This window comes from Trachurus japonicus, chromosome 12 (genome assembly GCF_045865225.1).
Source record: "Trachurus japonicus isolate A0001 chromosome 12, Traja_1.0".
Taxonomy (NCBI): domain Eukaryota; kingdom Metazoa; phylum Chordata; class Actinopteri; order Carangiformes; family Carangidae; genus Trachurus; species Trachurus japonicus.
This window is the reverse complement of record NC_140918.1, coordinates 2,028,081-2,078,913: the sequence shown is the minus strand read 5'-3', so window position 1 is coordinate 2,078,913 and position 50,833 is coordinate 2,028,081. Positions and strand designations below refer to the sequence as shown.

Sequence of the window (50,833 nt, the reverse complement as noted above, 5' to 3'; positions counted from 1 at the left end):
CCTGGGTAAGCCTTGGGGTTCCCCCCGGAAGAGCTGGAGTAAGTGTCCGGGGAGAGGGAAGTCTGGGGATCCCTGCTCCGACTGCTGCCCCCCCGAACCCAGATCGGATGAAGCGGAAGAAAATGGATGGATGGATGGGTTTTTACAAATGTTTAACCTTTTTTCTAGAAATCTTACATATTTTCTCTAGGATTTTTCTTTTAACTTTTTTAGAAATTTGATCAGTTTCTTGTAGAATTTTTTAAAAGAAATTTGAGAAATTTTACCATTTGTTTCTAGAAAATTTGTACCTTTTTTTTTTCAGAAATCATATTTTCTCTAGAAATCTTTTAACTTTTTTTTTTTTTTTAGAAATTTAAGACATATTGCCACTTTCCTTAGGTTAGGGTTAGAAATTGTACTACCTATTCCGAGAATTAGAAATGTGTAAACATTTTTGGAGAAATTTAACCACTTTTTTCCTGAAATTTTTTCTACAATTCACCTGGACAGAGTTGTTCAACATTCAGTCATTTTTCAAAGTCCCGCCCCCTCACCTGGCTTCACCTGGGATAAACCAGGTTAGTTGTTAATGCTGAGGACAAAGTCCCAGGAACAACTTTATTGGACTTTGTCAGTCCCAGAGCTGCAGACTGAAGAAGAGACGATCAGGTTCAGCTTCAGACCAAACTAAAAACTTCAACCTGCTGACACTCCACACACTGAAGGTGAGTTTGACTAAAACCTAGACTTAGAGAGAATTATCTAAAATGTGTCAACGAGTTCATCACAACAGCTGAATGTTCACTTGTTCCTGTTTTTCATCAACATAATAAAATGTTGTCTTGACTTGGATTCATATTCAGCTCCATCTCCTGCATCTACACAACAATAAATGTTGTGGAGTAGTTTCAGTACAAGTTCCTCCAAACTGAGCTGGAATCAAAGTTCATATTTAGTATAAATTTAGTTCCTTTAAGTTGTAACTGAAGCTCATCCTGCAAAAGTTTGATCGTCATGGTGTCTTTAACTCATTTCTTCACTGCATGTCTGTGTTTGAAGTTCTCCACTAATGAATTAAGACTCTTTAGACGTTAAATGATCCACAAACAGAAACTAAACAGAGCTGTTGCATCATCCTGCTCAATTTTCAGTGTGACAAAGCTCCGCCCCCTCACATGGCTCATAAACCAGGAAACTGCTGCACTTCCTCTTCAGTCTCAGAGCGGCAGACTGAAGAAGAGACGATCAGATTCAGCTTCAGACCAAACCAACAACTTCCTGTGAGTGAGTCCAGCTACAACACTGCAGCTTCAACCTGCTGACACTCCACACACTGAAGGTGAGTTTGACTAAAACCTGGACTCAGAGTCACAGTAAACTTCAGTCAAGTCAGTAGAGGAGGGAGGGGAGCCATGACTGACTCTACTTCCTGTCTGCTGTGTTTTCAGCTTCACTCACAGACTAAATGGCTTCCAGACCAGAGGAGGATCTCTGCTGTCCGGTCTGTACCGAGGTCTTCAGAGATCCTGTTGTTCTGTCCTGCAGCCACAGCTTCTGTAAAGACTGTCTGAAGAGCTGGTGGAGAGAGAAACAAGATCGACTGTGTCCAGTTTGTAAGAGAAGATCTTCAAATGATCATCCACCTGTTAGTCTGGTGATAAAGAACCTGTGTGAGAGCTTCTTACAGCAGAGAGAGCAGAGATCTGCAGAGGCTCTCTGCAGTCTGCACTCTGAGAAACTCAGACTCTTCTGTCTGGACCATCAGCAGCCAGTGTGTCTCGTCTGCAGAGATTCAGAAAAACACACCAACCACAGATTCAGACCCATCGATGAAGCGGCTCCACAACTCAAGAAGGAACTTGAGGAAACTCTGAAGCCCTTAAAGAAGAAGTTAAAGGGTTTTGAAGAAGTTCAAGTGAAGTTTGGTCAAACAGCAGAACACATTAAGGTCCAGGCCCGACACACAGAGAGGCAGATTAAGGAGCAGTTTAAGAAGCTTCACCAGTTTCTAGAAGAGGAAGAGGAGGCCAGGATGGCTGCACTGAGGGAGGAAGAGGAGCAGAAGAGTCAGAGGATGAAGGAGAAGATGGAGGCTCTGAGCAGAGAGATAGCAGCTCTTTCACACACAGTCAGAGCCACAGAGGACGAGCTGAGAGCTGAAGACGTCTCATTCCTGCTCAACTACAAGGCTGCAGTGGAAAGAGTCCAGCAGCGCCCCCTGCTGGAGGATCCACAGCTGGACTCAGGAGCTCTGATAGACCAGGCCAAACACCTGGGCAACCTGACCTTCAACATCTGGAACAAGATGAAGGACATGGTCTCCTACAGTCCTGTGGTTCTGGACCCAAACACTGCTCATCCAGGACTCATCCTGTCTGAAGATCTGACCAGTGTGAGACCAGGAGAAGACAAACAGCAGCTTCCTGACAATCCAGAGAGGATTGATTATCTCTGCTCTGTCCTGGGCTCTGAGGGTTTTAACTCAGGGACTCACAGCTGGGATGTCCAGGTCGGAGACAGTACATACTGGGGACTGGGTGTGTTACCAGAGTCTGTGCAGAGGAAGGGAACCAACATGTGGTTTGGATCATGGAGGTTAGGGTTTGATAGAGATAAATACAAAGTAAAGTCACCATCAACTTCATTCACTGATCTCCCGGAGCAGAAGAAGTTCCAGAGGATCAGAGTGAATCTGGACTTGAACAGAGGAAAACTGTCGTTCTCTGATCCTGATACTAACACACACATACACACCTTCACACACACTTTCACTCAGAAGATGTTTCCATTCATTAACACTTTACATAACCTCCCAGTGAAGCTGTTACCAGTGAAGGTGTCAGTGACAGTGGAGCAGAGCAGTTAGAGATAAAGAGGATTTATCATGTTGTTTAATGTTTAATGGGAAAAGTCAGTTAATTTAACTAGAGCTGCAACAATTAATTAATTAATCGTTCAAATAATCAACAGAAGAATCGATAATGACAATAGTCGTTAGTTGCAGCCCTAAATTTAACCTGTTAAACTGCACCCGTCCTCCTGCTGTCTCAATATTACTTTTCATGTGTAAAATATATTAACTCTTTTATTTTTACGAGCCATTCAGTCAAAAATGATAAATTACTTCTACTTATTACTTATTACTTCTTCTCCAGATGAATTTATCTTCTGTATTTTGGGCATTTTCTGCCAATAAACAATACTTTTTTAAAGAATTGTTGTCAGTAGTTTATAGAATAAAACAAGTGGTCTCTTAATTTTTTCCAGAGCTGTATACTGCTTTTCTATTATTGTCCTTTTTTCTGTGAGGGGTTGGTGGGCCGGGTTGATTTGTTGTTTGTTGTTCTGTAACCTGAAAAAAGGCTCTAAATAAACTGCTTAAAAAATAAGAAGATGTAAATCTGGTCACACCTTATAATAATAACTACACACTATTAACCATTTATTAATTTATAACATCAATACTACCATGATTCACATTAATTAGATGGAAACCTTTAATTAGTTATTACATTTATTGTTACAGTTCTAGTTAATGTAAATTCATTAAACTTTCAATATCAGATATTTAAAATGAAAACTGATAGAAAAGTATCAGTGAAGAATAAACAGGTAAAAAGTTTTTACTCCTGACCTCAGTGTAGTTTAGTTTTTAACCAGTAGAGGTCACTACAGACCAGTTCAAACACACTGAGGGTTGTTTTTTATGGGATGTTTGGGCATACGGTGTACACATGACACAATAATAATAATTCATATATAAAATATGTATGTAACATGTCAATAAGAATGAGTTCATACTGTGAGCTCTGACTGATTGATCTGTATCAGGACTGAAAGATTATTTTAAAACCAGTCATAGTAGAAGATGTTATAATAAACAGTCACAATAATCAGTTTTGTGTCTTAAATGTAAACTAGAAACTGATTTCAGCATTCACACGCATTTCCAAGAACGGAAAAGCGTGTGAATGCTGAAATCAGCTGAACACCATTGCTGGAGAAATTGTTGAAACAATGTTGAATTAACTGAAGAAACTGCTGAGGTAATATTGAAAAAGGCTAATAAACAGTCACAATAATCAGTTTTCATGTCATAAATGTAAAATAAAGGGCGGCTCCAACAGTTTAAAATGTTTTATTACAGTTTCAGGGCTCAACAACAAAGCGTCGTGTCAATCACCCTCTTCTCTACCGTCCTTTAAATGCACAAGAGAAAAAAAACAATAAAACACAGATAGTGAATCACCGATCGATACTGATCAATACTGTCTAACACTGGTTCACAGAGGGTTCATGTCTTTTTTTTTTTATCATTAATATTATTATTATTATTATTATCAATAACACATTTTTGGTTGTTTCTTTCTACAGGGAGCAGGTGGAGGTTCAGGTGTGGAGGAAGGGGGGCGGGGCTTAGACAGAACCACTTCCTGTTTGTAGCTCAACCAAATCTGTGTGTGTGTGTTACAGCAGTGGTTCTCAACCTTTTTTACATCAAGGACCCCTAAATTGACACAAATTAGACCACGGACCCCAATTGGACAACATTTTCAAGCAAACACCAGAAATACACAAATATTTGTTCTGAGACTGAATAACTTTACTTTTTTTGTACATTCAAATTTGGGCCAATGGCGTGAATTTTTGGATATATTATAGAGACATTTCTGGAAAAAAGTGGTACAATTTCTCCAAAAATGTTGAAACATTTGTAGGAAGAAGTGGTTAGAAAATTCTCAAAAAAAAAAGTAAAAAAAAAAAAAAAAGTTAAAGGGACAACGAGGAGTTTTGGAAAAGCGAAGTGTTTCCACACTACATTTATGAGCCTCCGCGCACCGTGAAATTCTTTGACCGGCGCAAGACAGACTCATGTTTTCATTCATCAAGAATTAAAGTCAGAGGTTGGAAGACGATCACATACCGTCGTAGTTCCCACCATAAACGGAGATTCGGCGGCGTTATTCTCATGACTCGCCACGAAACCGAAAGTAAAGAAACGCTGGTCGGCTCGCCCAGCATTTCCACCACCACTAATAATAACAAAATAACCATAGAGACAAAACCATAGATTTATCTAAAATGGACCATTAACAAGTGGTAACGTAGATTCATCCACATTAATATGAGACTTTTTTATAACCAAATAGAAACTCCTCGTTGTCCCTTTAAAGATTTTCTACAAAAAAAGTGGTAAAATTCAAGAAAAAGTTGGGGACCCCCTTGAACCCTCTCAAGGACCCCTGGGGGTCCCCGGACCCCATGTTGAGAACCACTGTGTTACAGGACGGTCTCAGCACAGTGAGCCTGCAGATGTCTGTACAAGTCTCTGTGTGTGTCAGGTGTGAGGGGGCGGGGCCTGTGTTGCTGTTGTTGTTGTCGTTGTTGTGTTGCCGACGACGACTCCACCTGGATTCGGACCCGGGGCGGCGGCGGGCGCGGCGGCGGGCGGAGCGCTGTGGTGACGTCACCCGGGGGGAGGAGGAGGAGGCTCGTCTGGGAGGGGACGGGGGAGGGGGGGCAGGAGATCTTCAGGTGCAGAGTGATGCTGAGGAACAGTGGGGGAGGGGGGAGGGGAGGGTTACACTTTAAAGGGATAGTTCAACATTTCGGCAAATTATGCCCATTGCCCATAATCCCTATAGTCATAGCAGTAGGTTCGTTACCTTTAATTGTCGGTGCAAGCTATTTTTAGAACGGTGGAGCAGAGCCGTGAGCTGCTCAGAGCTACGCTACGGAGGCTCATTATGGGATTTCTTGGTTTCCCTCATCAAACTCATCAAATACACAATCCAACAACTCCACAACGCTCTGGTGGACAAGTTGTGACCAAGGGGGCAGTTGTGGGTCTGAGAAGTGAAGTCACTTCTGCGTTCAACAAACTGCAATCCCCTCTTCTTCCTCTGGGGGCTGGTGTCAGAAAGCAGCATTCTCTATAGACCCCCATGTTAAAATCGCCGACTTTACATCCTCAATGAACATGATCAAAGCCTGGTGTCAGAACGTTTTTTGGTCTCAATCGATAGTTTCTACCCCCGCACACACTCTGAGGGGGGTGAATTAAAAAAAAACTCTACTGTTTTACTATTATCAGGTTAAAATTTTCGCCAATAAGGGCGTGGAAACGTTGAGTGACCGTCCGGAGCGCTCTGTGGACAGCTGCTTCGAGGCCTTATTGTTTAATGTTGAATTGTATCAAATGCTTGTAAACACTGAACCACTTCCTGTTCCTCCGTCGCCAGGTAAGACCATCACCCTGGAGGTGGAGCCCAGCGACACCATCGAGAACGTCAAGGCCAAGATCCAGGACAAGGAGGGAATCCCCCCAGACCAGCAGCGTCTCATCTTCGCCGGGAAGCAGCTGGAGGACGGACGCACTCTGTCGGACTACAACATCCAGAAGGAGTCGACCCTCCACCTGGTTCTCCGCCTGAGGGGAGGAAACTGAGCCGCTCCTCCTCCTCCTCCTCCTCAAAGATCTGCATCGCCGCCTCCTCCTGACCAACACCACCATTCCCGTTCAATAAAGTTCAACATTCCTGAGGTTTTTTTTTTCTTCGCTCTCACTGGCTTTTAATGGTCTCATGTTACATTTTACTGCATCAGCTGATTTTTTTTTTTGTTTGTTTTTTATTGAGTTAAACACACAAACAGGATGTGATGATGATAAAATGAACGAGTGCATGTTTGTGATTTGAAGTGTTCAAACATTAACGAGAGTTCACTAAACAAGTTTCATAAGTTCATGTGTGAAGATCCGAGACTGAAACGCTTCTGTTTTTATTGGGACCTTGAACGCAGCATCAATGGAAATGTTGTTAAATGTTGATCGAAACTAATAAAACAGCTTCTCACTGTCACACGGTGCATTCATTATTATATAATGGGTTATTTTTAACTTCTACCTTTTGACATTTAATTACAGGGCTCTAGCTAATTTATCAGTTAAAGTTGAATTGTCAGCAATTCACATTAATTTAATGGAAACCATATAGTTATTACATTTTTTCTTAAAAGTTCTAGGTAATCTAAATTAAACTTTAAATATCAGATATTTAAAATCAACACCGATAGAAAAGTATCAGTGAAGAATAAACAGGTGAAAAGTTTTTACTCCTGACCTCAGTGTAGTTTAGTTTTTAACCAGTAGAGGTCACTACAGACCAGTTCAAACATGTTTTCACAGGCTAATATGGTGTTTATACCACAGGCTGTATAAAACTAGAAAATTTCCTCTGGGAAATTTTGAGAGGGCCACGGGAGCTACGGCCGGTTTTGCCATTTCTGTCAACATGGGAATCAAACCTACGATCTTAAGGTCAAGACAGAGCTGATCAGACACATGATCATCTTTCTATAAACACTGAAATGGATATGTGTGTGTGTATCTCTAACTTTTATCACATGAAGCTACCTGTGTGTGTTGGTGTGTGTGGTTGTGTTTGACAGTGACTTGAACTAAACCTGATGAAGGTGCCTGAAGCAATGGTATAAAAGTAAAAAAAAGGAAAAAAAAAAGCAGCCCATAATAAGCACAGAGCACACACAGTGTGTGTGTGACTGACTTGACACATGTTATGAGCTGCATCCTGTGTCAGTCTGATTTAGCTGTGTCTGTGTTTATAAACATTTAAACGAGCGCCAGGTTGATTGTTTATGAAGTTAACGAGCTCTGGCCTGAGAATCAGACATTACCATGGCAACTTGAGGTGGTTACCACGGCGATAGGGGCCCCCCCAGGCTGAGGCAGACAGAAACGTGGAGAAAAAGAGCGATTTTCTGCCTCTGCACCGGTCTCACATTTAGGCTTAGCGTGACAAAACGGTAACTCCTATCAGAACAAAACACAGATCAACGGTGCTCTAAGGACTTCCTGAGCGATTTGCTACGATTTGGTGTTTCTACAGTAAATATTTTGGAGACACTGGCAGTTTTAAAACATCAGGCCGTTCTGCTTCTCTCAGAAAATTTTGTATTGGACTCAATGAGGAGCAGAGACAGACGTGGCCGCACTTAGAGGCTGATAATTCAAGTTCTGTAAATCTCTCTGATATTTTGAGCACATGGTGAGACACAGAACAAGTTTGTCTACAAATTTGGAAAAAATCATGTGTGTAGAGTGTAAATTGTGGCCGGGCCGAGTGTGGAAAGAGAAAAAATCTGGAATTTTTCTGGCATCTCTCTCACTCTAACCGATGATGTCACCCACTCTGACAAGAACATTCCGTGCAATACACAACCATTATAATCTCATAATTTCTCCAAAAATGATCATGGTCATTGATCACGGATTGATCAAAAACTATATGACCTATCAATACATGGATTAATACACTAATACACAAGACTTGTGTCTACTGTTTAAAGTTCAAATGGAGTCTCTAGGTGAAAGTATGCCTGAGCAGTAGACGTTTGTAAAACTCCAATGACTGTTCTTTTTCACTCTTTTTTTTACGTCCCTAGGCTTTGGTCCAAAACTGCGCAAAATCAAAGTTCATATTTAGTATAAATTTAGTTCCTTTAAGTTGTAACTGAAGCACATCCTGCAAAAGTTTGATAAATGCTGTGTTTCTGTCGTCATGGTGTCTTGGACTCATTTCTTCACTGCAGGCCTGTGTTTGAAGTTCTCCACTAATAAATTTAAGACTCTTTAGACGCTAAATGATCCACAAACAGAAACTAAACAGAGCTGTTGCATCATCCTGCAGAATTTCAGTTTGACAAAGCTCCGCCCCCTCACATGGATCATAAACCAGGAAACTGCTGCACTTTCACTTCAGTCCCAGACTCGCAGACTGAAGAAGAGACGATCAGATTCAGCTTCAGACCAAACCAACAACTTCCTGTGAGTGAGTCCAGCTACAACACTGCTGCTTCAACCTGCTGACACTCCACACACTGAAGGTGAGTTTGACTAAAACCTGGACTCAGAGTCACAGTAAACTTCAGTCAAGTCAGTAGAGGAGGGAGGGGAGCCATGACTGACTCTACTTCCTGTCTGCTGTGTTTTCAGCTTCACTCAGAATAAATGGCTTCCAGATTAGAGGAGGATCTCTGCTGTCCGATCTGTACCGAGGTCTTCAGAGATCCTGTTGTTCTGTCCTGCAGCCACAGCTTCTGTAAAGACTGTCTGAAGAGCTGGTGGAAGGAGAAACGAGATCCACTGTGTCCAGTTTGTAAGACAAGATCTTCAAGAAAGAAACCACCTTGTAACCTGGTGTTGAAGAACCTGTGTGAGAGCTTCTTACTAGAGAGAGAGCAGAGATCTTCAGAGGCTCTCTGCAGTCTGCACTCTGAGAAACTCAGACTCTTCTGTCTGGACCATCAGCAGCCAGTGTGTCTCGTCTGCAGAGATTCAGAGAAACACACCAACCACAGATTCAGACCCATCGATGAAGCTGCTTCACAACTCAAGAAGGAACTTGAGGAAACTCTGGAGTCCTTAAAGAAGAAGTTAAAGGGTTTTGAAGAAGTTCAAGTGAAGTTTGGTCAAACAGCAGAACACATTAAGGTCCAGGCCCGACACACAGAGAGGCAGATTAAGGAGCAGTTTAAGAAGCTTCACCAGTTTCTAGAAGAGGAAGAGGAGGCCAGGATGGCTGCACTGAGGGAGGAAGAGGAGCAGAAGAGTCAGAGGATGAAGGAGAAGATGGAGGCTCTGAGCAGAGTGATAGCAGCTCTTTCACACACAGTCAGAGCCACAGAGGACACGCTGAGAGCTGAAGACGTCTCATTCCTGCTCAACTACAAGGCTGCAGTGGAAAGAGTCCAGCAGCGCCACCTGCTGGAGGATCCACAGCTGGACTCAGGAGCTCTGATAGACCAGGCCAAACACCTGGGCAACCTGACCTTCAACATCTGGAACAAGATGAAGGACATGGTCTCCTACAGTCCTGTGGTTCTGGACCCAAACACTGCTCATCCAGAACTCATCCTGTCTGAAGATCTGACCAGTGTGAGACGAGGAGAAGACAAACAGCAGCTTCCTGACAATCCAGAGAGGATTGATTATCTCTGCTCTGTCCTGGGCTCTGAGGGTTTTAACTCAGGGACTCACAGCTGGGATGTCCAGGTTGGAGACATTACATACTGGACACTGGGTGTGTTACCAGAGTCTGTGCAGAGGAAGGGACTCAACATGTGGTTTGGATCATGGATGTTATGGTTCAATGGAGATAAATACAAAGTAAAGTCACCATCAACTGAATGGACTGATCTCCCGGAGCAGAAGAAGTTCCAGAGGATCAGAGTGAATCTGGACTTGAACAGAGGAAAACTGTCGTTCTCTGATCCTGATACTAACACACACATACACACCTTCACACACACTTTCACTCAGAAGATGTTTCCATACATTCAGATTGTTAACAACCTCCAAGTGAAGCTGTTATCAGTGAAGGTGTCAGTGACAGTGGAGCAGAGCAGTTAGAGATAAAGAGGACGATCATATTTATCATGTTGTTTAAAGGGAAAAGTCAGTTAATCTAACTAGAGCTGCAACAAATAATCGATTATTAAATAAATTGTTTAAATAGTTTTATAAGAAAAAAAGTCCAGATTCTCTGATTCCAGCTTCTTAAATGTGAATATTCCTGGTTTCTGTCTTCTAGAAAAGCATCAGTGAAGAATAAACAGGTAAAAAGTTTTTACTCCTGACCTCAGTGTAGTTTAGTTTTTAACCAATAGAGGTCACTACAGACCAGTTCAAACACACTGAGGGTTGGTTTTTATGGGATGTTTGGGCATACGGTGTACACATGACACAATAATAATAATTCATATATAAAGTAAGTATGTAACATGTCTATAAGAATGAGTTCATACTGTGAGCTCTGACTGATTGATCTGTATCAGTACTGAAAGATTATTTTAAAACCAGTCATAGTACAAGATGTTATCATAAACAGTCACAATAATCTGTTTTGTGTCATGAATATAAACTAGAAAAAGCATTTCCAAGAATGGAAATGCATGTGTATGCTGAAATCACCTGAACGCCATTGCTGAAGAAATTGTTGAAACAATGTTGAATTAACTGAAGAAACTGCTGAGGCGATGTTGAAAAAGGCTAATAAACAGTCACAATAATCAGTTTTGTGTCATAAATGTAAACTAGAAAAAGCATTTCCAAGAATGGAAATGCATGTGAATGCTGAAATCAGCTGAACGCCATTGCTGAAGAAATGCTGAATGAGCTGAAGAAATTGTTGAAACAATGTTGAATTAACAAAAGAAACTATTGAGGCAATGTTGAAAAAGGCTAAAGCTGAAGCATAAAACTTGAAGACTGAGAGATGAGTGTCTTTCTGTGAGCGAAAAGCAGTAGAAATGCTAAAAAGGTAGAAGAAACTGTTGAAATACTGCATATGTAACGGTTGAAGAGTTTGAAGAAAGAAAGATATACACCTGATATACACACCTAATATTAAATTATTTGATTTTTCCAATCCGTCATTACAAATCATCATCTTGGCCTGGCTTGTTTTTACCCATTTATGTTTTTTAGCGGCAGACTGAAGAAGAGACGATCAGATTCAGCTTCAGACCAAACCACCTGTGAGTGAGTCCAGCTACAACACTGCCGCATCAATCTCTCTTTCTCAGTTTAGCGCTACACTTGATTCAACACTTTCAACTATTCAGCTATCATCAGACATTCCTGTACATCCTCTCTTTGTCAATTTCTTTGCATAATTTAGCACGGCTTAAGCAATGGCTTTCAGCAATCATGCGCATTTTCCTTACGGAAATGCGTTTTCTAGTTTTTAGTTCTTCTCCAGATGATAAAATGTCAAAAGTTGAAAAGCGATTCTTGTTTAATTACATATGTGAAAAGTTTGTATCTGTCCATTTGAAATGATCTAAAATGTATCAATGTGTCAGTTCATCACAACAGCTGAATGTTCACATGTTCCTGTTTTTCATCAACATAATAAAATTTTGTCTTGACTTGGATTCATATTCAGCTCCGTCTCCTGCATCTACACAACAATAAATATTGTGGAGTAGTTTCAGTACAAGTTCCTCCAAACTGAGCTGGAATCAAAGTCCGTATTTAGTATAAATTTAGTTCCTTTAAGTTGTAACTGAAGCTCATCCTGCAAAAGTTTGATAAAAGCTGCGTTTCTGTCATCATGGTGTCTTGAACTCATTTCAAACTAAACAGAGCTGCTGCATCATCCTGCTCAACTTTCAGTTTGACAAAGCTCCGCCCCCTCACATGGCTCATAAACCAGGAAACTGCTGCACTTCCTCTTCAGTTACAGAGCAGCAGACTGAAGAAGAGACGATCAGATTCAGCTTCAGACCAAACCAACAACTTCCTGCGAGTGAGTCCAGCTACAACACTGCTGCTTCAACCTGCTGACACTCCACACACTGAAGGTGAGTTTGACTAAAACCTGGACTCAGAGTCACAGTAAACTTCAGTCAAGTCAGTAGAGGAGGGAGGGGAGCCATGACTGACTCTACTTCCTGTCTGCTGTGTTTTCAGCTTCACTCACAGACTAAATGGCTTCCAGACCAGAGGAGGATCTCTGCTGTCCGGTCTGTACGGAGGTCTTCAGAGATCCTGTTGTTCTGTCCTGCAGCCACAGCTTCTGTAAAGACTGTCTGAAGAGCTGGTGGAGAGAGAAACAAGATCAACTGTGTCCAGTTTGTAAGAGAAGATCTTCAATGAATTATCCACCTCTTAGTCTGGCGTTGAAGAACCTGTGTGAGAGCTTCTTACAGCAGAGAGAGCAGAGATCTTCAGAGGCTCTCTGCAGTCTGCACTCTGAGAAACTCAGACTCTTCTGTCTGGACCATCAGCAGCCAGTGTGTCTCGTCTGCAGAGATTCAGACAAACACACCGACCACAGAATAAGACCCATCAATGAAGCTGCTTCACAACTCAAGAAGGAACTTGAGGAAACTCTGAAGCCCTTAAAGAAGAAGTTAAAGGGTTTTGAAGAAGTTCAGGTGAAGTTTGGTCAAACAGCAGAACACATTAAGGTCCAGGCCCGACACACAGAGAGGCAGATTAAGGAGCAGTTTAAGAAGCTTCACCAGTTTCTAGAAGAGGAAGAGGAGGCCAGGATGGCTGCACTGAGGGAGGAAGAGGAGCAGAAGAGTCAGAGGATGGAGGAGAAGATGGAGGTTCTGAGCAGAGAGATAGCAGCTCTTTCACACACAGTCAGAGCCACAGAGGACGAGCTGAGAGCTGAAGACGTCTCATTCCTGCTCAACTACAAGGCTGCAGTGGAAAGAGTCCAGCAGCGCCCCCTGCTGGAGGATCCACAGCTGGACTCAGGAGCTCTGATAGACCAGGCCAAACACCTGGGCAACCTGACCTTCAACATCTGGAACAAGATGAAGGACATGGTCTCCTACAGTCCTGTGGTTCTGGACCCAAACACTGCTCATCCAGGACTCATCCTGTCTGAAGATCTGACCAGTGGGAGACGAGAAGGAGAAAAACAGCAGCTTCCTGACAATCCAGAGAGGATTGATTATATCTCCTCTGTCCTGGGCTCTGAGGGTTTTAATTCAGGGACTCACAGCTGGGATGTCCAGGTTGGAGACAATACATGGTGGACACTGGGTGTGTTACCAGAGTCTGTGCAGAGGAAGGGAGACAACATGTGGTCTGGAACATGGATGTTGTGGTTTACTGGAGATAAATACGTAGCAAAGTCACCATCAGTTCCAGACATTGATCTCCCAGAGCAGAAGAAGTTCCAGAGGATCAGAGTGAATCTGGACTTCAACGGAGGAAAACTGTCGTTCTCTGATCCTGATACTAACACACACATACACACCTTCACACACACCTTCACTCAGAAGATGTTTCCATACATTCAGATTGTTAACAACCTCCAAGTGAAGCTGTTGCCAGTGAAGGTGTCAGTGACAGTGGAGCAGAGCAGTTAGAGATAAAGAGGACGATCATATTTATCATGTTGTTTAATGTTTAAAGGGAAAAGTCAGTTAATTTAACTAGAGCTGCAACAATTAAAGTGATTAATCAAACAATAATCAATAAATGTGAATATTTCTGGTTTCTTTGTTCCTTTATGACAATAAACTGAGTCTCTCTTTGGTTTGTGGACAAAACAAGACATTTGAGGACGTCGTCTGGTGGTTTGAGAAACACTGATTGATGTTTTTCAACATTTTTTTAACCATTTTATTGACCAAACAACTAATTGATAAATCGTTTAAATAATCAACAGATTAATCGATAATGACAATAGTCGTTAGTTGCAGCCCTAAATTTAACCTGTAAAACTGCACCCGTCCTCCTGCTGTCTCAGTATTCCTTTTTCTACGACTTTTCACATGTAAAATACTTTCACTCTTTTTTGAGTAATTTCACATTATGTTCGTTCGTTATTATGTCTTTGTGTGGGGTGATGAGCAAAAAATGATAAATTACTTTCAATCAATATTGGATTAGTTTATCATTGACCAATCTTTATTTTAAATTCCTCTCCAGATCAATTTTTTTAAAGGCATTTTCTATCAATAAACAATACTTTTTATTCCAAATTTGGGATAAATGTTGTGTGTAGTTTATAATAAAACAAAAAGTGTTCATTTTAGTCAAACACACACATATAAATAGTAAAACCAGAGAAACTGATCATTTTGAAGTGGTCTCTTAATTTTTTCCAGAGCTGTATATACTGCTTTTATATTATTGTCCTTTTTTTCTGTGAGGGGTTGGTGGGCCGGGTTGATTTGTTGTTTGTTGTTCTGTAACCTGAAAAAAGGCTCTAAATAAAACGCTTAAAAAATAAGAAGATGTAAAAATCTGGTCACACCTTATAATAATAACTACACACTAATTACCATTTATTAATTTATCAAATCAATACTACCATGATTCACATTAATTAGATGGAAACCTTTAATTAGTTATTACATTTTGTGTTACAGTTCTAGTTCATCTAAATTTATTAAACTTTAAATATCAGATATTTAAAATCAACACTGATAGAAAAGTATCAGTGAAGAATAAACAGGTAAAAGGATGTTACTCCTCATGCTGAAATCAGCTGAACGCCATTGCTGAGGAAATTGTTGATACAATGTAGCCTAGAAATCTAGACGCACCCTAGCGGCAGCAAATATATTTGCTCCGCAGGTCGGTCTAGAAACGAGCCATAGGAACTTTTTGAGTCTCGAACACCGTTTGTGTTCACCAATCACAGCGCTCGATCTGTTTAGAGAGTCGTTGGGCGGCTTAACGCCATGACGACATACTTGCGTCGGTGAAAAACATGACAAGATGGCTTTGGCAAAGGAATCGTTTGAATCGGCGTTGGCAACGTCATCCTGATCTTTGCTCTGATTGGTCGTAGCGCTACCCTATTGGTGCAGAGGAAGTTTGAAAGACAGCCTTCATCCCGCCCCCTGGATTGAGCCGAGGTCTACCGGCTTGTCAGGCTAGAAACAATGTTGAATTAACTGAAGAAACTGCTGAGGCAATGTTGAAAAAGGCTAATAAACAGTCACAATAATCAGTTTTGTGTCATAAATGTAAACCAGAAAAAGCATTTCCAAGAATAGAAATACATGTGAATGCTGAAATGCATGTGAACGCCATTGTTGAAGAAATGCTGAATGAGCTGAAGAAATTGTTGAAACAATGTTGAATTAACTGAAGAAACTACTGAGGCAATGTTGAAAAGGGCTAAAGCTGAAGCATAAAACTTGAAGACTGAGAGATGAGTGTCTTTCTGTGAGCGAAAAGCAGTAGAAATTCTAAAAAGGTAGAAGAAACTGTTGAAATACTGCATATGTAACGGTTGAAGAGTTTGAAGAGGAGGGGGGGGGGGGGGGGAGGAAAGGAGAGGAGAGGAGAGGAGAGGAGAGGGGAGGGGAGGGGAGGAGAGGAGAGGAGAGGAGAGGAGAGGAGAGGAGAGGAGAGGAGAGGAGAGGAGAGGAGAGGAGAGGAGAGGAGGAGAAAGGAGAGGGCTCTGTGTAACCAGATGTGTCCCCAGCAGTCTAAGCCTATAGCAGTGTAGCTATAAAATGGTTCAGAGCTACCTGAACCAGCCCTAACTAAAAGCCCTGTCATAAAGGAAGGTCTTAAGTCTAGACTTAAATGTAGTTAGAGTGTCTGCCTCTTTGACCCATGGAGAGAGCTGGTTCCACAGTAAAGGAGCCCTGTAACTGAAGGCTCTACCTCCCAGTCTGTTTTTAGAGATACTGGGAGTCACTAACAGACCTGCGTTCTGGGAGCGGAGTGCTCTGGTAGGACAGTAAGGAATGATTAGTTCTTTCAGATAGGTTGGAGCTTTATCATTAAGAGCCTTATAAGTCAGCAGAAGGATTTTGAAGTCTATTCTAAATCCTACAGGAAGCCAGTGGAGAGAAGCTAAGGTGGGAGAGATGTGCTCTCTCTTCCTAACTCCTGTCAAAACCCTCGCTGCGGCATTCTGGACCAGCTGGAGACTCTTTAGAGAGTTTTTCGGACATCCTGACAGGAGAGAGTTGCAGTAGTCTAGCCTAGAAGTGATAAATGCATGCACTAGTTTCTCAGCATCACTCTGGGAGAGGATATTCCTAATCTTAGTGATACTGCGCAGATGGAAGAAGGCGGTCCTAGTCACGTGTTTTATGTGGGAGCTAAAGGAAAGGTCCTGGTCAAAAATGACTCCAAGGTTCCTCGCAGTTGTACTCGGGGTCAGGGTGATGCCATCTAGAGTAGCGATCTGATTAGAGAACGTGTCCCTGAGATGTTTAGGTCCAAACACAATGACCTCAGTTTTTCCTCAGAATTCAGTAGCAAGAAGTTAGAGGACATCCAGGATCTAATGTCTTTCAGACAGTCTTGCAGATTGATGAGGCGGCTTCTGTCATCTGGCTCCATGGACAAGTAGAGTTGCGTATCATCAGCATAACAGTGAAAATTGATTGAGTGCTTCCGGATGATGCCATCTAATGGGAGCATGTAAAGAATGAAGAGGATTGGCCCTAAGACTGAACCCTGCGGTACACCATACGTAACTCTGCTGTACTCTGAGTGGTCGTTATTAACATTAACAAATTGAAACCTGTCAGAAAAGTATGACTTAAACCATTTTAGGGCAGTTCCTTTAATCCCTATTTCATGGTCCAGTCTCTGCAGCAGGATGCTGTGGTCGATGGTGTCGAATGCAGCACTGAGGTCCAAAAGTACAAGAACAGAGACGAGACCTCTGTCTGAAGCTATAAGAAGATCATTAGAGACTTTGACGAGTGCTGTTTCAGTGCTATGGTGTTCTCTGAATCCAGATTGGAAAGCTTCAAAGAGCTCGTTGCTGTGCAGATGTTCATGTAGCTGCTCCAGGACATTGGGCCTCATTCACCAATATCTTCTTAAGAACCTTCTTAGATTCTTTCTTAAGTTGTTCTTAAGAAGTTCCTTAAGAAAACCCTACGTCAGATTCATCAACGCGTTCGTAAGCCTCAGAATTGTTCGCAGCTGTGTTCCTACTTGATGAATGCCATCTCCTCGTAAGTTGAGGGCGTGTGCCAGGTGAGTCTAATTAACATATGATTAGCATAGGTAACAGCCCCATCAATGCCCGTAAAAGGGCATGAGACTGCAGGGCCGTGTGCACACAGAGCACTGAGCAGAGAAGGTGAAGTGAGAAAGAAAGTTGAAATGCTCAAATGAAAATCTGGGAGGCAGCACCAGACTCCAAACATAAAAAGAACTTAAGTAGTGAAGTGGCGCTACTGCGTCAGGAATGAAACAAAGAAACAAACAAAAAGCTTATATTTAGTTTATATTTTTATATTTATATTTAGGCTATATTTAGTAGCGTCAGCAGTGGATGCAGCTCTTCGGTTGTTATCAGAGAGACCACACTCTCACGTGTGCCATCATAAATATCATCATATTATCACATATGAAAAAAAAAACAGTTGTGTGTAGTGTGAACACTTACAGTAAGTGCACTGTTGCAGCCCGCAATTAGGAAAAATAAAAATCATATCGGCAGCTGTATACCCCCCCCCCCCCCCAAAAAAAAAAAGATATGATATGAATTTAGTGTCTGTAATGTTTTTTAAGAGACTGCAATGATTTGTCAATTATTATTATTAATATATATGATTATTAAAAACATCATAAAGGTAAGAAAATAATTCTTATTCAAATCATATAATGTCATACAACTGCAGAACAAAAGAAAATGCTATAATCGGTTATTTTTGCAGAAGTCTCAGCACCTAAAAGTGCGTAAGTATACTCCTGACTGTTCTTAGATTTTGTTCTTAGTTAAGAACAAATTCTGGATAAGAAAACATTCATGAATGCCACAATCTTCGTAAAAACTTCGTAAGTAGGACTTAAGAACAAATTTGTTCTTAAGAACGGTTCGTGAATGAGGCCCGATCTTCTCAAGGATCTTAGAGATGTAAGGAAGGTTGGATATAGGCCGATAGTTGGCGAGGACATCTGGGTCAAGAGAAGGTTTTTTAAGTAAAGGGTTAATGACAGCCACCTTGAAGGCCTGTGGCACGTAGCCTGTGGCTAAGGAAAGATTGATTTGGTTAAGAAAAGAAATGTTAATTAAGGGGAAGACATCCTTAAGTAGTCTTGTCGGAACTGGATCCAGCAGACATGTGGCTGACTTGGAAGTGTGTGTGTGACTATGAGCTGCATCCTGTGTCAGTCTGATTTAGCTGTGTCTGTGTTTATAAACATTTAAACGAGCGCCAGGTGGATTGTTTATGAAGTTAACGAGCTCTGGCCTGAGGATCAAAGAGGTTACCACGGCGATAGGGGCCCCCGCAGGCTGAGACAGACAGAAACGTGGAGAAAAAGAGCCATTTTCTGCCTCTAAACCGGTCTCACAATTAGGCCTAGCATGACAAAACGGTAACTCCTATCAGAACAAAACACAGATCACATTGCTCTAAGGACTTCCTGAGCGATTTGCTACGATTTGGTGTTTCTACAGTAAATATTTTGGAGACGCTGGCAGTTTTAAAACATCAGTCCGTTCTGCTCCTCTCAGAAAATATTTGTATTGGAGTCAATGAGGAGCAGAGACAGACGTGGCCGCACTTAGAGGCTGATAATTCAAGTTCTGTAAATCTCTCTGATATTTTGAGCACATGGTGAGAGACAGAACAAGTTTGTCTTACAAATTAGGAAAATATTGTGTGTGTAGAGTGTAAATTGTGGCCGGGCCGAGTGTGGAAAGAGAAAAAATTTGGGCTTTTTTGGGGGCTCTCTCCCACTCTAACCGATGATTGACTGCCACCCTGTGGTCAGACTGAGGAACTGCAGAACCTTTTACTGGAAAGATTTTATTAAACAGAGTTATTGTTTGTTCTGAAAATCAACATGTAGCTACAACTCAACAGGAACTTTAAACATTTATAAAATGTAAAATCTGTTCCTGTTTTCTCAGACATTAGTTTTCCTTGTCAGTAACAGTGTCTGTTTCCTGTAAACACACAGAGGGAGGAGGTAGAAAGTGAAAGTATTAAGTTCAGACATCATTTTAAGACGACATGAAGGAGTGAAGCTGCGTTAGGTGAGTGTTAAACAACATTATTATTGTTCACCGTTAAAGTCTCTGAGTCTCAGTCCCTGTGAAGTGTGGAGGGAAGAAGAGTCAGAGTGAACTACTGAGACTAAAGGGGGGACAGCAGGAGGACAGCTACTCCCTGTTGTCTCAGTCTGACTCAGGCCCTGTCCACACCGACACTTTGACTAAAACATCTGCTTCTGCTTCGTCCTTCAAAAGCTTTACACTAGTCCCACACCAGGCACGTGCACACACTTGAGCCCCTGTCCTTTATGCCCCGTATTAAAAAGTGCCCTTTTTAAAAATGTTTTTTCAATAAATGCATTCCTGAGGATGTAAATAACCGCGCTGTAAAAATGCCACGGTTATCTACCGTGGCATTTCCTTGTAATATACACAGTATTGTGTATGTACGTTGGTGTGTGTGTTGTCTGTTGCTGCTGCTCCGCTGAACAGCAGCAGCAACAGGAGGAATCACTCAGTCAGCTTGATTTCACTGACTATTTGTTTCCAGATGTTGAGTTACTGGTAATTGTGACTTTGCTGTTGTAAATATTGCTGCTGTTCTGAAATATGCACAGTAGCAGTCACAGTAGTCATTTCTTGGTTTTGTGTGTGTAGCCTGTAGGCTTAGCCTACTTCTATTTTGCACTTGCACTCACATGATTTTTTTTTCTGCAATGTTAAAGCAGAAGTAAGCGATCCGGTCGTTTTGGCTAATGCTGCGTTACAGGTAGGCTTTTGAAACCGTAAATTACAGCTTCAAGTCACAACTTACGACTTTGTAGCGTTCCAGGCAACCCACTCCGACCTGTTTTACCTGTGTACCACTTCACAGGTCGGAAAAACACGAGTTACGAGTTTCCTTGAACGCACCATAACAGTCCTCGTCCCTACGTCACCACATTCACGGCGTCCCTTGGCTGCACACACAGCCCTTCATGCCGTTCTCTCTCCTCATTGGATAAAGGTTGTAGGATACAAGGAAAGTTTTCTCCTGGGCTCAGAGCAGAGCAGAGTGACTGACAGACCCGTGTTTCAGTCCAAACACTCTATAGAAGTGATTGCTGTCGGAAGATATAACTATTTAAGACTTATATTAACACAAATATATCACTTACTTCTGCTTTAATGTGCACCCAATACCATATTAGCCTTAGCCTACCAGTTCAGAAGTCATGACTGAAATTGGTCCAGCAGGTTGACTGCAGTCCTGAAGGCGTGCAGGCTTCCTCTACCGACTAAATAGTAACTGTAATTTATTTTAGTTTATTTATTTTGATATTAAGGCCTGAAAAAATTGTACATACTACCCTTTTCTGATGTTGAGCCCCTGCCCCTCTATAGTCATGTGCATGTCCCTGTCCGACATTGTTGTTGTTGTAGTTTCTCCGTCCAGCGGTGTGGCTCAGCAGGGACTTGTGTAGAAGGGCCGGGGCTCAAAGTCAGAAACAGGAAGTAGGCCTATGTGCACAACGTTCTCACATGAACACAGAGCAGGGGAGAGAGAGACACACACAACACACACACGGTGACACGGTATCACAAGGAAATGCCTAAAGTAGATGACTGCGCCGCTATAAACCGCTGATTTTTACATTCTTATGCACAACAAGAATTTATTTATTCATTAAAACACAAAAAGGGCACTTTTTAATACGAGTCTAAAAGGGCATGGGCTCAAGCACCCTTTGGGCTCTATGTGTGCACAATGCATGTGGCTCGAGAGGTGAGAGGTGAGGCTATCTGTGTTTTACTAAAGATCCGTTTTGTTTGTCACAAAAATGGTGTTTTATACGGTCATTTTATTTCCTCTGTTTCTCATGATAACAACATTCGCTAGCCGGTCTGCAGAGCTGCTCGGTCGGCCTACCTCCGTCCTCATCCCGGTGGAGAAAACGATCGCTAATTGACTTACCCGCAGGTTTTTCGAGGTTTACCACCGGCTGGTTAAGTTATTTTTAGGAGATAAATGTTGGTCTCAGTGATGAAATCTAACAATTGTAGCAGTAGCATTAGTTTATTGTTTGAATGAAAAGTGAAGCTTCATGTGTGTATTGGACAGAGAGCAGTGCTGCCTGGGGGCTCTGGAGCCTACTACGTTCACCACATTTACATAAATAAATAAATGTTTTACAATAAACCGATCGTCTGCATTAAATGTTTTTTTTATTTTTTATTATGTTATATTATATAACATGGTTACGGTCCGCGGTTCCGTAGACGGGCTGGACGGGCTGTCATCGTGCTCTGAGGTGACTCAGAAATTACCGTAAAGCAGCACCTCTTGTCTGTGACGTCATCATGTTTTTTGAACAGCTTTTTAGAACAGAAAAGTGAATTTAAAAAATCCAATATTCAGCCAGGTGCATTTTATTGCTTCAGTCTTTTGATAATAACATTCAAATTACTTGACAAAAAATTATTTCCAGAGAAAAGTGGATTTTTAGGGGTGTATCCCCATTGACTCCCACTCATTCTGCACTCGCCTGTGAGCGCCCCCACATGGACAGAGACGTGTAATGAAAACCCGGAAGTAGGACGAGAGTGGCACTTCTCAATATTAGAAGAGACAATCAGATTCAGCTTCAGACCAAACCAACAACTTCCTGTGAGTGAGTCCAGCTACAACACTGCTGCTTCAACCTGCTGACGCTCCACACACTGAAGGTGAGTTTGACTAAAACCTGGACTCAGAGTCACAGTAAACTTCAGTCAAGTCAGTAGAGGAGGGAGGGGAGCCATGACTGACTCTACTTCCTGTCTGCTGTGTTTTCAGCTTCACTCACAGACTAAATGGCTTCCAGACCAGAGGAGGATCTCTGCTGTCCGGTCTGTATGGAGGTCTTCAGAAATCCTGTTGTTCTGTCCTGCAGCCACAGCTTCTGTAAAGACTGTCTGAAGAGCTGGTGGAAGGAGAAACAAGATCCACTGTGTCCAGTTTGTAAGAGAAGATCTTCAAAGGAAGATCCACCTCCTAGCATGCAGATCTTCGTCAAGACCCTGACTGGTAAGACCAGAGATGTTAGGGTTCGACGTGGTATCCATCGTTCAAAGCAGAGGAATCGCGACAAGGGACCCTAGTTTTGTGGCGCATGTTTGTTTATGTTGTGATCAGTGTACACTTCTTTATTAGTGGAAAAGGGGTGTGAGTGTGTGATACACTGGGCAACGGTTCTCAGTGTATCAGGCCAGGGCAAACCTGATTAACCTCCTTATTCGGTCGCTCTGAGCTCGGACCTCCAGGACCAAAGCATCCGTTTCCTCCTGGGAGAGGTTTGGCCGTCTGTCTCCCCCGTCTGAAGTATAAATAAATAATTAGCTGGTGGCTGAGCATGCATTAAAGTGGCTGTGCAGAAACCTTTTCCAGGAGATTAACACGGTTTATAGCCTACATAATATTTCATACAAGTACCTTGGAGTACACCTTGATGACAGGCTGGACTGGTCCGTACACACAAATGATGTGTACAAAAAGACACAAAGCAGGCTCTTCTTTTTAAGAAGACTCAGGTCTTTTGATGTATGTAATGTAATGCTGCGTATGTTCTATCAGTCTGTCACTGCAAGTGTTACATTCTTTGCTATTGTCTGCTGGGGTAACAACATCAAGGTCAGGGACAGGAACAGACTAGACAGGCTCATCAAAAAATGTAGCTCTGTGATGGGGGAGGGAGCGGAGCTGGTGGAGGCTGTGGTTAAGTGGAGGATGGGGTGTAAGTTGAAGACCATCCTGGGTGACCCCCAACACCCTCTACACAAAACCTTCTCAGGTCAGAGGAGCAGCCGAAGCAAAAGGCTCATCTCCCTGACCTGCAGAACTGAAAGATTTAAGAGATCATTTGTTCCTATAACACTTGTTAAAATGTTTTTTTGTGTTCATCTTTTCTGTCATTGTTGTGTGAGCTACTGGACTAACTTGAATTTCCCTGCTAGGGATGAATAAAGTATTCTCTATTCTCTATTCTAATAACAGTACCAGAGGGCTGAAATGCAGCGTGTAGCCTGCATAATAACAACAGTACCAGGGAATATAGCATACAACTACAGTGCCAGAGGGCTGAAACACAGTTTATAGCCTGAAACGCAGCCTGTAGTCGATCCAAAGCGGAGACATGAAGTTTAAATAATTTGAGGTTCCCTGACAGCGGTCATGCATACAAAACACAGCTTCATTACTACGTCACGTGTTGTTCCACATTTTTCTATGTTGTAAATATAGCCTAATTTTTTAGACCCGCAACAATTAATTGAACAATAATTGGTTATTAAATCATCAACCATTTTGATTACGAAATAATCAGTTTCTAGTAGTTTTCTTAAGAAAAAAAAAAGTCCAAATTCTCTGATTCCAGCTTCTTAAATGTGAATATTTCTGGTTTCTTTGTTCCTTTATGACAATAAACTGAGTCTCTCTTTGGTTTGTGGACAAAACAAGACATTTGAGGACGATGTCGTCTGGTGGTTTGAGAAACACTTTCTCAACATTTCATTGACCAAACAACTAATTGATTAATTGTTTAAATAATCGACAGATTAATTTTTAATGAAAATAATCGTTAGTTGCAGCCCTTTAATTTTTGTATTTCTGTCAATGTTGCAAAAGTTTTATGACATACAGCACTGATGTTATGAGACAAGTGTAGCTAGAAAAACAGTCAAAAATTTAACTTTAATTGTTAAACGTACACAACAGTTTATGACGCCTCGCCCTTTATTGTTCCGTGTAAATGCTGTGATGTTTAATGTTTAATTGTATCATACCATTTCAACATGATGACTTCTGTTTCTCCGTCGCCAGGTAAGACCATCACCCTGGAGGTGGAGCCCAGCGACACCATCGAGAACGTCAAGGCCAAGATCCAGGACAAGGAGGGAATCCCCCCAGACCAGCAGTGTCTGAGCTTCGCCGCGAAGCCGCTGGAGAACGAACGCACTCTGTCCGACTACAACATCTGGAGGGAGTCGACCCTCCACCTGGCTATCCACCTGTTGGGAGGAAACTGATCCGCTCCTCCTCCTGCTCCTCAAAGATCCGAGACCTGAGACGCTTCTGTTTTTATTGGGACCTTGAATGCAGCATCAATGGAAATGTTGTTAAATGTTGATCAAAACTAAAAGAAAAAACAGCTTCTCACTGTCACATGGTGCATTCATTATTATATTGTTATTATTATTATTAAATAGTCAGATTCTAGATGGAAACCTTTAATAGTTATTACATGTATTGCCTCAGGTCTAGAATGTATTAAACTTTAAATATCAGATATTTAAAATCAACACCGATAGAAAAGTATCAGTGAAGAATAAACAGGTAAAAGTTTTTACTCCTGACCTCAGTGTAGTTTAGTTTTTAACCAGTAGAGGTCCCTACAGACCAGTTCAAACACACTGAGGGTTGGTTTTATGGGATGTTTGGGCATATAGTGTACAAATGACACAATAATAATAATTCATATATAAAACATGTATTTACCATGTCTATAAGAATGAGTTCATACTGTGAGCTCTGACTGATTGATCTGTATCAGGACTGAAAGATTATTTTAAAACCAGTCATAGTACAAGATGTTATAATAAACAGTCACAATAATCTGTTTTATGTCATAAATGTAAACTAGAAAAAGCATTTCCAAGAATGGAAATGCATGTGAATGCTGAAATCAGCTGAACACCATTGCTGGAGAAATTGTTGAAACAATGTTGAATTAACTGAAGAAACTGCTGAGGTAATATTGAAAAAGGCTAATAAACAGTCACAATAATCAGTTTTCATGTCATAAATGTAAAATAAAGAGCAGCTCCAACAGTTTGAAATGTTTTATTACAGTTTCAGGGCTCAACAACAAAGCGTCGTGTCAATCACCCTCTAAGTGAAGTCACTTCCTCGTTCAACAAACTGCAATCCCCTCTTCTTCCTCTGGGGGCTGGTGTCAGAAAGCAGCATTCTCCATAGACCCCCATGTTAAAATCACCGACTTTACATCCTCAATAAACATGATCAAAGCCTGGTGTCAGATTCACAAAACGTTCTTAAGTGTCATTTTTTTCTTAACTTCTGTCTTAAGAAAAAAAAGAGAAGTAGTCATATTCTCCAAAAAAGTTCTTAAGTATTTTCTCAACTTTGTTCTTAAGTTTCTTCTTAAGAAAAAACTTAAGAACAAATGGTATTCTTGAAATCAAAGTTCTCAAATTTGTTCTTTACTTTTTTCTTAACTTTTATGACTGGTGTCATCACGTTTTTTGGTCTCAATCGATAGTTTCTACCCCCGCACACACTCTTGAGGGGAGTGAATTTTTTTAACTCTACCATTTTACTGTTATTAGGTTAAAATTCTCGCCAATTAGGGCGCAGAAACGTTGAGTGACTGACTCCGACTCCACAAAACCAATGGGTGATGTCACAAATGCAGATGCATGGTTGTGAGCTGCACATTCACCACGCTATGAGATAATAACACAACGTTACCACACAGAGTTGTTTTAGAGGGAAATTCATGCAAAACCACTGATGCGCGTTGCCTTCAGGGACAGTTTTTCATCAACAGTCTCTGTATTTCCCTCTAAAACAACTCTGTGTGGTAACGTTGTGTTATTATCTCATAGCGTGGTGAATGTGCAGCTCACAACTTGTCCACCAGAGCGTTGTGGAGTTGTTGGATTGTGTATTTGATGAGTTTGATGAGGGAAACCAAGAAATCCCATAATGAGCCTCCGTAGCGTAGCTCTGAGCAGCTCACGGCTCTGCTCCGCCGTTCTAAAAACAGCTTGCACCGACAATTAAAGGTAACGAACCTACTGCTATGACTATAGGGATTATGGCAATGGGAACAATTTTACAAAATGTTGAACTATCCCTTTAAGTCTCCATCTCACATACACACACACTCTCTCAGGTGTTTTCTAAAGAAACAACCAAACCAGTGAAGAACCTGCTCTGTTCAAATCAGCGCCATGTTCATCATCACAGACGTAGTGACTTATTTTGTCTGATGGTAAATTTCATTTCCATGAGATGAAGTTTTCCAAATTCCTTCCAAACTCCGACTTCTTTACAATTTACAGTGGTGAACGCGGAGCGGCTGCGCTGCATCCACATGCAGAACTCCGTTTGCAAAAACCGAGTTATGATAAAAAACTTCCAGATCGTGAGTTGTCATGAGTTTTTGATCGTCATCTATCTCAGTTCTGCTCATCGTAGAGTCCCCAAATTTACACATAAGGTGTGTTAAAGTGTCTAGTTTCATAATTTAAAAAAAAGCAAAAAACGAGAAATCTCGTTTTTGGCACTCAACGCATGGAAACGAAAAACGAGAAATTACGTGGTTGGCACTCAATGAGTTAAGATCAAAAAACTACAAAATGGGGCTTTTAATCAGAAACCAGTTGAGCCATAACACCGGAGGTATTGGTTGCAAGCGGTGGAGGATGATGGATTCTCCACCAGGTAAATGTAAACATGGCCCAACTCGAGCTTCGACACGGAACTGGTCATCTTAAACAGCTCGTATACAGCAGCTGGTGTTGAATATGGGTCACAAGTGCCCAAAACCTCAAAGTTGTTTTTATATCTTTCTTTCTCGGCTGCTGGCAGATGATTTTAAGTCATTAGTCGGTTGTTTGTCCATAGAGACTCTGTTGCGCTGCCATTCTGGAATGTTTCTTTTGACCGCCAGGTCACTGGCTGACTATCAATAGGGTAGCGCTACGACCAATCAGAGCAAAGAGCAGGATGACGTTAGCCTGACAAGCCAATTAAAATGTATGCCGTCATGGCGTTAAGCCGCCCAACGACTCTTTAAACAGACAGAGCGCTGTGATTGGTGAACACAAACAGTGTTAGAGCCTCAAAAAGTTCCTTCTAGACCCACCTACAGAGCAAATATATTTGCTTTCCTCAGTTGATGTGAGGGTTTAAGGGCAGAGGACGTTGTCATGATGCCATGTAAAGCCCTTTGAGACAAACTGTTTGTAAAAACAGGCTATACAAATAAAATTGCCTTGCCTTGCATTGCCTTATTAACACAGAGGACAAAGTCCCAACAACAACTTTATTGGACTCCATCCCAGAGCTGCAGACTGAAGAAGAGACGATCAGATTCAGCTTCAGACCAAACCAACAACTTCCTGTGAGTGAGTCCAGCTACAACACTGCTGCTTCAACCTGCCGACACTCCACACACTGAAGGTGAGTTTGACTAAAACCTGGACTCAGAGTCACAGTAAACTTCAGTCAAGTCCTGCAGCCACAGCTTATGTAAAGATTAAGTAGTCAACAAACAGTAACAACAGTTGCATTCTGTTCATTCAAAATGTATTAAGAGACATGTAACAATGTCACTGACTGATTTTTAAGATCTAAAACTAAATCAAAGTCTGATTATGAACCCAGATTTCTAGATATCTCTGGTCAGACCAGCTCTGTAGCTAACAGCCTCTGTAGCCATATTCAACCTGTAGACACTGACATCAGCTAATTCACTCTGATTTGAACGGGTCCCGAGCGGCCTCGATGTGGAGAGATATTCTCTATTCTTAGAGAACCCGGGTTACACTGTAACCCCACGTTCTCTATCGTATGAGAATATCTCTCCACCACATAAAGAATATATGTTATGGGCTCTGTAAGACACACCGTGAGGGTCCCAAGGAGACTCAAACTCAAACTCAAACTCAAAAGTACTTTATTATTCCGACCTTCGTTGCGGAAGGACATCAAAAGTGCAGGTGCAAAACAACAATCCACACATACATACCACAGCCATACCCAACACAATAATAATACACATTCCTACAACTCGCAGCAAAGGTTAAAAACAAAGGACACATACAAGGATAAAAATTAGTTAAAAACAGGTTAAAGCAGATATCAGTGGAATGTTTTTGTTAATATAAGTCCTAAATAGTCCTATTTTCCGTCAGCAATCACTTACATGAAGTATTTCAGCCTAAACACGAGTCTCTCCGTCACTCTGCTCTGCTGTAACCCGAGGAGAAAATTTTCCTTGTGGGATACAAGTGTTATCCAATTAGAACGGCATGAAGGGCTGTGTGTGCAGCCAAGGGATGCGCGTGAATGTGGTGACGTAGCACGAGGACCAATTGATGCCTGACAAGGGCGGGGGCTGCTAACTCATGGTGCGTTCAAGGAAACTCGTACTTTGTGTTTTTCCTTCCTGTGAAGTCATACCAGTTCGATCTGGTACGAGTTCACGGGTCGGAAGTTACGAGTGGCCGTTATAGGGAACTTTCACAGACAACAGGACGGTAAAAACACGAGCTACGGGTTACCTGGAACGCTACCAAGTCGTAGTTGTGACTTGAAGCTGTAACTTACGGTTTCAAAAGCCTGCCTTGAACACAGCATTAGCCGAAACGGCCGTCCCGATGATATCTGCTTTAATTAAAAAGGAAAAAGTTCTGGTGGGAGTTAAGTGTTTAGAAGTCGGATTGAGGTGGGAATGAAACTGGATGACGCTCTCTTTGTCCGGAGTGGGAGTGACCTGTATCTGCGTGCTGATGGTACTAGGCTGTAGTTGCTGTGTAGTGTGTGTGTTGTGTCTGTGGCGATCTGTGTGCCTTTTTTCTTGACCTGAGTATTGTAGATGTTGATGAGTGGCTCCTGTTCCTGACCTATGATTTTATTGCTGAGTTTGACTATTTTGTTTAGACTGTTTCGGTGGGTGATGAAACCAGGCTGTGATGTTGAATGTGAGGATGGATTCCAGAGCAGACACCGCTCCAATAGTAACCCCATGAGGTAGTTTCGAATGAGACGTCCCCACCCCGGGTGCACTAAATTTACAGTGTGTACAAAATACCCCAAACTATATACAAATGCATGTACTTAAGGCGGCGACACCGCGAGACGCTACGTGCCACCACCCCCTGTACATGATTCCTGCATAACCAACCCCGCCAGACGCAAGGGCTGGGTGCAAGGATGAGGCCACTCAGATGGCCGGCACTCTGCCAGGCCACTGACAATGATCTTGACATTACCCTGGCCAGGCCCGAGGCCAATCCTTGAGGGAGGGGCACAGTGAATCAATCTTCAGGTCGACCTGGCCCCTAGCAGACGCTCCCCAATGGAGGTACTGGCGGCCATGTTCAAACTATAAAACCTGGTAAAGGTATTTGGCGTTGCCCATGTGGCGGCTGCACACACTTCTGAAAGGGCCGCCCCGTGCCACAAGGCCCAGGAGGTGAATACGCCCTGTGTAGAGTGCGCTTTCACTCCCTCCTGCACTGGCTCACCCATCTCACTGTATGCTCGGTGGATAGTCTCCACGACCCTTCTCTACCCGAAGGTATGTGGATGCACAAAAGCCACCGATCAACTCCCTCTCTCACACAATTCGCTCTTCTGTCTCTTTCGCTCTCACGCCGTCTGATCTGCAGTGAAAATCAGAGAATCCACTTATCCCTGCGCAGCTGAGTCCATTTATAGGGCGCAGGGGAAGCCACGGTAGGCGTGGTGTGTCTTAAAGAAGTTTTCACGTCATCTGCTAGAATGTCAGTAAATCCCATAACATATATTCTATATGTGGTGGAGAGATATTCTCATACGATAGAGAACTAGGCTGAGTGTTAAGCCCACGTCCTGAAAATGGTATGTCCTTTTACTTTCCTTGAATATTTCTACCCAACATCTCTAAAATGTTTCTGACTAAACAATATTCTATCTACATTAGGAATCAGAGCAGAGCTGCTGTGTTTTCACCACACCGTCAAAAAGTCTGGAATGAAAATCAACCTGTTTTACATGTTTCAAGGCTCCGCCCCCTCACCTGACTCACCTGAGATAAACCAGGAAAAGGTTTGTTCCTTCAGTCCCAGAGACGCAGACTGAAGAAGAGACGATCAGATTCAGCTTCAGACCAAACCAACAACTTCCTGTGAGTGAGTCCAGCTACAACACTGCTGCTTCAACCTGCTGACACTCCACACACTGAAGGTGAGTTTGACTAAAACCTGGACTCAGAGTCACAGTAAACTTCAGTCAAGTCAGTAGAGGAGGGAGGGGAGCCATGACTGACTCTACTTCCTGTCTGATGTGTTTTCAGCTTCACTCACAGACTAAATGGCTTCCAGACCAGAGGAGGATCTCTGCTGTCCGGTCTGTACGGAGGTCTTCAGAGATCCTGTTGTTCTGTCCTGCAGCCACAGCTTCTGTAAAGACTGTCTGAAGAGCTGGTGGAAGGAGAAACAAGATCAACTCTGTCCAGTTTGTAAGAGAAGATCTTCAATGGAAGATCCACCTGTTGGCCTATCACGGAGATTACGTCTCAGAGGAGGCATGCAGATCAACATCAAGACCCTGTATGGTAAGACCAGAGATGTTACGGTTCAACGTGGTATCCATTGTTCAAAGCAGAGGAATCGCGACAAGGGACCCTAGTTTTGTGGCACGGTGCAATGTGGCGCAGGGAGTTTATGTTGTGATCAGTGAACACTTCTCATCTCTCATCTTTGTTACACAGGGTTTCAAGTTACCAAATGTGAGTGTCTTAGTGGAAAAGGGGTGGGTGTGTGTTTTTTTTTGTTTTTTTTTACACTGGACAACGGTTCTGAGTGTATCAGGGCAAACCTGATTAACGTACCGTCCGTCCTTATCGGTTCGCTCTGAGCTCGGACCTCCAGGACCAAAGCATCTGTTTCCTCCGGGGAGGTTTGAGAGGTTTGGCCGTCTGGCGTCGCTGTCTCCTCCGTCTATGTCGAAGTATTAATAAATAATTAGCTGGTGGATCGGCATGCATTAAAGTGGGTTTGCAGAAACCTCTGCTGAGTTCACCCGACATGAAGTTCAGTGATTTCACTTTGTCAAACGCACCAGTGGAATCATCTCTGAAAGCACGAAAACTGGTTTTAAGTCCTTCAGTCAGATCGATGCAGTCTGTGATCTAAACAGTGGGGGACTGCAAGCCCTTGATAGCAAAATCACTGGCTGTAAATAACTTGGAAAGTGTGACTAGCAAGAGCACAAATCTTTTGGTTTGCGTTTGCTGTAGAAGACACTGCATCAACTCGAGTCTGGCCTAGTCTGGCCTGTGCTCTCAGCAAATTCAGCGAGTGTTTCCAGGATTGCATCAAGCAGGGTTAAAACTTTTTTCACTGAGCCTGACTTTGGGCAGTGCGAGTTGCAATGCACGTATATTGCTTTGGGGAAGGTTTTTTTTAATAGCCTGAACCCCACCGCGAATACCCAGGGTTTACAGCCCATGCGTTTCAGCAGAAGCCTTCTTCAGGGTGTAACCCTCAGCATGCTGATGCTCCTTATATAGGATGATTATCATCATCATTAGGATCATGGGAACATGGGAGAGGAGGGAACATGACCAGTCGATGGCACCACCAATTGTTCAACCATGAAATTCAGAGAAAAAGAAAAAGAGAAACACCATGTCTCTGTAACAATGGAAAAGAATTACAAAAAAGGACTGAAATCAATGTCTTCATTTAAACCTGGATAGGTGGTAGCAGACCGGTTTCAGCAGTCAGTCTTCGTCAGTGTGTGTAGTGTCAAAGTGCTGTGGGACCCAACAATTAATGATGAATTGTATCATGCTTGGAAACACTGTTTCAACACGATAGTTTCTGTTCCTCCATCACCAGGTAAGACCATCACCCTGGAGGTGGAGCCCAGCGACACCATCGAGAACGTCAGGGCCAAGATCCAGGACAAGGAGGGAATCCCCCCAGACCAGCAGTATCTCGTCTTCGCCGGGAATCAGCTGGAGAACAGACGCACTCTGTCCGACTACAACATCCAGAATGAGTCCATCCTCCACCTGGTTCTCCGCCTGAGGGGAGGAGGGATGCGGATCCATGTCAAGACCCCGACCGGTAAGACCAGAGATGTTACGATTCGACATAGTATCATTCTTTCAAAGCAGAAATGTTTTGATGCCTCGTTTCACCGTGTGAAATCACGTGACTTTCCAAATGAAGCTTCATTACATCACATGTGTATCGATCGTATCAGTTCAGCCGCGTTTTCAAAACCACTCTGACCTTGGTGGGTTTGACAGAGGAGAGTAGTGATAGTTTCATTGATTAACAACCAAAGAGTGCAACATAGGTAAGATTAGTACAAGATTAGACACAACCACACAGTTACACACTTGCATTTAGAGCTGCATCAATTAATCGGAACAATAATTGATTATTAAATTAATCGTCAATTATTTTGAGTTTTCTTGAGAAAAAAACGTCCAGATTCTCTGATTCCAGCTTCAATGTGAATATTTCTGGTTTCTTTGTTCCTTTATGACAATAAACTGAGTCTCTCTTTGGTTTGTGGACAAAACAAGACATTTGAGGACGATGTCGTCTGGTGGTTTGAGCTGTGACGGCTGGTGCTAAAATAAATTGGGGGGGTGTCAGATAAATATGATAAGCAGCAGTCAGCAGCGGATCAGCTGATCTCTCCCTCCGTACAAACGCTCCGTTCTGATCCAGCTCCACTGGACTTTCAAAATAAAGGTGACGCAGCTGAAAATTAGTTAAATAGTGAAACAGCGGCGCCTTTATAGCCGATTTTAGGATGAAACTCTGAACATAACCTGGTCGGGACCAGGTTATGAGCTAAGCATAAGCTACCGTGGTGATCTAGCCGGGTTAAAAGAGAGCCACCTTTGTAGTACAGGAGAGCCTGGCTTTAGACTCAACATAGCTCGCTAACCCCCTAAACTGGCTTCGCAGTACACCCCTCAGCTGAGTTTGGCATGACAGACGGGAGAAGCGTCGTGTAATTCCATCCACGGCCACTTGCCTGCTGCAGGATTTTTAAGTCAGGTTGCTCCTTTATCAGCGAACGCCTCGTTAAAGGATTATTTCATAAAGAAACAACTGATTTTTCTTTTGCTGCGGCCGCCATTGTCTCCTGTCTTGTTTTTGTTGTCTGTCTGCTCCGGGTGCACGCGGATGCGTCTGTAGCTGTTTGAGTGACAGGCGGCGCCGCTGCAGGGGAGTGACTTTGATTGACAGGTCAGGTATCATGAATCAATCCGATTGGATGAAAAAATGACCCAAACGCGCTGATTGGCCACGGGCGCAGAGAGCTGCGCCCGGAGGAGAATCTTGAAGTGACCAATTAGAGACCAGCATGAAGTCACATGGAAGCCAAAAGTTTAAGAGGCCACATACACACTCATTAGGCCGGCGCCCCTCGCTATTGAAATGTATGAAACAACCCAGAATAAACCCAATATGGAATGGAAAGGCTTACAAATTTCAAAGTAAAACCCAATGAGTGAACACTGAACAGATATGGTAATTACTTTTTATTATGTTATTCATGTTTACTGTGTCTACACTTTTTTCCTGAAATTTTGATGGGGGCGGCGCCCTAGCGCCCCCTATTGACCGACCGCCACTGGGTTTGAGAAACACTTTTTCAACATTTCATTGACCAAACAACTAATCGATTAATTGTTTAAATAATCAACAGATTAATTGATAATGAAAATAATCGTTAGTTGCAGCCCTTTAATTTTTGTATTTCTATCAATGTTGCAAAACCTTTATGACATACAGCACTGACGTTATGAGACAAGTGTAACTGGAAAAACAGTCAAACATTTCGAGATGCACATAAAACCTTAATTCTGTCACGACCACTATGTCAAAATAATATTTATTTACTTGCACAAGTTTTTATTTGGCGGTATGGTACTGTTCTGGGACCCCCTGCTCTTCCACACGCTTGTGTGGAAAGCCTGAGGCAGGAAGAGCACCTTCCTGCCCTTCACGAGCCAACATGAACGGCATAAGCAGGGAGCGCAGCAGCCAAGAAAACCCAGATAGGCCAGAGCAACCAACCCCTCGGTCGCACTGCGCATGGAAGGTGAGCACGCGCCTTATCGGGCGCTTGGGTGGTCGCACTGGGAGCTACTTCTCCTCCTCTCTCCGCGCCGGTCAGACATCGACTGCAGTCGCCCATACTCATATTCACTCGGTTTTCCACACACACGTCATTTTAAATGTGTATGTGTGTCTCGTGTGCAGACGCAACTGACAAATATCTAGGCTACAGACGGACAAACAACAACTTAATTAATCATCATTTTATTTTGAAAATTGACCGGATTCTCTCGCCTTTTCTGTGCCCGACTTCCTGTCTGGTACGATCTGGTCTATCCAGCTTGACAGACGGCGCTCTCGTGAAAAATAGAACTGAACCGATCTGAAGCGCTGCAGGCGGCGCACTGCGCTCCACAGCGCCAGATGTGCGACCAGGCAGACCGGTTAACATGTGGCCGATCTGAAACTGCCTCCGCTCCAGGGCGCTGCGCTTCGGTTCTGCGTCCAGTGCGACCAGGCTGTAACAAGATACAATTACCACGTGTATGATGTTTTTAAAGCGGAATTAATTAATTCCGAATTAAATAGTTCGGAATTTAAATATTTTCCTTCGAGTTTACATGGACATAATAATTCCGAATTAGGGTTTACATGGAAAACACATTAAATCGCCTTTATTTAATTCCGCTCAACGTCTGGAGGTCGGGAAGCGTTCTGATTGGACAGAGGGTACACGTGTTTACGTACTTACGTCTACCGGAAGAAAACAAACTCCATTCTCAGTGTGTGAAGCTGGTGTGAAGTGAACAGAGCTGCAGCCGCGAGCCGCTCCGCTGCTCCTAAACTTAACAACAAGTTAGAAGCAGAAAGTTTCTCCTCTTAACTGCCAGGATGGCCTTCCCTTCCCTGAGTGTGTGAGCCTGGCCGCCCCCGCCGCCCCCGCCGCCACTGCTACGGCCCGCCTGGCGGCCCCCAGCAGCGGCGCCGGGCTCACACACCCTCACTGCCCGGATCGCCTTCCCCGGTGTGTGAGCCACCGGCGGCCGGGCACCGGGGTCTGAGAAGCGGGTTCATGAAGCCTGGTGGTCCCGACATGATTCACTCACAACACTGCGGCTGTAACGTTATGTTGTGTGTGTTGTAGCCTACTTTTCACGGTTAAATTATCACCGCGACACACACACAGCGGCGAGTCAGTTAATACGCATGCGCAGAACGACCGGAATTAATTAAAAAAAGAATAAACGTTTACATGATAGAGGAATTAATTAATTCTGCTTTAAAATAGGAATAAACCACCCACTTAATTCGGAATTAAGTTTAATTCCGAATTAAATTTTCACTCGGAATTAAGTGTTTACATGATCTTTTTAAAGCGGAATTAACTTTAATTCAGAATTAAATGATTTTAATTCGGAATTAACCCTCGCATGTAAACGGGGCAAGTGATGAGGTTCATGACAGATGACAGGAGGAGCTGAGGTGGAGGTGGGTTGCAAAAAAGCCGTCAGAGGAAGCAGCAGCAGCAAGGGAGGTGATGTCGGACTAGAGCAGTTTAAATAGCGGCGCTCTGAATGCAGTTCCCCAGTAGGAAGCAGCCACGGGGAGTCAGCTGAGCCATCAGCTGATCTGCTGATTCAGAGCTTGACGTCATGGCCTGCCAGAACTAACGCTACGCTTGATTTGTTAAACGTACACAAGAGTTCATGACGCCTCGCCCTTTATTGTTCTGTGTAAATGCTGTGGTGTTTAATGTTTAATTGTATCAAACCATTTCAACACGATAGTTTCTGTTTGTCCGTCACCAGGTAAGACCATCACCCTGGACGTGGACCTCAGCAACACCATCGAGAACGTCAAGGCCAAGATCCAGGACCAGGAGGGAATCCCCCCAGACCAGCAGCAGCTGATCTTCGCCGGGGTGCAGCTGGAGAACAGACACACTCTGTCCCACTACAACATCCAGGATCAGTCCACCCTCGACCTGGTGCTGCGTGTAGGGGAGACTGGGGATAGTTGTCACATTCTTTAGTTTTGCGTGTATTGAGAATATCTCCTAATCAAAACATCCTGGAGTAGTCATTCCAACATTGCAAGGTAGCTCAAAGTCTTGGGTTTCAATGGGCATCCTGCTCATTTCTCCAGCTTATTCCAACATTTATTTATTAATCATCAAAGACAATCTGACACATTGTGACAACCAAACCCATTGCGGGGTTGGTTGTCACACCATGTATTTCAATGGGAATTTTTTTTTTAAAATCATGGTAAGTTTTAGAATAAAATGTTTAAGTGAATTTTTATTCAAATGACATGAAAAACACAGAACATAAACATGACACATGGGGGCGTGGCCTCACTTGCTACTCTCATCTATCCGAGTTCTCCTTGACTCCTTCACATTTTCTTCCGAGGCAAAACTCTTCTTTTTTATTTTTTACCGGTGGTATTCCTCTGCTGACTTACACGGCTGTAGCAGAAAATCGGAACTGTATGCATTTTTAATGTGTCATGACTTGGTATGATTTTAGATGTATTGTACATTTTATAGTGTTGTTATGTAACTTTGATGTCTTTCTTCTTACCTTCTTTTTTCTACTAAAAGCCGAACTAGGGACGGGAGTTGGAAACTAGCATTAGCTATAATCTCTGTCTGCAGAACATCAGTCACATTGACTTGTTTGTAACGAGTGGAAGTGTCACTATGTTAACCTGCATTGTCCCTATCAAATAAACTGAATTAAATTAAATATACCATATATTTCAGAATAAGTGTGCAAATATATAGTCTAGATATTTGTTTATAACATATATTTCAGAATAAATGTACAAAGTGTCTCCATTGTGAAGGTTTAGCGTTACTTCAGAGTTTCAATTGGATCATGTAAACATGACGCACCACGCATCTTTTCACGGTCAGCCACAGAAGACAGTAAACCTACGTCACGTAAAAGGCCACGCCCCCTCGCCGGTGAAAACAACGGAGAAGTCCTCAATGTGTTCCATAGGCGCCAATACAAAAAACCACAATGCCAAAGAGTTGTTGTGTGGTATATTGTTGGTTGAACAACTTTTAAAAAACCTAACATAAGATTTTCTACTCCCCTTAAGAGAGTGGGACAGGAAAAGAAGAGATTTATGGCTTCAGGCTACGAAGAATGGACAAAATGGCCTGAAGCTGTGGGACCGGCTAGTCCACATGTGCTTGTGTGGTAAACCATTCAGGGGGGGCGACCGCCATTCCCAAGGTCCGCTAACGTTATTTCGAAATTTTCCGAAGGTCCGTTCTAAAATTGTACATATAATGTGTGGGCTAATACACAAGGGGGAAAAATTACACATGTTATGGGCTTCGATCCCCGGCCGCCCTCATCGGAGGTAACTGCTCTAACTACTACACTATGGCGGACGTTGAATGACACGTATCACTCAGCGTTATATACCGCGCCTCTCCCCGCTGACTGGGCTCATTCTCCTGTAGGATTTATGGACATACATTGCCTAAATCTAGAATGTTTTCGGTAAAACGACGTGATAAAGTTGTCTGCCTGACAAACGTTAGCTATTGCAGGAGGTTTCCAGACCGGAATGGGGGCGTGGCCACAGTTTTGTGTCATAAATGTAAACTATAAAAAGCATTTCCAAGAATGGAAATGCGTGTGAATGCTGAAATCAGCTGAACGCCATTGCTGAAGAAATTGTTGAAACAATGTTGAATTAACTGAAGAAACTGCTGAGGCAATGTTGAAAAGGGCTAATAAACAGTCACAATAATCAGTTTTCATGTCATAAATGTAAAATAAAGAGCGGCTCCAACAGTTTAAAATGTTTTATTACAGTTTCAGGGCTGTGTGTGTGTGTGTGTGTGTGTGTTACAGCAGTGGTTCTCAACCTTTTTTACATCAAGGACCCCTAAATTGACACAAATTAGACCACGGACAAACACCAGAAATACACAAATATTTGTTCTGAGACTGAATAACTTTACTTTTTTTGTACATTCAACTTTGGGCCAATGGCGTGAATTTTTGGATATATTATAGAGAAATTTCTGGAAAAAAGTGGTACAATTTCTCCAAAAATGTTTTAACATTTGTAGGAAGAGGTGGTTAAAAAATTCAACAAAAAAAAGTAAAACAAAAAAAAAAGTTAAAGGGACAATGAAGAGTTTTGGAAAAGCGAAGTGTTTCCACTCTACATTTATGAGCCTCCGCACCGTGAAATTCTTTGACCGGTGCAAGACAGACTCATGTTTTCATTCATCAAGAATTAAAGTCAGAGGTTGGAAGACGATCACATACCGTCGTAGTTCCCACCATAAACGGAGATTCATACGGCGGCGTTATTCTCATGACTCGCCACGAAACCGAAAGTAAAGAAACGCTGGTCGGCTCGACCAGCATTTCCACCACCACTAATAATAACAAAATAACCATAGAGACAAAACCATAGATTTATCTAAAATGGACCATTAACAAGTGGTAACGGAGATTCATCCACATTAATATGAGACTTTTTTATAACCAAATAGAAACTCCTCGTTGTCCCTTTAAAGATTTTCTACAAAAAAAGTGGTAAAATTCAAGAAAAAGTTGAGGACCCCCTTGAACCCTGGGGGGCCTGTGTTGCTGTTGTTGTTGTTGTGTTGCCGACGACGACTCACTTTACACTTTAAAGGGATAGTTCAACATTTTGGCAAATTGGCCCATTGCCATAATCCCTATAGTCATAGCAGTAGGTTCATTACCTTTAATTGTCGGTGCAAGCTATTTTTAGAACGGCGGAGCAGAGCCGTGAGCTGCTCAGAGCTACGCTACGGAGGCTCATTATGGGATTTCTTGTTTTCCCTCATCATCAAACTCATCAAATACACAATCCAACAACTCCACAACGCTCTGGTGGACAAGTTGTGACCTGCACATTCACCACGCTATGAGATAATAACACAACGTTACCACACAGAGTTGTTTTAGAGGGAAATACAGAGACTGTTGATGAAAAACTGTCCCTGAAGGCAACGTGCATCAGCGGTTTTGCATGAATTTTCCCCTGAATTTTTCCACGAGAGCGTTGACCTGGATGATGTTTGAATGAAATTTGAGAAATTTTGCCACTTGTTTCTAGAAAATTATTACCTTTTTATTTTTTATTTTTTAGAAATTTTACCACCTATTTCTAGGATTTTAGAAATGTGTAAACATTTCTGGAGAAATTAAACCACTTTTGTCCTGAAATTTTTTCTACAATAATTCTACAATTCATCTGGTCTGAGTTGTTCAACATGGAGTCATTTTTTCAAAGCTCCGCCCCCTCACCTGGCTTCACCTGAGATAACCCAGGTTAATTATTAACACAGAGGACAAAGTCCCAGGAACAACTTTATTAGACTTTATTCGTCCCAGAGCCGCAGACTGAAGAAGAGACGATCAGATTCAGCTTCAGACCAAACCAACAACTTCCTGTGAGTGAGTCCAGCTACAACACTGCTGCTTCAACCTGCTGACACTCCACACACTGAAGGTGAGTTTGACTAAAACCTGGACTCAGAGAGATAATGATCTAAAATGTATTAACGTGTCAGTTCATCACAACAGCTGAATGTTCACTTGTTCCTGTTTTTCATCAACATAATAAAATGTTGTCTTGTCGTCTCCTGCAGCTACACAACAATAAATGTTGTGGAGTAGTTTCAGTACAAGTTCCTCCAAACTGAGCTGGAATAAAAGTTCGTATTTAGTATAAATTTAGTTCCTTTAAGTTGTGACTGAAACACATCCTGCTAAAGTTTGATAAATACTGCGTTTCTGTTGTCATGGTGTCTTGGACTCAGATGAAGTCTGCTAACAGTTAGCTTCACTAGTTGTAGCAACTTTAGCAATGACCGCACCATAACAAACAGCACAGTATACGGATCCACTATCAATCGATCAAAAAGCCACTTACAGCCACAAATAATGCTTAGAACAGCACCAAACGTCATCAACCGTACAAACAGGGTCCCATCCCATAATACGAGGCATCAAACATCTGTTAGCTTAGCCTGGTTTCTATTGAAAAGAGACCAAAACAACTCACCCACTCTGCTCCAGTTATACTTATGCAGCAACTTTCCGCGTCCAGCATAGAGTCCAGGCACTGACAACACACGTCTGAGTCTGACTGGCAGCACAAACATCTGGTTTCAGCGGCCACCGACAGGCAGTGACCACACTGACCACTTGATTCCCCCATTTCCAGCACATGGCTCCACCGGGTCCAGCACATAGACTCCACCCCAGGTCTCCCTTTTTCACTTTTCCCCTCCATTTCCTTCAGCTCGTCTTCAGTAAACTCGGTCTCAAACTGATAGGGCCGCCCATCGAAATGAAACCAGTCGTCGTTGTTGTCAAACTCCATAAACTCAGCCGTGTTGTCCCTTCTGTGATGTCTGCCTGTTACTGCCATGGTTACAGGTAGTCAGTTGGCATTCAAGCGATTACCGAGTAAAGTAGAGTCCCGCAGCTCAAGGATGAATGTGTGTGTATTACTCCATATAATGCAGCCAAAGTTCCTATGTATCTTGCCTATCAGTTTCTAAAAGTTATTATCAAGTGTTCACAGGGAAATGAACGGAATTGGGCGTTTCTAACTTTATATATTTGCGGGAGAGAATCATGTAAACAAGCGCAAGATTAGACGCAACGTCACACGCAAGATCAGGACAACGTTCGTTGCTGGAAGAGACTGTAACATATAGTGAAGCAGACATCACAGAAGGGACAACAGGGCTGAGTTTTTGACAACAACAACAACGATTGGTTTCATTTCCATCGGCACCACTATCAGTTTGAGACCGAGTTTACTGGAGACAAGCTGAAGGAAATGGAGGAGAAAAGTGAAAGAGAGAGAGAGCCGGTGGTGGAGTCTATGTGCTGGACCTGGGGGAATCAAGGGTTCCAGAGTGCCATTCCAAAGGGCTGCCATTCCGAACATTTACTTTAATGTGTCGGAATGCCGGCCCTTAATTATTTATGGAAAAGGGGTGCCTTTCTGAACCTGAAAAAAATATCGCCATTAAAAGGTTTAAGGCACTGGGTACACACATCATAGCGAAAGCTTTGGTAGTATAGTGGTTAGAGCATCTGCCTCCGGCGTGGGAGATCACGGTTGGTCTCCCGGAGGAGCTGCATATTAGCAGAGACTTTCTTGGCCTCTACCTGATCTTTTTACTAAACTTAACCAACTCCTTTCTACATTGCCTAAACCCAACCAAAGCACAAAGCAAGGACATTTATTTTTCAGCTGAGCACCGCGCCTGGATCAGATTCGCACCTGGGTGCAAAATAAAACACATTCAGAACAGCGACCCCTCGGAAGGAATTTTCGGACTGACAGACGGAATGGCGGTCCTTCGGAATGGGGGTCGCCCCCCGGAATCAAGTGGTCAGTGTGGTGGTCACTGCCTGTCAGTGGCTGCTGAAACCAGATGTTTGTGCTGCCAGTCGGACTCGGACGTGTGTTGTCAGTGCCTGGACGTGGAAAGTTGCTGCATAGCGTATAACTGGAGGAGAGTGGGTGAGTTGTTTTGGTCTCTTTTCAATAGGAACCAGGCTAAGCTAACAGATGTTTGATGCCTCGTATTACGTGCTGGGACCCTGTTTATACTGTTGATGACGTTTGGTGCTGTTCTGAGCATTATTTGTGGCTATGAGTGGCTTTTTGATCGGTTGATCGAAGGTGAGTTTGACTAAAACCTGGACTCAGAGTCACAGTAAACTTCAGTCAAGTCAGTAGAGGAGGGAGGGGAGCCATGACTGACTCTACTTCCTGTCTGCTGTGTTTTCAGCTTCACTCACAGACTAAATGGCTTCCAGACTAGAGGAGGATCTCTGCTGTCCGGTCTGTACAGAGGTCTTCAGAGATCCTGTTGTTCTGACCTGCAGCCACAGCTTCTGTAAAGACTGTCTGAAGAGCTGGTGGAAGGAGAAACAAGATCCACTGTGTCCAGTTTGTAAGAGAAGATCTTCAATGAATTATCCACCTCTTAGTCTGGCGTTGAAGAACCTGTGTGAGAGCTTCTTACAGCAGAGAGAGCAGAGATCTTCAGAGGCTCTCTGCAGTCTGCACTCTGAGAAACTCAGACTCTTCTGTCTGGACCATCAGCAGCCAGTGTGTCTCGTCTGCAGAGATTCAGAAAAACACACCGACCACAGAATAAGATCCATCGATGAAGCTGCTTCACAACTCAAGAAGGAACTTGAGGAAACTCTGAAGCCCTTAAAGAAGAAGTTAAAGGGTTTTGAAGAAGTTCAAGTGAAGCTTGGTCAAACAGCAGAACACATTAAGGTCCAGGCCCGACACACAGAGAGGCAGATGAAGGAGCAGTTTAAGAAGCTTCACCAGTTTCTAGAAGAGGAAGAGGAGGCCAGGATGGCTGCACTGAGGGAGGAAGAGGAGCATAAGAGTCAGAGGATGAAGGAGAAGATGGAGGCTCTGAGCAGAGAGATAGCAGCTCTTTCACACACAGTCAGAGCCACAGAGGACGAGCTGAGAGCTGAAGACGTCTCATTCCTGCTCAACTACAAGGCTGCAGTGGAAAGAGTCCAGCAGCGCCCCCTGCTGGAGGATCCACAGCTGGACTCAGGAGCTCTGATAGACCAGGCCAAACACCTGGGCAACCTGACCTTCAACATCTGGAACAAGATGAAGGACATGGTCTCCTACAGTCCTGTGGTTCTGGACCCAAACACTGCTCATCCAGGACTCATCCTGTCTGAAGATCTGACCAGTGGGAGACGAGAAGGAGAAAAACAGCAGCTTCCTGACAATCCAGAGAGGATTGATTATATCTACTCTGTCCTGGGCTCTGAGGGTTTTAACTCAGGGACTCACAGCTGGGATGTCCAGGTTGGAGACAATACATGGTGGACACTGGGTGTGTTACCAGAGTCTGAGCAGAGGAAGGGAGACAACATGTGGTCTGGAACATGGATGTTGTGGTTTACTGGAGATAAATACATAGCAAAGTCACCATCAGTTCCAGACATTGATCTCCCAGAGCAGAAGAAGTTCCAGAGGATCAGAGTGAATCTGGACTTGAACGGAGGAAAACTGTCGTTCACTGATCCTGATACTAACACACACATACACACCTTCACACACACTTTCACTCAGAAGATGTTTCCATACATTCAGATTGTTAACAACCTCCCATTGAAGCTGTTACCAGTGAAGGTGTCAGTGACAGTGGAGCAGAGCAGTTAGAGATAAAGAGGACGATCATATTTATCATGTTGTTTAATGTTTAAAGGGAAAAGTCGGTTCATTTAACTAGAGCTGCAACAATTAAAGTGATTAATCAAACAATAATCAATAAATGTGAATATTTCTGGTTTCTTTGTTCCTTTATGACAATAACCTGAGTCTCTCTTTGGTTTGTGACAAAACAAGACATTTGAGGACGTTGTCTGGTGGTTTGAGAAACACTGATTGATGTTTTTCAACATTTTTTTCAACATTTTATTGACCAAACAACTAATTGATAAATCGTTTAAATAATCAACAGATTAATCGATAATGACAATAGTCGTTAGTTGCAGCCCTAAATTTAACCTGTAAAACTGCACCCGTGCTCCTGCTGTCTCAGTATTACTTTTCCTTTTTCTACGACTTTTCACATGTAAAATACTTTCACTCTTTTTTGAGTAATTTCACATTATGTTCGTTCGTTATTATGTCTTTGTGTGGGGTGATGAGCAAAAAATGATAAATTACTTTCAATCAATTTTGGATTAGTTTATCGTTGACCAATCTTTATTTTAAATTCCTCTCCAGATCATTTAAAGGCATTTTCTATCAATAAACAATACTTTTTATTGAGGTCATGGGTTCGATTCCTGCCTCAGTCATGTCATTGCTTGACTTATGATTCCAATTTTGTAATTCACTAGAATGGGCATTATACTTTGTTTGAATTCACCAAAAAATAGTCACAAGTCACAGAAAAGTCATCTACTTACTTGATGTGGCTCATTTCTACTCTATTTTATTTTTTTTAAGCAGAAGTCAGTGAGCCTCTTATACACAGATTTCTTTTACCCTTCTCTCATTGAATGTAACTATGGTGAAGTGGTTAGATCACTGAGCTGAAGACTTGAAGGTTACTGGTTCAAATCTTGCCTCAACAACAATTATAGTGAATTATTTTCCCAGTCGTCCTCTGTTGACTTCTGATAACTTGCTTCATGTTGAAACTGCTGCTCTCAGCCTGAAATTCACAGAAATTTTAATTGTAAGTCATTCAAGCTTGACTCTCAAGCTTTCTTGGTGTTGACACAGTGTGTTTCCAACAGGTGCAGCTTTGGGCTCGTTAACTTCAGAGTGAGACAGAGTGCAGCTCATCAACAGACAATAGTCTTTGCAACTGTGTGTACACTGTGGCCTAAAGGCAGAGTGAAAGTCTACTGACCATGAGGTTGTGGGTTCGATTCCTACCTTGGTCAAACATTTGTATGGTGATCACTGCTTGCACTATTTGCTAATTCTGCAACAGTGTTCAGCTGCTTTCAGCATTCACACGCATTTCCATCAGGAAATGCTACAATATGTATGTAACATGTCTATAAGAATGAGTTCATACTGTGAGCTCTGACTGATCTGTATCAGAACAGAAAGATTATTTTAAAACCAGTCATAGTACAAGATGTTATAATAAACAGTCACAATAATCAGTTTTGTGTCATAAATGTAAACTATAAAAAAAGAATTTCCAAGAATGGAAATGCATGTGAATGCTGAAATGAAATTGTTGAAACAATGTTGAATTAACTGAAGAAACTGCTGAGGGAATGTTGAAAAAGGCTAATAAACAGTCACAATAATCAGTTTTCATGTCATAAATGTAAAATAAAGGGCGGCTCCAACAGTTTAAAATGTTTTATTACAGTTTCAGGGCTCAACAACAAAGCGTTGTGTCAATCACCCTCTTCTCTACCGTCCTTTAAATGCACAAGAGAAAAAAAACAAAAAAAACAATAAAACACAGATAGTGAATCACCGATCGATACTGATCAATACTGTCTAACACTGGTTCACAGAGGGTTCATGTCTTTTTATTTTATTTATCATTATTATTATTATTATCAATAACACATTTTTGGTTGTTTCTTTCTACAGGGAGCAGGTGGAGGTTCAGGTGTGGAGGAAGGGGGGCGGGGCTTAGACAGAACCACTTCCTGTTTGTAGCTCAACCAAATCTGTGTGTGTGTGTGTGTGTGTGTGTGTGTGTGTGTGTGTGTGTAGGTGTGTGTTACAGGACGGTCTCAGCACAGTGAGCCTGCAGATGTCTGTACAAGTCTCTGTGTGTGTCAGGTGTGAGGGGGCGGGGCCTGTGTTGCTGTTGTTGTTGCTGTTGTTGTTGTTGTCGTCGTCGTCTGGAGTGGAGGTCCGACTCGTTGCTGTCCGACGACGACTCCACCTGGATTCTGTGTGATGCTGAGGAACAGTGGGGGAGGGGTTACACTTTAAAGGGATAGTGCAACATTTTGGCCCAAATTGTGCCCATTGCCCATAATAATCCCTATAGTCATAGCAGTAGGTTTGTTACCTTTAATTGTCGGTGCAAGCTGTTTTTAGAACGGCGGAGCAGAGCCGTGAGCTGCTCAGAGCTACGCTACGGAGGCTCATTATGGGATTTCTTGGTTTCCCTCATCAAACTCATCAAATACACAATCCAACAACTCCACAACGCTCTGGTGGACAAGTTGTGACCAAGGGGTCACTTCCGCGTTCAACAAACTGCAATCCCCTCTTCTTCCTCTGGGGGCTGGTGTCAGAAAGCAGCATTCTCTATAGACCCCCATGTTAAAATCGCCGACTTTACATCCTCAATAAACATGATCAAAGCCTGGTGTCAGCACGTTTTTTGGTCTCAATCGATAGTTTCTACCCCCGCACACACTCTGAGGGGGGTGAATTAAAAAAAAACTCTACTGTTTTACTATTATCAGGTTAAAATTTTCGCCAATAAGGGCGCGGAAACGTTGAGTGACCGTCCGGAGCGCTCTGTGGACAGCTGCTTCGAGACCTTATTGTTTAACGTTGAATTGTATCAAATGCTTGTAAACACTGAACCACTTCCTGTTCCTCCGTCGTCGCCAGGTAAGACCATCACCCTGGAGGTGGAGCCCAGCGACACCATCGAGAACGTCAAGGCCAAGATCCAGGACAAGGAGGGAATCCCCCCAGACCAGCAGCGTCTCATCTTCGCCTGGAAACAGCTGGAGGACGGACGCACTCTGTCCGACTACAACATCCAGAAGGAGTCGACCCTCCACCTGGTTCTCCGCCTGAGGGGAGGAAACTGAGCCGCTCCTCCTCCTCCTCCTCCTCCTCATCAAAGATCTGCATCGCCGCCTCCTCCTGACCAACACCACCATTCCTGTTCAATAAAGTTCAACATTCCTGAGGTTTTTTTTTTTTTTTGCTCTCACTGGCTTTTAATGGTCTCATGTTACATTTTACTGCATCAGCTGATTTTTTTTGTTTTTGTTTTTTATTGAGTTAAACACACAAACAGGATGTGATGATGATGATAAAATGAACGAGTGCATGTTTGTGATTTGAAGTGTTCAAACATTAACGAGAGTTCACTAAACAAGTTTCATAAGTTCATGTGTGAAGATCCGAGACCTGAAACGCTTCTGTTTTTATTGGGACCTTGAATGCAGCATCAATGGAAATGTTGTTAAATGTTGATCAAAACTAATAAAACAGCTTCTCACTGTCACACGCTGTGCATTCATTATTATATTATGGGTTATTTTTAACTTCTACTTTTTGACATTTAATTACAGGGCTGTAGCTAATTTATCAGTTAAAGTTTTGTCAGCAATTCACATTAATTCAATGGAAACCATAATAGTTATTACATTTTTTTCTTAAAAGTTCTAGGTAATCTAAATTAAACTTTAAATATCAGATATTTAAAATCAACACCGATAGAAAAGTATCAGTGAAGAATAAACGGGTGAAAAGTTTTTACTCCTGACCTCAGTTTAGTTTAGTTTTTAACCAGTAGAGGTCACTACAGACCAGTTCAAACATGTTTTCACAGGATAATATGGTGTTTATACCACAGACTGTATAAAACTAGAACATTTCCTCCGGGAAATTTTGAGAGGGCCACGGGAGCTACGGCCGGTTTTGCCATCTCTGTCAACATGGGAATCAAACTCACGATCTTAAGGTCAATACAGAGCTGATCAGACACATGATCATCTTTCTATAAGCACTGAAATGGATATGTGTGTGTATATCTCTAACTTTTATCACATGAAGTTACCTGTGTTGGTGTGTGTGGTTGTGTTTGACAGTGACTTGAACTAAACCTGATGAAGGTGCCTGAAGCAATGGTATAAAAGTAAAAAAAAAAGCAGCCCATAATAAGCACAGAGCTTTGAGAGAGAAGTCAATTAAGTGCAACAGGAGAAATAAAGTCTGACCTGAGAACTGTATGACACCTCTTTGTGTAAATGTGGCCCGATCTGATCTGAGAACAGTTTCCAGAGCTGGTTCTAGAGTCTATGTGTGTGTGTGACTATGAGCTGCATCCTGTGTCAGTCTGATTTATCTGTGTCTGTGTTTATAAACATTTAAACGAGCGCCAGGTGGATTGTTTATGAGGTTAACGAGCTCTGGCCTGAGAATCAGAGGTTACCACGGCAACTTGAGGTGGTTGCCAATGACGATTGGCTGAGGCTGAGACAGACAGAAACGTGGCGAAAAAGAGTGATTTTCTGCCTCTGCACTGGTCTCGCAAAAGGCTTACGGTGACAAAACGGTAACTCCTATCAGAACAAAACACAGATCAAGGACTTCCTGAAAATTTTGGTACGATTTGGTGTTTCTACAGTAAATATTTTGGAGACACTGGCAGTTTTAAAACATCAGTCCGTTCTGCTTCTCTCAGAAAATCTTTGTATTGGAGTCAATGAGGAGCAGAGACAGACGTGGCCGCACTTAGAGGCTGATAATTCAAGTTCTTTAAGTCTCTCTGATATTTTGAGCACATGGTGAGAGACAGAACAAGTTTGTCTACAAATTAGGAAAAAATCATGTGTGTAGAGTGTAAATTGTGGCCGGGCCGAGTGTGGAAAGAGAAAAAATTTGGATTTTTTCTGGGCTCTCTCCCACTCTAACCGATGATGTCACGCACTCTTGACACGAACATTCCGTGCAATACACACCCATTATAATCTCATAATTTCTCCAAAAATGATCATGGTCATTGATCACGGATTGATCAAAAACTATATGACCTATCAATACATGGATTAATACACTAATACACAAGACTTGTGTCTTGAATTGAAGTCTCAATTCAAGACATTACTGTTTAAAGTTTAAATGGAGTCTCTAGGTGAAAGTATGCCTGAGCAGTAGACGTTTGTAAAACTCCAATGATTGTTCTTTTTCACTCTTTTTTTTACGACTTTTTTGTGGTCCTGTAGGTTTTGGTCCAAAACTGTGCAAAATCAAAGTTCATATTTAGTATAAATTTAGTTCCTTTAAGTTGTAACTGAAGCACATCCTGCAAAAGTTTGATAAATGCTGTGTTTCTGTCGTCATGGTGTCTTGAACTCATTTCTTCACTGCAGGCCTGTGTTTGAAGTTCTCCACTAATGAATTAAGACTCTTTAGACGTTAAATGATCCACAAACAGAAACTAAACAGAGCTGTTGCATCATCCTGCTGAACCTAACCCTAACCCTCCTGGGGCCCATAGACTGTAAAAATAATGAGGCAATGATGACTGAATTTCATTGTTTGGTGAACTATTCCTTTAAGGTCAGGTGGGAGCGAAACAGAGGAGAAGAGAAATGTAGGTAACACTTTATTTTAAGGGGTCCTTGTTCCTGTGTATCTACCTAATTAATTACAGTGTAATTACCTATGTAACCGTATGTAATAACATGTACTCAGGGCTGTATAGTGCGACATCAAAACATGCCTGTGCTAAGAAATAATCTGCCCTGTAGCATGGGTGCTATGGGTAAACAACAAGAAGAAGCAGAGCAGATAGCAGTGTATCAGCTGGTCACTTGTGGAAACGTTTGTGAGCATGGCGAGTGAAAGAGTCGGAGCTAAGATGCGATGTATAGGTCTGCTGTATGGGACCGCGTGTGTGTGTGTCCGCGTGTGTTATCATCGCGATCGCTACCAATTAGCGATTTAGCGCGTTTAGCATTTATTAGCTCCAGCGCGACCTGTGCTGCAGCAGCAGCAGCAGGAGGAGGAGGGGGAGGAGGAGGAGTGGGGGGTGTTTCGGTGAGAGTCCAAACGAGGCTGTGGCAGGACACCTCTGCCTCTGTTTCACTTTATGTTGCTGGTAACTAATGTGGTTGTAAAAGTTGTAGGCTAATGTTAAATTATTTTGTATGCACTAATTCAAGGGGCAGAGCATGAGACATTTTTGCTTTTTATATTTTATAAGATATATTTTTTTGTAAGAACCACAATTAATATAGGATATTTCAGTGAACAACTAATTGTTCTTAACATTTGTTAGATAACTTTCTTTGCCCAATAAATTAAAATCATGTTGGAACTATTAATGTCTCCTCTCTTGCAGCCAGAATCTCTCCTACTTTTAACCTCAGACTGTCACAATGATGGATCAGATGTCAGACTGCCTCATTCTTTCAGTTTTAACTGAAGACATGATTGATTTTCCCAATGATCAACGTATACCGAACCGAACCAAAAACCGTGACCACAAAACCGTGAACCGAACTGAACCGTGGATTTTGTGAACCGTTCCAACCCTAGTAAATATACCACACCTGTTATGTAAAAATGAGTTGTGTGATGCTTAAGTCACTTTAAACAAAAAGTAAGTGATGTTTAAAGATGCTTCTGTATCTGAAAAGTTTTTATTCTATTATGTTATGAATTACACTTACTGATGTTACTGTGTAAGTGATGAGCTGCATTAATTGTCCTCTGTAGAGGTGACGGGCATTTTTAGGGTGTGCTACAACTCTCTGGTCCTGTGCTACAAAACTGTCAGCCTCTGTAGCACTAGTGCTGCTGAAAAAGTTAACGTACAGCCCTGGTACTTACATTGTAAATACATAGTGTATTTTGGTGTACTTACAGGTCCTTGTTACACTTGTAATAAGAAATGCTTGTGCAAAGAGAGAGGCCACTTTGGCATTTCTGGCGGCGTAAACGGTTTAAAGTTTTCGAGCTCTCAGCACCAAACTTAGTTAAGTTTTTTTTCTTGACCGTTGCTCTTTGTGAAAGCAGCTGGCACTTTCACTGTGACTTTATACAGCTACTTTCAGTGCAAAAGTAAGGCTAAACTGAACAGAATGTCAACTAAAACCGGGCAAAAGCGACACAACACGTCGAGCAAGGAGGCTAGCACTGGCTCCGCAGCTAGCGAGCATGACTACGACAGCGGCATGGATTGCTACCTGCAGTCGCATTATGAGGAAGAATTCCCGCGCTTGCCGATTACTCCAAGTAAGCCCCCACTCCCGAAGAAGCCG

General features: G+C 42.5%; 6 protein-coding genes across 6 annotated transcripts; all 6 read left to right on the top strand.

Annotated features, from left to right (window-relative positions):
* Window positions 1-1,447: 1,447 nt before the first annotated feature.
* On the top strand, window positions 1,448-2,848 carry LOC146976794 (nuclear factor 7, brain-like). Its single transcript, XM_085792575.1, has one exon. The coding sequence runs from the start codon at window positions 1,448-1,450 to the stop codon at window positions 2,846-2,848; it is 1,401 nt and encodes a 466-aa protein (XP_085648701.1).
* Window positions 2,849-6,181: 3,333 nt separating this feature from the next.
* On the top strand, window positions 6,182-6,842 carry LOC146976793 (ubiquitin-like). Its single transcript, XM_085794289.1, has one exon. The coding sequence runs from the start codon at window positions 6,182-6,184 to the stop codon at window positions 6,428-6,430; it is 249 nt and encodes an 82-aa protein (XP_085650415.1). The 3' UTR covers window positions 6,431-6,842.
* A 2,168-nt stretch (window positions 6,843-9,010) lies between these two features.
* LOC146976792 (nuclear factor 7, ovary-like) lies at window positions 9,011-10,411 on the top strand. Its single transcript, XM_085792574.1, has one exon. It carries the CDS (start codon window positions 9,011-9,013, stop codon window positions 10,409-10,411), a length of 1,401 nt encoding a protein of 466 aa, XP_085648700.1.
* A 2,058-nt stretch (window positions 10,412-12,469) lies between these two features.
* On the top strand, window positions 12,470-13,922 carry LOC146976791 (nuclear factor 7, brain-like). Its single transcript, XM_085792573.1, has one exon. The coding sequence runs from the start codon at window positions 12,493-12,495 to the stop codon at window positions 13,891-13,893; it is 1,401 nt and encodes a 466-aa protein (XP_085648699.1). The 5' UTR covers window positions 12,470-12,492; the 3' UTR covers window positions 13,894-13,922.
* An 8,524-nt stretch (window positions 13,923-22,446) lies between these two features.
* LOC146976789 (polyubiquitin-B-like) lies at window positions 22,447-46,645 on the top strand. Its single transcript, XM_085794288.1, has 5 exons — window positions 22,447-22,506; window positions 24,298-24,487; window positions 30,777-30,823; window positions 32,112-32,342; window positions 46,440-46,645. Exons 1-5 carry the CDS (start codon window positions 22,479-22,481, stop codon window positions 46,643-46,645), a joined length of 702 nt encoding a protein of 233 aa, XP_085650414.1. The 5' UTR covers window positions 22,447-22,478.
* On the top strand, window positions 42,144-43,544 carry LOC146976790 (nuclear factor 7, ovary-like). The gene has a single exon (XM_085794246.1). It carries the CDS (start codon window positions 42,144-42,146, stop codon window positions 43,542-43,544), a length of 1,401 nt encoding a protein of 466 aa, XP_085650372.1.
* Window positions 46,646-50,833: the final 4,188 nt, after the last annotated feature.

Excerpts from the sequence above, each read along its gene's own strand:
- LOC146976794 (XM_085792575.1), top strand. The coding sequence starts at position 1,448 with ATGGCTTCCAGACCAGAGGAGGATCTCTGCTGTCCGGTCTGTACCGAG.
- LOC146976793 (XM_085794289.1), top strand. The coding sequence starts at position 6,182 with ATGCTTGTAAACACTGAACCACTTCCTGTTCCTCCGTCGCCAGGTAAG.
- LOC146976792 (XM_085792574.1), top strand. The coding sequence starts at position 9,011 with ATGGCTTCCAGATTAGAGGAGGATCTCTGCTGTCCGATCTGTACCGAG.
- LOC146976791 (XM_085792573.1), top strand. The coding sequence starts at position 12,493 with ATGGCTTCCAGACCAGAGGAGGATCTCTGCTGTCCGGTCTGTACGGAG.
- LOC146976789 (XM_085794288.1), top strand. The coding sequence starts at position 22,479 with ATGCAGATCTTCGTCAAGACCCTGACTG. Across the intron at positions 30,824-32,111 it reads CAACATCAAGACCCTGTATG|GTAAGACCATCACCCTGGAG; the intron begins GTAAGACCAGAG and ends CTCCATCACCAG. Across the intron at positions 32,343-46,439 it reads CCATGTCAAGACCCCGACCG|GTAAGACCATCACCCTGGAG; the intron begins GTAAGACCAGAG and ends CGTCGTCGCCAG.
- LOC146976790 (XM_085794246.1), top strand. The coding sequence starts at position 42,144 with ATGGCTTCCAGACTAGAGGAGGATCTCTGCTGTCCGGTCTGTACAGAG.